General features: G+C 40.3%; 1 protein-coding gene across 1 annotated transcript; it reads left to right on the top strand.

Annotated features, from left to right (window-relative positions):
- The first annotated feature begins 9,552 nt into the window (after nt 1-9,552).
- On the top strand, nt 9,553-29,827 carry ISOC1 (isochorismatase domain containing 1). Its single transcript, XM_084503730.1, has 5 exons — nt 9,553-9,905; nt 23,988-24,107; nt 24,276-24,479; nt 24,866-24,982; nt 28,332-29,827. Exons 1-5 carry the CDS (start codon nt 9,609-9,611, stop codon nt 28,476-28,478), a joined length of 885 nt encoding a protein of 294 aa, XP_084359856.1. The 5' UTR covers nt 9,553-9,608; the 3' UTR covers nt 28,479-29,827.
- Nucleotides 29,828-53,853: the final 24,026 nt, after the last annotated feature.

Here is a 53,853-nt window from a genome sequence, read left to right as displayed (position 1 = left end):
TTCCCTTTCCTTTCCTTTTCTAAAGCCTAAATATCGCATGTGATCATTCTGCTTTGAAGTAACACCCCCAAGGATTACTAGGAAAAAGAAAAAGGATTTCAGCTACTAGAATTCTTAGTAACACTGCCAATGCCAATCAGTTGAACTCACTGAAAAAACACAAGGAATAACTTTGGCCCTATATATTTCAGTGCATCATTCTTAATTTATAAAGCCCTGTTAATATTACTGATTTTTAAGCTCTAGTTGTGAAAAAATATTCATTTTACAGCCCACAGTCACACAATCTCTACTCCTAGCAGAAGAAACCCCCCAAAGAGAAAAAAAAAAATCAGAAAAAGGAAAAGCACTTGTATATTTGTCTCATATTTTATTTTATTTTATTTTATTTTATTTTATTTTATTTTATTTTATTTTATTTTATTTTATTTTATTTTATTTTATTTTATTTTATTTTATTTTATTTTATTTTATTTTATTTTATTTTTATGTTTTGCCTTTCTTTGGATGCTACAGCACTAACACACACCTCAAGAAAAAGTACATATTCTTACAAAATGCCTCAGACATATTTATATACGTTACCTGCAAAAATTGGTCAATTCCCACTCAGCCCTGCTGTTATGAATATGGTTAATTAATTGTGCAGGTGTTGCCAGACCTGGAGTGACTATGAGAGTATTCATTCTGTTCTTTCAAAGATACTAACTACAGATTACAACTAAAAAAGATCTCCGGATCTCTTTTTTTCCCCTATATTCTGTTTCTCCATGAAAAGGAAAGAAAATGAGAAGAGAAGAGAAGAGAAGGGAAGGGAAGGGAAGGGAAGGGAAGGGAAGGGAAGGGAAGGGAAGGGAAGGGAAGGGAAGGGAAGGGAAGGGAAGGGAAGGGAAGGGAAGGGAAGGGAAGGGAAGGGAAGGGAAGGGAAGGGAAGGGAAGGGAAGGGAAGGGAAGGGAAGGGAAGGGAAGGGAAGGGAAGGGAAGGGAAGGGAAGGGAAGGGAAAAGAAAAGAAAAGAAAAGAAAAGAAAAGAAAAGAAAAGAAAAGAAAAGAAAAGAAAAGAAAAGAAAAGAAAAGAAAAGAAAAGAAAAGAAAAGAAAAGAAAAGAAAAGAAAAGAAAAGAAAAGAAAAGAAAAGAAAAGAAAAGAAAAGGTCAATTTTATGGAAAAAGGAAGCAAGGGATAATTCTTTCTTTAATGTAAAATCACTCATGGATTAAGGATTCCCGGAATTAAACTTATGAATCTCCTGAGGAATGAAAACCACATGTCATTCAATGGTTGCTAATGCAGAAGTTTATCAGGCAGATGTTCCAAATGGCAGTAATCAAGTTAGAAAGCTTTTGAAAGAGCTCTTGAGTTAGTAAATTACATCCTCAAAATAAAATATTTAGAACTGGGAAACTGAGGGCTAGAGTGACTGATTTAAAAATAAATGGAGATGAATGCTGACATTCGAAGAGCAGGAAGAAGATATTTCTCTTCTTAAAAATCTCTATCATTTTCCTTTGTGTTACAGATTGCTGATACAACTTTTAACAGTGGAACTATACCCACCATTATAGGACAGAATATATTCCGAAAAGAAAAGCATGTCTAGAGAAAATGCAAGAATAAAATGTGATAGAAGAACCTTCTTGGTTTGGGTAGCTATATACATGGAGAAGGGAGCACAGAGTGCAAGAACTTGGTTGTTTTTAAATGGACACTGCAGAGTTTAGCTCAGAATAATCTACTTGTATTTTCAAAGGATGAAGGCTAACCTGTACACTTTACCCTATCTGTCAAAGCTAGGATGCATACCTCATGTTACAAGACAAGGCCTTGCATTGAGACCCTGCGTGCACCAACAGGTTCAGCCATCTTCTGCTCCTCGGGGTTCGGCAGGCCATGCTGGAGCAATCACCTGACCGTGGGCTGCTGGCAAAGTGCTTTGCATTTCTGGTCTGACCAGAGTGGGACCCTGTCCTTGCTGGTGCTGCCTTTTGCTTTCCCTAGTGGATCAGCCCTCCCCTATGGAAAACAAACAAACAAACAAACAAACAAACAAAAAACCTTTGCACACTTTCAGTTATTCCTAGGGTCCAGAGACAGACATCTCAGAGGGTTTTGCAGCCCATAAAGTCAGGTGCATTAGAGAATGATCATAGCTACTATTCCTTGAGGCCTCTTTTAATGTAAATATCACCACTGGCTGTATTTAATGTCTTCAGGTAGCTGACTAAGATGATTTATGTAAAACTGGAGAGAAAAATGACAGTTACTGCAAACTCAGTTCAGTAGACAGAATGTGACTGCAGGGTTGGCTTCAACTTATCTTTGAGAGCTGAAGTTTTTAATTGTCTTGACTATTCAAATAGATCAAATGCTTTCTTTTTTCATCAGTAAATGCAATCTACTGCAGTAGGTACTACAAAAAGGTCATGCAGTTTATCAATGGAAGCAAAGTAGGCCTCAACATAATAAAATAATGATCAGTTGAGAAAATAAATAGCTTTTGTGACTTTGTGCACAGCAGCTACCAAGAACAAAACAGACTGTACAGTTCAAAAAAATGCACTGCTCCCATTTGTGGAAGAAGCATTATGCCCCACCAAAAGTTGTACAGCACAAAACACACCTTTCACTATACAGAGTATTAATGGAGGGACACCAGTAAAGCATCAAAGAACCAGGCACCTCACCCTACCTCTTATTTTCCACCCCTGAATGTGACTTGTGATGTCTGTGATCCTTTCTCCTGCCTGAAGAACCACTGGCTCCAAAGTGATGCTTTAACATCCTGGCCATACAGCCCACAAGTATGACTTGTACAGGCCACAAAGCTGCTCAGAAAATCTTGCCTGCCCTACCACAGTTACAGTCAGCTGCCTCACATATAATGCTGCATCCAGGGGGTACTACCAGGTAATGTCAACATTTATTACAGCTTTTGTTCAAAAACCAAAAGCCACAATAGCTGGGGATAAAGACAAAGCAGAGAGTAAGAGTACAGATGACAAATTTGAAAAGCAAGCTGAACTGGTAGGCACTGGTTTGTGAATGAACAACTCATTTGGGAGCAAAACTACTCAAAGTTTGAAAATCTTGTTTAGCTGGGGAGTCTGATAGCTTCCCAGGTGTCTGTCCAACCAATTAGAAAAACTAGAACAATCTGTAAAGAAGATGAAGGAAGAGAAAAAGGTACCATTTTAGAGATGTGACAGCACTAGAAAATATTACCTCCTGGGTAGCATGCAAACTCCTTCAGGGATGAATGAGAGAGGCTTGTTGAAACTACGAAAACTCTGCAGAATCAACAGTCCCCCAGATATGACTGTTTATACATTTTTGCCTTATAAACAAAACAAACCCAGATTAATTGAATTGTGAACTTATGAGAGGATTACATGAACTAGAAGAGCTGTGCTGAACTGGAGAAAATTATACAACCCAGTGGAGGACTTGCACAGAGAATTTTTTCAAGAGTAGCTTGTGACTAATGCTCATTCGATCCAATAACATGCACGTCATCAAAGAAATGAAAATAAACTGTGGGTCAGGCAAAAGACACAGTACAGACAACACTCAAAACAGTGGCTAAAGATCTTTAATTCCAAGTAAAAAAATAAGTAGAAACTCAAAAAAATCCCAAACCAAACCAAAACAAACCTAACAACACCTTTAAGTTGAGCCAGGGGAGTTTTAGGTTAGATGTTAGGAAGAACTTCTTTACAGAAAGGGTTGTGAGGCATTGGAACAGGCTGCCCAGGGAAGTGGTGGAGTCACCATCCCTGGAAGTCTTCAAAAGACGCTTAGATGTAGAGCTTAGGGATATGGTTTAGTGGAGGGCTGTTAGCGTTAGGTTGGAGGTTGGACTCGATGACCTTGAGGTCTCTTCCAACCTAGAAAATTCTGTGATTCTGTGATTCTGTAACACAAAAACTAATACATGTAAACATAATGGAGGAGTGACTGCAAGACATGTAGATCAATTATATCATAAAGGAAATGTTACATGTGTTCAAATTCATCAACCTACAGTCAAAAAAATGGATTCCATCAAGTATGAGTTTACATATCTGCCTTTGGCATTAGCCAGCTTGAAACCAGGAAGACAGAAAGCCCTCTTCCATTTGATGGCATTTAGTGTGACCAGCAAAGTATATAATTTTTGTACACTTACATTAGCTCATTAGCTTTTTTTTTTTTTTTTTTTTTTTTTTTAAATAATTACCCTGTCTCAGAAGAAAATGGATGAAATTTTGGAACAGCAGCTGGTGTGATGCTTTGTACCAAGTAATTCTCTGACCTCAAAAGAAGTGGCAGAAATGCTTGATCTTGAAGAAATAAATACTGACAACTATGTCTGTTGTAGTTTCTTGTTCAGAGCTAGATAAATGATAATCACAACACTAGGAATGTGCTTTAATAGATTGACTCTAGCACATTTAATGTCAATAATGAAGAAAGATGTAGTTATTCATAGAAATTGAAATGTGAGGGTTACCATTACCATATTTGAAAAAGCCGTAGCATTCTTTTACGTAGCACAGAGAAAATAATCATATAATTATTTTGTGAGTAAATGCTTTAAAAATTATAATTAAATGTTTTATCAATATGGTCACTACTGCCACATTTACTATGCTGTTCCAACTGCCATTATACATGAACACAATTTGGAATATGAAAATATAGACTAAATGACATGGTATTGAATTGGTTATTAAATATGGAGCTTTAAAACACATATGAAGCTACAAAACAGGTGAACAGTGCTTTATTCTTCCAGGAAAATACAGAATCTTTTTAACAATCACACCTCCTTCCATCTACACTGCTGCAAAAACATGTCTGCCATTTGAACAGCATCAACACAGTTGCAGGACGTGTTTAGCTCACTTATAGGCAATCAAAGCTTACCTCCACACTACACCTGAACTATTCGATATTTTGGTTGATTTGACATGCAGGATGCCCAAAGACACAACCATTCCATACAAAAATTACCATTACAGGCAATTGCAGCCACAATATAGACATCTCTTAGCAAGGATCTTGCACGATGTTAATACAATATTCCTGCAGATGAGGTTAAATGGAAGTGGCTATGCCAGGAATAGGCTGCTGAGGCAAGTCCATGTCACAGTTTGCACGACTTTGAAGTACAGAGTACACACCTACAATGTCCTCTCTCCAGCAGTATCAGCAGAATTGCCCCACAGCCAGTGCAAGGGACACTATCTCAGGTATGTAGCACAGATAGCAACTAAATTTGGATGTAAGCCCAGTTTCAAGGGTACTTCAAAATGCAATGCAGATCTAGCCAGATATATTGAAGTCAGCAGAGAGGTTCAGTTGGGACTGCAAAGCCAGAACAGCAAAGCCAGGACTGCAAAACTTAAGCTCTGTCTGTTGAGCAGTATTCTAATGTGGTTACATTGATGCAACAAGATAACTTAACACAGGTTTGCAGCACAAGTTTTGAGATCTAACAAAGGTCTTTGTGGTAACGCTACTGCTGTAACAACATAATCTGTGTCATGCCCTCATGCAGACTAAAACAATTAATTTGGATTTGTGAAAAAAAAAAAAATAAAATCTTAAACATCACCGGGGAACTGAGTAACACCAAAATAATAGAAAATCAATGAAACTGCGCAGAAAGGCAGTTTATTTATGCATGCCAGTTTATAAAGTATAGTAGTATGCCCGTTCCCTTTTCCTTGACTTCCTTCCTATTGTATCTGCTGTGTAAATTTCAAGTAGTTGCTATGTCAAAGAAAATTTTAACTGTAGGAAATATGTCAGCTCTCTTTGATTTTAAAACCACCTGTTCACTTTGGTGTTTAAAAGCACAAAAGTGCTATCTGCATGACACACCATTCACATTTTTCTCAGTGATAGAGGGCATCATAAGAGCAGTAAACAATTTTCTCTAGGACTTATTCTGTTACATGATTTTGCTGTAGTTTGCAACAGAATGTTTTGGGGAGCGTACAATTTTAGTAGATTCACTTTGACATTTGTTTGTTCTACACAAAATGACTGTAAAATAGGCTTTCAGGCAGAGTGAAATAAACAAATAAAATAAATCAAGCAGAAAATATATTTCTGAAACTTTGGATTGTGAAACAGATAAACCCACATCCAACAATCAGAACTCTGTATTGCTTTTTTCTTATAAAAATGTAGATATGTAGCTTTTTTTTTTACTTACTAAGAAGCTTACATTTTAATACCCTGAACTCTAACCTTCAATCTGAAATCCAGTGCATGGCTGTATTTTGAAAGTGGACTGCCACGAGCTGCCATCTTTCTCACCCACCCTTGCTCTTGATGGAAGTTCTCTTTAACTGCTGAAAATGGGACATACAAAAAAAGGCTTTCCAGAGACTTCAAATCAGATGACCTTGTATAGTTCTGCTGGAGGAAAAGGAGGTCCCATGTGGTGGGCAGAGCCTTGCATCTGAGCAGAATACCAATGGTATTGTTAGTAGGAAGATTTGATATAAATATTTCAGAATTAGACTAAGAAAATTTGGCCTTCAATTAAAATCTTTAATGCTTCGTTTTCAATTTCTTCACAATTTTTCATAGCGTGTAGACACAACCCAAGATGTGTATTTTCTGTGATTATACCCCTTCTTATGACTTTGCATATGCTGAACTTCTAAGAGTAAGGTTGGCAGTGTCTTAAAAAATGGGGTACATAGATCAGTATAAGTGACTTTCTAGTTTAATATATTTTTCTCTTAAATGTGTACAAGGATTTATCACACATAACTTGCAATGTGAAATGTCAGAAGGGCACTTTACAAATTCTATTAACACTTCTGTTGTTCAACCTGAGTAAAAGTTACATGGTTGCTTTGGTCATGTTTGGTCAGTTCAATGGTCAAAACAAGGTTGGCCACTGGACATTTTCCATGTGTAGTCCATTTTAGTCTTATTTTCTTTCTGTGAAACAAAAGATGCTATGCTGGATTTTCCAGGTGGGGTAGAATATCCAGCATCATGAATCCATATTCATGATGGTGCCATACCTCTGCAACTTATAGGCAACCCGATTTGCCAGTGCCAGAAGAACTGTGTGATTAAAAGACATAGGAAAGGTCAGTAAAACCAGGTGTTCATGCTTGGAAAGCATACCTTCCTGAGTTGCACTGTCTCAGGGTGATCCTTTGAAACCTGAAGATGAACACAGCTTGAGAGGAAAAGTCCACAGTTTGAGATCAGCCTCCATCAGAAGTGTCTTCTTCTGTGGGTCAGTGTGGTCCAAGCACAGAAGACTACTAAAAAGCATGTAAGGTCTTTTCAGAAGAAAAACTGCATTAGTGGAAAGACTGATGGTGGCACTGCTGGGGGAAGAGAGGATTTGAAATGTAAAAAGATCCAGGGCAATCCAGTAAGACATGAGGGAAGTTAAGAGGAAGATAAAGGCCAAGGTTTGGTGTCCTCTGGTAGAGACATGTGGGTTGTGTTGTGAGGAAGGCAGCTGCCAGCTTTTACCTCCACGTGTGCAGGGATCTGGCCATTGTGCCCCTTTGCCTATAAAACCTTGGACAGCCCCTGCTGGCTCTGGGCCCAGCTGCCTGCTTGCTTCTGGGCCTGGGAGAGGGGAGGGACCAACAGCAGCTGCAGAGGAGTCTCTCCCCATGCAGTTTCTAGATGAATCCGAGTACTGTTCCCCTGCACAATCCCAGCCTTGATAACAAGAAGTTTTTTGCTATTTAAATAAGCTCAAATCTTGCCAACATACCGAGATATTGGTTATGTATTCTGCATAAAAACTGAGTAATTTCTATTCAAATATATTCATTGTAGACTGTAATTGTAGAAAGGTAAGAACTTGCTATGGCATATTTTCTTAATACAGATAGCCCTGTGTTGCTATAATGGAAAAAAGAAGCAGATTTAAGACATCATTAATCAACAAAACCACTACCCATGTGATGTTGCAAAAATATATTGAACTTTAGAAATGTACTCAATTAAAACAAAGTACAAATTAAAAACTAGAAACCAATTTAAGTCACATAAAATAAATAAGATTCCATGAGTTTTCAATTTGTCACCTTTTCATTTAGAAAACTGGAACTTATTCAAGCCAGCTGGGCCATAAATGACTGGGCCATAAAGTTGTTTACCTTCTATGGCTCCACTGTAATAGCATTAAGCGACTGGTTGTATTCATAAATTAAATCAGCAGAGTGGTACGCATGGACAAATAATTAAAATAAGTCATGAACTCAGGCTACTGGATATTTTTATGGCCAGCAGACTAGGTGTAACATAATTAGCCGTATGTACAGACTAGCTATAGTACAGACTGCATGGAAGGCTCCAATGTATGTATTTCTGGAGGTGAAAACTGCTCTTTTTTCAGCTAAATATTATCACGCACAGAACTGTATCAGATGTTTAAACAGAACCCAGATGGACTGGATCTCTTATGTTTTCACCATTTAAAAATATTTTTTATCAAAGGGATGGACCCAGTTAGACTGAATACTCTTTGACTGACACTATCTGCTTTGGCAAGAAGATTGAAACTGTGTATAAATCCTCTGATTTTACTGACAGTAAAAGACAATATCAATGCATATTTTAGATTTGCAAATGAATTCTCTTAAATTTTTACTTTGTATAATTTATGCCTAGGAAAAATACAGTTTGCATGTTTTTCCTGTAACGTGCAAAAGTCATTGCACATTTGCCTTTTGGATGAAGTGTAAAATACTCTCTTCAAGCTGCTCCAGTGCAGTCAGCTTATCAGCGTGTAAATATATAATTCTGAAAGGTTCCTTATGTTTGCAGTTTTTAAATCAATTCATATAAGTGATGTATTTTGTAACAAACAAACAAACAAACAAACAAACAAAAAAACTTCAAGCTTCATATTGCCAGGCAGACTGGCATTAACCTTGATGGTGGTGCAACTACATTGGGCAATGCATAAGAACATTCGTGTGGTATTAACTGAGGGCATTTTCTTTCCACAAGCTGCTTGGAGCCTGTTCCCCAAGCACAATGAGGAGGAACAGAAGACCTGGCAGTTACAGGAAAGATTTGGGCAACATTTCTAGTGGCTGATCAGTTCCTGATGAGAACGAGAACGGAGAGAAGGTTAATTAATCTGGGACTTTATTGTAGAGAAGCTGCCAATGACAAAAACGTGCGGCTGCACTGCATCCTCCTCACACCTCCGTGGATCTGAGGAGCCCAGCATGGAGCAGGCGGGACGCTCCGCAGCCACCTGCCTGCCAGCACCACGCCGCGCCGCACCCAGCCACCGCTTGCCACGGGTGGGCGAGGGCAGCCCGAGGGAGCCGACCCGTCCCCGGCCCGCAGCAACAGGTCCTTGCCCGCTGCGAGGCGGAGGCGAAGGGCGGCCCCACAGAGCCGCCCCACCGCCCCTTCCCGCCCTGCCCCGGCGCCCCGGCGGTGTGCCCTGCCCCGAGGGCCGGCGGGGCCGGGCCGGGCCCCACGGCGGGGAGGAGGAGCCGCAGCCGGGATTGGGGGCCGCCGGCGCCGCCCGCCTGGCCAAGGGGAGGAGGCGGCAGCAGCAGCAGCAGCAGGAGGAGGAGGAGCGGGCCGCAGCGAGCTGGCTCGTCTGCCCCTGAAGATGGCGGCGGCGGAGGCAGCCGCTCCTCCGGGCGGGGGCTGCCCGGCGGCGGGCGGCGGCTCCGTGCCTGTCCTCTTCTGCTTCTCCGTCTTCGCGCGGCCCTCCACCGTGCCGCACGGCGCCGGCTACGAGCTGCTGATCCAGAAGTTCCTCAGCCTCTACGGGGACCAGATCGACATGCACCGCAAGTTCGTGGTGCAGCTCTTCGCCGAGGAGTGGAGCCAGTACATAGACCTGCCCAAGGGCTTCCTGGTCAGCGAGCGCTGCAAGGTGCGCCTGGTGCCGCTGCAGATCCAGGTGAGACCCGCCACAGGTGTGGGGCGGACCGGGACCGGGACCGGGACCGGGGGGGCGGCCGCGACGGCGCCGGAGGGGACGCGGAGGAGCGGCGGGGAACTGCGGGAGCGCTGCCGGGGGCACGGCACGGCACAGCCCGGCACGGCACAGCCCGGCAGAGCCGTCCGGGTGCCCCAGCCCTCGGTGCGGCGGCTGTTCGGCGCCCGGGGAGCACGGCGCCGGGGACAGCCCCGAGGGAGCGGCCCGTCCCCGCGGCGTTTCCGCGTGGAAACTTTAATTTCGCTCGGCTGGGGAGGCGTCTGAGCTCCAGCCACGTGTGTGCGGCGAGTGAGAACTTGTTTCTCCCGTCGGGAGGGACGCGGAGCGGTGGCTGGGATAATAAACGCTTCTTCTTTAAAAGAGGCAGCTGGAGTTAGCCGGCTTTGGGTAGCGATAATGTTATTAGGTGGAAACTCAAAGGTTGCTCTTTCCAGAGCTTGGTTTCGCAGCTCTAGGATTTCTGTATCCATTCTTGCCTAAAGAGCTCTTTACAATTTACAGTTTCATAACTCACTAGTTTTGTGGCCATAAACCAGGAGACCAGACTGCCAGACAGATACAGTACGTGTGTTTCATACTAAGATGTCTTTATGCATACTGGAGATTCGTGCCAGTCATGCTGTAGTAGTTGCACTCGAAGCAAAATTGCTTTTTTTTTCTTTTTCCAATGTTAAAGAATTCAACCTTTTTAAAATGGTTTTTATTTAGAGCATTCTTCTTAATTTGTAACTAAGAAGTATTAGTTTGGTGAGCCAAAATTACAAGTAAGTTGAAAAAACAATGTCACAAACACTCAAGCATTGGTAGTCTTTGCTCTGTTTCCAGAAACAGTCTAATTCACAGTGTTTGTAAACTCTGCTTAATCATAGTGTCTTGAACTCGTAAACTCTCAAGGTGGCCTGTTGGCTTAGCCTGTATATCAAGGATGCCTTTGAAGTCCTTTTCCTTTCCTTAACCCTCTGTATAGAAATAAAAATAAGGACTTAACTCATTGAAAAACTTATTTGATCATTCATTATTCATTTTACCATTTGTCACTCATCATATTTAGCTTAAAGGCTTCCTTCTTTCTATGTTGGAGGCGGAATGGATGGGAGTCCAGCAATAGAAACTGCAAAGGACAGTCTCCCCAACTTGCAAAGAGTCGGTACGAGTGATGTTAAGTCAAGTAAGGATTTCAAAAACACCTTGTGTAATCTGAGGCTATGACAGCAGCAATGCAGGTCAGAATTTTGTTTCTTCTGTGTGCAGGTCTCTGCAGAGACCCTTTCGCAGACGGCTGTCTGTACTGAAACTATAAATGCAACACAAGCATTTGTAGCAGTATACACACCATGGTGTAAAAGGTCAGTATTGGGACATGGAAGAATACATCATTCCCGGAGTGCATACAACAACGCAGCTTTAACTTGACTGCAAGGATTCAGGATGAGCCACAGTGTAAATACAATGTCTAACTGATTAGCTGCTTTCACTGGTACTGTTACAACTCTGACAATACCAACTGTTGATATGAAAAGGATAGTACTTTAATATTATTTTAGTTACCTCTGTGATGTGTTTCAGCAGCTGAGAATGAGACGGAGACATCAGTGATGTCAGTCAGCTCTCCTTAAGCCACCGGCAGGTGCTCACAGATCACTTGTTTTGGGAACACTTGGTCTGATGCAGACACAGCTGTGCTTTTTAAGACCTTAGATTCTGCAGGATGCACGAGATTTAGAGATGGGAAGATTATACTTTCTTTCCCTGTGTTGATTCATACAGTGCCAGTATTGCTTGCCTTCATTTTTATGGTGTTTTTCGGCAGCTATATGTAACACAGATTTGGCAACTCTACAATTAGCATAGTCAATAAAAATACCATTTTGAACATGTCTTTCAAAGGAGATACCCTTTACTCAATGATATGAGTTGACTTGCTTTTTCAGAAAGACATTTGCTTTAAAATTGAGACTCATAGATACTAGAATCCATAATTCTAGATATTCATTTCAGTATTTTTGTAGGGGTGTTTTTTAACTAAATGCACACATATATTTTATAATCTTTTTTTAACCCCTGGTGTAGTTGTGTCCTCATTTGTAATGATTCCTCTTCTATGCAGACCTGTTGTGAAAAGATGTGTTTCGTTGCAGTATCTCAAGAAATACCAGCACTGAGTGATATTTGACTGGACTATTTCAATTTCCTGTCTCTGCAGTTGAGGAAGGTAGTAATCTCGCTGAGGAATCACCATATGCTCCCCTCTGAAAGCCACTCCGCACAGTTCAGTATAAGACTTGATCTGTACAGGGATGTTTTTACTGTATGTTTCTTCTCCAGTCATATTTGTGCCTTTTTACTGTGCTCTTGTAGCTACATTTGTTCTCTTTAGCTGTACTGCTACAAAACTCTCACTTGAACTTCTAATTTCCATCTAGTGTTGTGGAGAGGTTATAATAGAGCCAGCTGTTCAGCTTGGCTACTGGTCTTGAAACTTCTCAGCCATAGACTTGCAACAAAAAGGAACTTCTCTGACCTCTGTGAGGAGGGTATTCGCTTACACCTTGAGGGACTAACAGAAGGGAAATGGTTACTTTTCCTGGAATTTACATGTTTTAAAACATTTAGCAGAATAATAGTTATAGTCTTTGGGGAAAGGTGCAGGACTGCATTAACCTTTTCTAACTGTAAATACATCTGAATAGTACTGCTAGAACTATTGTTTTTGCTGTAAATGTAACCTTTGGAGAGAGAAGAGGAGCAGTAAGGAAAAACACTGGAAATATCAGAAGAGAAAACAGCTATGCTTATTATGGCTATGTAATAGAGGAGTTCACTGTTGCTGTCATAACTTCAAGGTGACTTCTCATTGGTAATACTTGTTCTACATCTATAAACTTGTAACCTTAAGATTCTGTAGGTAAGAGGGTAAGATTATTATTGAAATAAGAGGGTAAAAGGCCTCTGCTTTAAGCTCTTTTCGAAAGACATGTTGACATCTCATGCATATCTTTTCTTGTGTGGAAAAGCTTGGAGAATGATGCTTAATTGTTGTTGAGACGCAAACTAAATAAAAATAAAACAATTTATACACAAATGTATTTATATGTATTGAGTACATCTGTCTAGCATTCGGATGCTTTGGAAATAGAAGGAATCCTAAAGCAGGAGCCTGAGTATTTCTGAAGACCAGGAAAATCCTGGCCAAACTACAGATTACAATATGTGAGTTAGGTGAGAGGAATTATTTTTACTTTAAACTTTTAATGGTGCAGTTTTAAATTCTGTTACTACTGCAATTAAGAAACAGTATTTCAAGATGGAAGAAAGGAACATTTGGAAACAAGGAGCTAAAAAAAATGAAAGGTTTCTTCTAATTGAGACACTTTTTTGTTTGTGTATCATTAATCCACAGCAGGCATTTTGATCACTTCAGGTTGTTATCAAGAATTTCATATTGTCTTAATTATATGAACATGATATGCTTATCTTGATAAATCTTTACTTTTAAGTATTGAATTGCATGTAAAAGAATGCACTTCAGCTTAACATGAAATAAATATAATCATAAACTGAGATACTTACAACTAATTTTTCCATTGGACTATATGCAGATGAATTTCTTCAGTTTGTTTTCTCTTTGAAAGATAAACAACAGTCTTACAGATTTCCTTTTAAAAACAAAGGATCAGAAAATATGATACTCAACTTCTTTTCATTGTCTTTCTATGCAGTTTTTGAAATACCATATCTGCAAGGTCCTCTCTTCTGCCCTACTAGCGCATAACCTTGGCAAGACATCTGTAAGTGATGTCACATGGGACACTCTCTGCTTCAGTTCTCATCCACTACAAATACTGGGGGAAAATTGCATTTTTTGTGTAATGGTTCCCTGAAGTTTGATAGGGAAAGTACAGATAAAGGGCTAGTATACATGAATACTTTTGTCAATTTGATTCTGTAATTACAGTCCTTCATCACAGTCACACTTTGTATGATTAATAATGATCAGCAGAGATGAAATAGATGTGAAAAAAACACCTGTCCTTTCTCACCTGGGCCTTTTCTAGAGTAGGATTTAAAGCTGTGTGTAACTCCTGGTAACATACCTTTAAATCCTGGTCTGGATAAGGTCCTAGAGATGACTTCTCTAGCTGGGTAAAAGAACTGCATCAGGTTACGTTGCCATCTGACATACCTATTCTTGTTTTGCTGTGGTAACTTCCAGCTGGAAGGAAGAAAGCCCTGATAATTTAACTAGGAGGACTGAAACAAAACAAATGCAAAAGTTTGCATACAGTTTAGGGGAACTTCAGCTGATAAAAATAAAATAAATAAAAATGCTGTTTAATGGTATTGTAACTGAGCAGATTTCTGCTTGGGCTGGATTTTGACAGAGAATGTGTGGCTGCGGTGGAGTACCATTTTTGGTTTGTCCAACCTGCCTTTCTACTTCTTGATGCTCTTTGTTTTTTTCAAATGTCCTCTTCTGAGGAAAACAAGCAAGTATGGGTTTTGATCTCACCATCAACTTCTTCCTATTTCTTGTCCTGCCACATGTTGCATAGTTTGTTGCAGATTGCAAGTTAATAGAAAATAGAAATCAGTAGAAAATAAATAGGAGAATGAATTTAAGAATTGTGTTAGATTTTGTAAGAGTTGTTATATAGCAAATATATTCTGTCAACACAACTTTGTTTGAATGTTCCTGATATTAAACTGAAGTACAGAAATTAAATCATATTAAACCAACGTGATAATAAAGAAAAGCAAAAGGCTTTTGCTTCTGCTACATGTAATGCTTGTCATAAACACATGGGATTTAGTGGAAGTCTGGGACAAGGACACTCTGGCTGGAAAGGCAGTCAGTTATCTTTAGTGCTTTAATGTCAAATGGAACAGAATAAAATCTGTTCTGAGTCTGCTGCTTGGAAATAGTCATGCAAGTCACTACTGTAACTCTGGATGAATACTGTTTTTGCAATAGGGTCTAAGCTGTGAGGAAATGCAAACATCTGAAAGAAATAGAACGGAAATCTGCATTTTTCTGAAAAGTTGCAGAAACAAGGTGAAATACAATGCAGTTCAAACGGGAAAGAAGCAAGTAAAGTAGAAATAATCAACTATGCAAATAAAAGATGAGGGAGGGTTCAGGTAATGATTTAGAGGTTAAAATGGACCTCAGGAGTCAAAGTATCATGGATCACTCACACACACACACACAAAAGAGGCAAATAGAATAATGGAAAATATAAGCTGAATGGAGTCTACAAGGCCTGTGAATTGATCCATTTTATCAGAGGCTTTACTGGTATTGAAAAGTCGTGTGGGCTGAGAAGTACTACTGCTACAGTAGTTGGTGGCCTTACTGTAGACTGTAGCTGGAAAAGGCCCTCAAGGAGAGCAATGAAAATTATTACAGTAGTAGGAGGAAAGACCGAAAACATTAGATACATTTTAGAGTATGGGCAAAAAAAAATAAATAAATAAATAAACTGAGACCTGATCTGAGTCTTGAGATGTGGTAATAGATGTTTGTACATGTTTGTATATAACTGTACATGTGGAAGAGGAAGGTAATGCTGTTATTTTTTCAAATCCACCATGGACAGAACTGGAAATAATGCTCTTGGGTTGCAACAAGTGCTGTGGGTGAGGAAAGAGATGAAAGGTAAAGATACAGCTTTGGAATGGATTGTGTAGGAGTTATATAAATTGTGTATCACTGTTTTTTTGTTTGTTTGTTTACACATGTCAGACCAGGTAGGTCTTTGCAGAGAAAATCTTGGTGCAGTTGATCCTTCTGTAAGGATAGACTCTTAAACTTCTTTCTGACTTGTCTTTTTCTTTTATACTCATTTTTGTTCCTCTGCTGAGGAAGCTAGTGCCATCTGTTGCCCTGGCGTAGGAAGGTGTTCCATAAGGCAGCAGATTAACTCCATGTAGATCAATCTAAAATCCCATGATGATTTGCCTAGTTGAAAGTGATCCTAAAATTTTTAAAGTGGTGAATAGATTTATAGGAGAAAATAATGATCTTTGCTTGTCATATAAATGCTGAGACAAAATGACAGATTTTTGGAGTAGGAGACACATTGCTGAGCATTTTCAATTCCAGTTGCTCTGCTGAGCAGTAGGGAAGCTAAATGTCATGGCTGAATAGTGTGATGCTGGTAAGGGCCAGAGTTAGAATGGGTTACAAGAGACGCTCACTGTGTTCAGTTGTACTTTACTACTTGCTGGCAAGTGACTTCTGTATTGTGCAAGTATGTAGAGGGACAGTGTTCAAGAACGAGACAGATGCTCAATATTTACTTATATTTTCAAACATTCTTGGTCCCAGGCCTCGTTTACTACATGGTGTACAATTGCAGAAGAATTTTGGAGATTTCTGGAGGCTGTTTTCCCTAACTCATGTGCAAAGCCAGCACTTGACCAAAGCGGCTATTATTTTGCCTTACTGACTGATGAAAACATCCACAATCCTACCACCTGCAGTAACCTGTTTATGTGCTGCTGTGCCCTCCTGGTGAAAAAAGATTTCCCTGATGTCTTTTGTGATGCGTTTTCATCTTCCCATGGCATCTGTGGGTCTGGTGTTAGAGCATCTGCTCTGCAGTTATTACTGAATTTGTGTTCATAACTGCTTGTGGTTATAGTGTTGCCATTTCATGGATAAGAATTAGAGGAATGACAGTTACAGACATTTGACATTTTGAGAGTAGTGGCATACTGAATCTGATAGGTGTGGGAATTTGCTGTTTACAGTACAACACACATGTACTTTTCACAGTAACTTGAACAAGCCATTTCATATATGTGAGCATAGCTACTGCTATACTTTTTTTCTTTTGTAGCCTTGGAATTGAGATTAAAAGTGACTTACTTAAGAGACATGAGATAAATCAGTGAAAAATTTGGGACTAATATGTAAGTTTTCCTGATTCCCTGTTCTTCCAAAATGAAATATTTTACTGACATTTTTAATTTTAGTTTAGTTTAAAATACCTCAACCTCTATTTGCAGAAAATGAAGTGTAGAAAATTAATGGGTGCTTGCCAGGAGGAGTTTATTCAATTTGATTTATCAGTCTGCTGAAAAGCTTTAGAATGGAAGTAATTTCTCTTTAGTTGCCTTATAACTAAGAATAGTATGTAGTTCCTTTTTTTTCCTGTAGTCTATAGCTCGAGCCTTATCTTTTGCTTCTGCAGGTAATGCAAGCAATTTCATACAAATAAAAAGCACTCTTTCAAACTGTGTGAAAATGCTATCTTTGATTTTTTGTCTTTTTTTTTTTTTTTTTTTTCTTAGCCCCCTTTCACTACACTCTGGCATCCTCAAGGGAAACTCTGGGAGATTATTTTCATCATTAATATGCATTCAGTTCAGTTTCTGGTGGTAATGCGGACAAGCTTCTCTGCTTTTGTTTTAGCCTTTGGACTTCATCAGCGTTGTGCTACAAGATCTCATAGACAAAAGAAACTGACTACACAATGAAGCTGTGTGTATGTGCACTATTTATAAATAAAGTGAAGGTATTTTAAAATCTTTATAATTAAGTATAAAGTGAAGGTCTTTTTAATCTTTAATTCATTCCGATTTTGTGCTAGTTTTAAGAGATAGAGATACAAATATAAATTTTAAGAATGTAATTTTGTTGATATATATTTTTTAACAGGACTATAAGCAGTGTGCTCCTTTGTCCCATTTCAGAGCTCAGAAGTTTCCGTGTACATCTAAAGTGACTTAGGTGTCCCACCTAATAAAATCTTGATTCCCTATTTGTGGCTATACTGTACTGCTCAGTATCACTGCCATTCATTTTGTTTCAGAAACATAAAAAAATCAGACTTATGAAACCTTTATATTTTGGCTCAAAGTACCATGAATCTAACTTGAAAACTTGAAGTATCATAAGTCTTACCCTTGAAAAGTGCAGGGCCAAGACAAAGGATGCTCAAATCAAAGTAGAGAGGCTGTGCAAGAGCAGAAGGCCAGGCCCCATCCCATGGCTGCTGATCTGGCAGGGAGAAGAAGGAGGTCCTCTGAGAGCAGAGTGCAAGGACTCCCCTTTGCTTTGAGCAGGACTTACAGACCCTGTGTGTTATTGCCCATGAGCATGCATGGCAATTGACTCAGGGAGGGAAAAGAGTACCCACAAGCGCAAGTGGCCAGTCTCACTGACACTAAAAGCAGCATAAAGATGCCCTTTACAAGTCCATTAGGCCAAAACCTATGGACCTCAAATGAAGGGAAGGAAGCCCTACATCTGCAGTTGGCCAGGCCCTGTTGTGCATCACCTGCTCAGGGCACCATGGATTTTTAGCACAAGCAAACACGAGGAGACCTTCAGGACTTTAGCTCTCTTCTCTCTTCCTTTTTTTTTTTTTTTTTTTTTTGGACAGATTTTCTGCCCAGCAGAGGTCATTAAGGAAGGTTTCTTTCTGGGAGAGTGCAGACAACAGGACATGCCTCCCTCCTCTAGCTCATTTACTGGGCAACAGCAGCTACCAGGAGCCATGAGCTGCTTCCTCCCCCAGATGCAGAGAGACAGTTCCCTCAGCCTGTCTTTGTGTGCTGGGTGCCCCTTGTGCCTCCAGTTTTGCGAATGCCAGTAGCAAGCAGCATCCAAAAGACGTGGAGGAGGACCTGGTCTTCCTATGGGAATGCACCTGGAGAGACTTTCACTTGATAGAAACTGAACTCTTGAGGCTCTTGGAGACCTGCAGCCAAGCTGACCATTCTTTTCTTAGCACCAGCCTGCCTGCCCCGTTCCCCAGTGCTCTGCCTTGGGGCAGTCATGGATGGAGATCATGTTTGTCTGGGAGGGTGGGGGAAAGGGACAGCCTCGCAAGATGTCACCTGCATCACAGAATCACAGAATGGCTGAAAGGGGCAGGGACCTCTGGAGGTAGTCTGGTCCAATCCTTCTTGTCACTCAGGGCCACAGTCCTCTGCAACCAGGACCATGTCCAGACAGCTTTTGAGACAGCACCACCTGTCAGGGCAACATCACAGTAAAAAAGTTTGTTGATGTTCAGAGGGAACCTCACGTGTTTCAGTTTGTGCCCATTGTTTCTTGACCTGTTACTGAGCACCGCTGAAGAGAGCCTGGTTCCATTCACTTTGTACCCCCTTCAGGTGTTTATAGACATTGACAAGGTCTTCATAAAAGTTTCCTCTTCTCTAGGCTGAGCAGTCACAGCTGTCTTAGCCTTTTCTCAGAAGAGAGACTCTTCAGTTCCTTCTTCTTTGTGGCCATGCACTAGACTCTATTCAGTGTGCCTGCATGCCTCTTGACAGGGGAGCCCCAAACTGGACACACTGGTGAGGTGTAGCCAGCAGTGCTGAGGACAGGGGAGGGATCTTTTCTGTCATCCTCCTGGCAACATTCCTAATGCTGCCCAGGGTACAATTGGACACCTTTGTCACAAGGGCTTATTACTGACTTACATATAATTTGGTGTACACCAGGACTCCCAAGTCCTTGGCAAAGCTGTTTTTGAGCTGGGCAGCCCCCAGCATGTGCCTGGCTTTGCCCTTCCCCTTGTTGAACTGCTTGGGGTTCCTGTCTTGGCAGGGCACAAGCCCAGCTTGCTACAGAGAGCAGCAGCACCAAGGCGCACTGTGCAGGAGGAGCTATCTCGACAGCATCATCGCCAGGCCACAGGCAGCAGGGCAGGCTGGCGGGAGGGCAGAGCCTCGAGCCGCGGGGGCAGAGGGGGCGGTGAGCTGGAGGCCAGGCCTGGGGCGATGGAGATGGGCACACGCTGGCCCCGGGCACCCCAGGCTGGAAGCCTCTCCCTGGGAGCAGCTCTGCGGAGCTGCAGGCCTGCAGCTGGGCAGCACGCGCTGTCAGGGGGAGCACAGCAGTGGGGCCGGGCACCTGGGGAAGGAAGCGCTGAGACGAACACCCCAGCCCTGCTGGGAAGGGGCGGCATCGCCGCGCCCCAATCCCAGCAGACCGACCCCATCGGCCTTCGGGCCCCACAGCCCTGGGAGGAAGCGGTGGGCACAGCAGTAGGAAGAGGGGCAGATGGCAGCAGGGGTGGGGACAGCAGTGCCAGCCGTGTTGTTAGCAATACAGAGACTTTTTCGATAGCTTTCATAGTTTTATTTCTTTTGTCCAATAGCTTCAGACTGCTGTGAGCCTTCTGGTCCCACCCGAATGCCGGCACGTGCCCCAGTTGCTGGCCCAGCCCCAGCTAGGCCAGCTCCTGGGGCTCTGTCCTAGTGTCGTCGGCGGGGTGGCCTCTTTGCAGGTGGGGCAGAGTCCTGGGAAGTGGGGGCCCTCCTCTTCGCAGCTCGCCAGGGTCCCCTGCGTGGCTGGTTCCTGCCCTGGCCGGCAGTGGAGGGACCAGCCTCAGCCTCCTGTGGTTCCTGCTGGGGCACTTCCTGATCACCAGGGTTGGGAACTGGGATGGATGGGGGGTGGCTGGGCCCCTCCTGGAGGGCAGCAGTTGAGGTTCCAGGGAGCTCTTCTGTGTTGGTTCCCTCGGAGTGCTCTGCTCCAGGAGCCGGTGTCCCCACTGAGGTGTCAGCGTGGCTGGGGACTGCTGCCGGGCTGCCCTCTTGTCTTCCGGCAGCACGGGAGGCCCCCTGACCCAGCAGGTTTTGGGCCTCCTCGCTGCAGCGCTGCACAGCAGTGGCAATGAGTCGCTGCACGAAGCCAGCTGTGTGTCTTCCCAGGGTCGTCCGTAGCAGCACTGTCAGAGCTGCCTCATTCAGGCCGAAGAAGCGCAGCCTAGAGATGACATGGTGTTGCGCTGCAGAGGCTGCCCTTCTGTCATTCCGAAAGAGCTGCCTCAGCTCCTCGCGCAGCCACGGCAGCAGGGGCTGGAGCATAGCTGGATGCCGTCGGAAGAGGGATGCCCAGATATGGGGTTGGAGGTTGCCCACAGGATCCCTTTGCACTGGTCCAGCTGCCTGTGGTCGGAAGACATGGTGTCCAGGTGCTGTCCCTGGCTGCTGGGCGCTGGCTGATGTCCCTGCAGGTGGTGCAAGGACAAGCTCCTCAAAGCTGTTGTCTGCCTTCATTGAATGTAGAATGGAGCGCATCCTCCTCTTGCAGAGGGGGCACTCGGGCTTGCTCTCAGCCCACCGCTGGATGCAGACAAAGCAGAAACGGTGGAGGCATGGCACCACATAGCTGGCATTGACCCAGCTGTCTAGACAGATGGGACAGCGGGTGTCCAGCTCCGTGGCCATGCTTTCCACGTGCTGAGGTGAGCCGGGGAGAACTGATGACGACGAGCCGCTCCCTCTCACCGGCGCTGCAGCAGCAGGAGTCACGCTGCAAAAGGCAGAGAAGAGGCCATGGTCATGGGCTGAGCGGGGGGCGGCTGGAAGAGTTGTGCAGGTCCCTCAAAGAGGAAACCCTTCCAGCTGTCCAGGGAGAGATGTTTCCATAGCACTCACCTCTGCTGCTGCAAGCACTCCTCCTGGGTTTCCCGATGGTCCAAACGAGGCAGGGCCGCAGAAGGATCTCTGATGGCTCTGGGAAGGGCACTGAGAGCTACTGCAGCAACTCCCAGGGCACGACACCAGCACCAAGGCCAACCTTGCTCCTCACTCCAGACCTCACGGAACCGCTCAGCCGGAGTGCGGGCACTAGCCGGTGGGGTGGGACTCTGCGCCCGCATATGAGCAGCGAGGGCCATGCAGTCACAATGCGTCGCTCACGGCTCTCACAGGGCATCGCTTGGAGCCATCACAATGGGCCGTCCTGCCCCTCAGCGCTCGCTCTGGCAGAACTCTGGCCCCACACATGCGTCTGTGCCTAGCACAATGTCACTTACCACTCTGTCCCACAAACTGTTTGTCTTCTCGACGTCGGTGTCATGCACCAGTCACTGCAACCTTGGCCAGGTCTTTCCAGAGCACCATCAGCTCACCCTGGCCACAGCAGACATCTCCAAGTCCATTCAGCAAGGGTATTTGTTCAATAATACCTCGCACCTGCCTTTGAGGCAGCACGACAGTCCCACATGCTCTCCTCACCCTCCAGCTCTGTTGGCCAGTTATCTGGGTTCATAGAACCATAGAATTGTAGAATGGCTTGGGTTGTAACGGACCTTAAAGAACTCAGAATCACAGAGTTGTAGGGAATGGAAAGCACCTCAAGAGATCATCAAGTCCAACCCCCCTGCCAAAGCAGGTCCCCTAGAGCAGGCTGCCCTGGTAGACATCCAGATGGACCTTGAATATCTCCAGAGAAAGAGACTCCACAGCCTCCCTGTTCAGCCTGTTCCAGTGCTCTGGCACCCTCACCATGAAGAAGTTCTTTCGCATGTTGGTGCAGAACTTTGCTCAATTTTTTGACCATTGCCCCTTGTCCTATCCCCATAAACAACTGAAAAGAGTTTGGCCAAATCCCACTGTCTCCCACACTTAAGGTATTTGTAAACATTGATAAGATCCCCTCCCAGTTTTCTCAAGGCTGAACAGACCCATGTCTCTCAGTCTTTCCTCATAGGGAAGATGCTCCAGGTCCTGTATCATCTTCGTTGCCCTCCACTGGACTGTTTCCAGAAAATCCCTGTCTCTCTTGTACTGGGGAACCCAGAACAGGACACAGTACCCCAGATGAGGCCTGACCAGGGCAGAGTAGAAGGGGAGGATCATCTCCCTTGACCTACTGGTCATGATTCTTTTTATGCACACCAGGATCCCATTGGCCGCCTTGGCCACCAGGGCACGCTGCTGGCTCATGGTCAACCTGTCATCCACGAGGACCCCCAGATCCTTCTCCACAGAGCTCCTCTCCAGCAGGTCATGCCCCAGTCTGTACTGATACGTGCGGTTGTTCCTTCCCAGGTGCAGGATTCTACACTTGCTCATGTTAAACCTCATTTGGTTACTTCCCACCCATCTCTCCAGCCTGTCCAGGTCTCGCTGAATGGCAGCACAGCCTTCTGGCTTGTCGGCCATTCCTCCCAGCTTTGTGTCATCAGCGTACTTGCTGAGGGCAGACACTGTTCCCTCATGAAGGTCGTCAATGAAGATGTTGAACAAGACTGGACCCAGCACCAACCCCTGGGGAACACCACTAGTCACAGGTCTCCAGCCGGACTCTGCGCTGCCAATCCCTAGCCTCTGGGCTCAGCCAGTCAGCCAGTTCTCAACCCACCTTACTGTCCACTCCTCTATCCCACACTTTCTCAGCTTTGCTACCAGGATGTCATAGGAGACAGTATCAAAAGCCTTGCTAAAGATCATCTAGTTTCAACCCCCCTGCCATAGATCAACCCCCCACCCACTAGATCATGTTTGCCAGGGCCCTGTCCAGCCTGGCTTTGAATACCATGCAGAGATAGAGCATCCAAAACCTTTCTGGGTTGCCATGGTTTTCAGACTAGGTTGCAGAGCCTTGCACCTGCTGCTGAGGGACAGGTCCCATAGCCCTTAGCAGGGGAAAGAGTTCTGTAGGGCCAGTCCCCATGGTCCTCAAGTGAAGCAAAGGAAGCCCTCAAAGACCAGGGACAAAGGCCCATGGGGTTTGTATTTTAAGGATAGAGGGCTAAGTGCCGTGGTACCTAAGACAGACAAAGGAAGCCCTGTGAAGCCATAGTGCCAGGAATCCTGGGGCTTGAGAGATGGGAAAGTCCCCTGCAGGACTGGAGGCTCAGGCAGCATGGGACTGTGCGCTGGGAAAGATGCCCTGTATGAGCAGAAGACTAAATGCCATAATACTTGAATGAGGGGAACGAGGTTCAGCAAGGCCAGTCAGCTGGTCTCAACAGTGATCAAATCAACACAGGGAGGCTGACAGGAGCACAGGGCCAGATGCCATGGCTCCCTGCTCATAGCAATGGGATTTTGCAAGGCCATAATGCTCCAGCTACAGCAAAGAAGCATTACATGAGAAATAGGGAAGGCCTCAAGGTGCTTCCAGGCCCTTTGGTGTTCCAAGTCCCCACAGTGTTCCAAGGTCCCTTGATGCTCAAATGCCCTGTACTCTTGCAGGTGCCATGCTGGAAGTTTTCCAGACTCTTCCTTGTTCCACTGCTCTTTGGGAAAGGTCCTCACTGACATTAAAAATACGATTTTGTTTTTCAGATGACTACTTTGGGCAACCTGACACCCTCAAGCACTGTGTTTTTTTGTTGTGATATGCAGGAGAGATTCCGGCCTGCCATCAAATACTTTGGCGATATCATCAGTGTAGGTCAACGTCTGGTATGTTCATTCATTGCTTTTTCCTTGTAGTACATTTTGATAACAAACGTAAATTATTATATATAGCTAGCTTACTGATTATTCAGTTTCAGATAATAACAGTATCTTTGCTATTACCATTCTCTAATAATTTATTTTCGTACACTTTCCTCCGCATTCCTCTTGCAGCTCCAAGGTGCACGGCTCTTAGGAATTCCAGTCATTGTAACTGAACAGTATCCCAAAGGTCTTGGCAGCACTGTACAAGAAATTGATTTAACAGGAGCAAAACTTGTGCTTCCTAAAACAAAATTTTCAATGGTATTGCCAGAAGTTGAAGCAGCATTAGCAGAGATTCCTGGAGTCCGCAGTGTTGTCCTGTTTGGAGTAGAAGTATGTGCCTTGCCGTTCTTGCAGTTTTATTGATATTATCTGTTGGCCAACAAATTATCATTGCTTTCTATAATTAAAAAAGGTCAGTTTATATTTCTTAGAACTTAAAGTTCAGATATCTTCTACAGATTGAATTATTCGCATGCTCTTTTTCTTTGATACTTTCTCATAAAATTTGAAATTAGATATTTTTAAGCTACAGTCTCTTGTCTCAAACGTAGTTGGCATTTTAAAATCCACATTGAGTTCCCTATTATTGTAATGCTTAGAAAAGTACACGTTTGAACCCTGATTAATTATGTACTTTAACTTCGCATTGTGCTACTCATGTTTTGCAGTAATGATTTATTACATTTTTTTGGGGGCCTTCATTTTCTCCCCTGTAGACTCATGTCTGCATCCAGCAAACAGCACTGGAATTAATTGGCAGAGGTCTGGAAGTTCATATTGTAGCTGATGCCACCTCATCAAGAAGTATGATGGACAGAATGTTCGCTCTTGAGGTAATGTTTCCTAATTAAGGTTTTCTACCCCTTGGGTCTGTATGCTAATTTCTGCATTTGCTAACAAGTACAGTAACCAGTGGACAAATGCAGACTTAAGGAGAGGAGAATGCTGTGATTCTCACAATAGCTTCCACAGTACAGAAGGAATAGCTTTTTATTTTTCCTCCCTAAGTCATGATTTAATATGTAGAACGCAGTTCAGGACATTAGGATTAAAAAAGTAATTGGTTTGTGCAGGCTAAGTTACCCTTACTAACCATTAGCATTTTCTGATATTTTGTTAAGGAGTGATATGTCTACAGCAGAGTAAAAGTACTACAGAGCTTTTGTTTTCGTTTTTCCAAACAGTATTTATTCTGATGTTGAAATTCCCTGAAATGAAATGTGATACAGCAAGTCGAAAAGTCATTCTTGTCTGTCCCTCCCTCTGGTCTTCCTCATCAGTGCAAATTAAAGCTTAATCTCCAGACTCTGTGATTATAGTAGACTTTGTTTTTCTTTTTTTTTTTTCTTTTTTTTTTAAAGAGCTTAGTCAGACATTTATGTTAACATTTAGTACCTTAACATTTATGTTGAGAAAGTGGAGATAAATGTAACACAAAAATTTCAAAGCAGGTACAAGTATGTGGTAGCAAGTTCATGCAAATGATACTTCTATGCTGTACTCTAACTTGCCTACAGGCATCGTTGTTGTGAGTCAAAAACTGATATATGCATTAAGCATTGCAATTTTTGCCCTGGGCCCTTATAGTTATTTGGAAATTGAAGCTGGTAATAACTGTAGCATTTTATACTTTTTTCACGGATGTGAAGAAGTTTTAATTTCTCCTTTTTCATGAATGGGAAAATTAGGGGCTAAAGACAAATCACTAGCCTATAGCAGTTGATGAAATCCATGACTTGTATGAAGTGGAAGCTTGATGTCTGTGAGGTACTGCATTGTGACACGCACAGTGTGAGATCTACTGAAATCATGGACTTCTTAAGTCAGTGTGGTGTTGTAGTAGTGGCCATAGACAAAATAAACAAAACCCAAACTGTAACCTATTTGCCTTATTTTGTATGTCTTTGTACATTTGATTATCACTTAAACTGTGTCTGCAAGCATAGAAATTAGTTCAGTGCAACAGAGGTTGAGGTAATGAATAGCTAGCTTTGTTTTTCTTGCTGTGGTGAGCCATCAAGCTGCATAGTGATAACTCCTCCTCCTTCTCTATGGCTGCCCCTGCCAACTCTGTCTTCTTTCTGTGCCATAGAACCTCTGTTAAAAATGACAGTGAGGGCTGTGGACTAGAAAAGGCATGAGCTGGGCATATCAGGGTATGGGAGACCAGGAAAAACAGTCACATGGTGGGAGTGTCAATGATCCTGATTAACCATGGCGATGTGTTTCTTAAGAAAGTTGGTAAAATATCAAAGCACTGGATAATTCTGCCTTAGTCTCAACGTACAGCTGACAGTTCCTGGTCACAGTCTTTTAGTTGGTGAGCCTTATGTTGTCTTTCATGAGAACTTGCTCTATACCTGATTGGCCGAGCTAAGGTTCATTGATCCAAGTTCATTGGATCCTTCTTCCTTTCTGTGAAGATGAAGGTAACATTTGCCTTTTCCCTGAAGAGAGCCCTCTTCTGTTCACAGTGACCTTTCACAGACGGTAAAGAATGATCTTGCCATGATTCCAACTAAATTCCTCAGCAGCCTCAAATAAATCCTGTTTGGTCTCACATATCCCTTTACTTTTTCACATTTCCCCTCCCGTATCATATATGTTTTGATGGTGCTGGTGAAGAATATATGAATATTTGAACAGATGTATTATGAAATGCAGTTAGAATTAACTGATAGCCAAAGCTTCATGTCTGCCTGAACACCACTAAATAGTTTTTCTATCTGCTTCTGTTGTGTGCTTAAGAATGTGAGCAGGCAAAACCTTGCAATCAAGAAGTTCAAATTTTCCATTACTAAAATAATCCAGCCCAGCTGTTCTTGAGGTTGTGGCTGTTCTTGATCTCTGCCCTATCTGCAGAAGAGGCCTTGTGTCACTTTTAATCTTAGATTGAGCCAGCTGAATCTGTTCCTGCTGAGTTTTACTCTTCTTCATCTATTCTAATGGCTTCGTGTGATGTAGACACAGTGCATGCTTGTTTCTTTCCTTTGTCTGCAGGGCAGTCTTCTAAGAAAACATTTCCTTTCCTTGAAGAAATATATGTACACTTTACTGGTCCCCTAAATTAATAATTTTTCCTTATCAAGTGCTGTGTAATTGAAGAACTAAACAGCAGTGACCTTTGTGTGCCCTAGAAAGTCTGGAGCATCTCTTTCCTTTAGTAATTACAGTAGAAACCAGACTGAAAATGTACTTATTTGCGTATTTCCCGCCTCTTTCCTTCCCATGGTAAATTCAGAACCTTGTAGATGCACTAGATTTGGTGGACCATACAGCTAGGCAGAGGATGATGGAAGGAAAGACAGATCCATTAAGAGTTTTACTGCCAAAACATCTGTTCAATTGCTGTGAAGCTTGGGGGTAGAGGAGTGGGGTGGGTAGAAGTAGCCCATACTTAAGGATAATTCTGCTGTATAGATAGGCAGCAACCACAGTCTTAAGAAGTGTAAAAACTGCAGTATGTCACATGGTTTGGACTACTCAAAGAATTGCTTTGTTTATTAGCACACTTAAAACATCTAGCAGACCTCTCTCAGTTTTGCTTTTTATACAGCTATTCTTTCAGAGCTAGCCTGGGGGTTACTTAGGCTATAATGAGAAGTCAGTTAAAAGCAACCACTGTTCTACTAGTGTGATACATACATTCTGTAGAAGAGCTTCTCTCTCTGTCTCCTGGGGTTTTTAGTATGACTGTGCAGTGTAGTCCAAAGACTAAAATGCTAGTAGATAACAAGCCCTGAAAGAGAAAGTGTTACAATTATGTTTCTTGCTTAACACCTTTTGCTCCAATTTAGCTATATTCTTTTTTCCTAAGGCCTTTCAAATCTGCATGAAAATTAAGAAAGCTATCCTCATCAGTATATAGGGGAAAAGGGGTGTTAATAGAAGAGGGCATGGGTCTTCTTTTTAATTAATCTGACTTGGAGAAAAAAAGTCTAGTCCAACTATAAAGCCTTATTTGTAACCCAGGGCAGCCTTTTTCCTAAATAAAGTCTAACAAGTCACTTTCCATCGTAGTTTTAGAAATGGCACCGTTAAGAAGTTCTGTAATTGAATTGGCAATACCTTGCTAATAGGAGCTGTTTTTAAAAAACACCATCCATCTTTTTTACAAAGTGTATGCTCATTCACACTTCAAAACATCTCACATTTGTCTCTTTCTGCTCTTCTCTATTTCAGCGTCTTGCTCGTACTGGAATTATAGTTACTACTAGTGAAGCTATTTTGCTGCAGCTGGTAGCTGATAAAGAACATCCAAAATTCAAAGAAATCCAAAATCTCATTAAGGCGAGTGCCCCTGAGTCAGGGCTCCTTTCCAAAGTTTAAAGAGGATGTGGAGGAAGCAAATGTCATTGTCATCTTTAAATATTATGGAAAGCTGTAAGTGCACATGTCAACCTTCTTTCACACTAAGTTTGGCAGCAGTGTAAAATTAAAAATTGACATCCTTGTGCTTGCCTTAGCAAAAATTGTCTGGTTATATTTCTGGGTGCCAGTATGTTCTGTTTAGTCACAGCTGTCAGAGGCTTTGGGTACCATAGGACCCTTTTGTTGTCAGATTTCAATATTTATTAAAAACAAATAAGCAAACACAAATCAACAGAGGTGCCTGCTAATCTATCCTATACACTGATTGTAACAGCTAAAAAAAGTGCATATTTATGTGAAACTTCTTGATCGTGCACTTCGTAGAAATATTCTGTGATATTCTGTTTTACTTTTGTATTAATAGAAGATAAATACATGCTGGATAAATGTGATGCGATATGCTTTAATGTTCTATCTAAATCAAATATTTTAATAGGACTTAAATTAAAAAGGACTAAGTTATCTGGAATACCTGTGTGCATTTGTTCTTTAGGATACAATTTAAGTGCTTTACTTAATAGACAAGATGCATAGATCAAGCAGCTGCTGATGTTTGATTGCTTTCAATAGCTGAAGCTTGTGTCATAATTTTCAATTATTCTGAAACTGACTGCCCAAACCTGTACTTCATTTAAGTAGATACATACAGAAAATTGTCATTTAATGAGATCTTTATAAACAACTGGTTTAAATCATTCAGAACTAACAGATTACCAAAACGTTAAATAATTTGGTAATGTTAAGAATTTAAAGAACAAAAACTTTTCAGCTCTGACTGCTGATTCTACTACTGTGTTTAGAGTTATTTTGTTATTATTTTTTTTTTATCCCATTTTGGTTACATTTAGTAATTCCATTGGATTTACTCATTTGGCCAAGCAAGCTTTGAAACAAACCTCAGCTTCTCTAGGTTTGTGCTTATTTTTGTAGGCTGCAGTTGGGTGGAGTTTGAATGAAACCTGGCCTAAAAGCATAATTCAGAAAAATGCATCTGTAACTTATTGATATATATATTTTCTATCTTAAACCAAACTTTTAACACAGAATTGTTCATAAAGGCACTTCCTTCATGTTCCAATAGTTTAAACAATGTTATATAAAGTTTACAGTGTGAGTGAGACATTTATTTTTTTAAAAGAATACTAGAAGATATCATACTGAACATTTATCTTTTTGGTAGAAAAGTAATTACACTACGTGTATGTTTTTAAAGTGCTTATTTTCCCCACAAGATGGCTCTAAAAGAATTGTTTCAGAGTTACAACCTTTATATGTTCAAAACAAATAAAATGTTAACATTTGCTGTCTCTCTTATGCTTGTGATATTTATTGAAGAGCAAATCCTGAAAGCTTTTTTTGCCATAGACGTTATTCTATTTTGTGCAGCTGTGGAATTTCTATAGATGTCATGGGAATTTTGTGTAAAGATCAAGGATGGATAATGTCTAATAATTCATGCTTTCTGTGTCATGTTGCAGTGTTATTCAGAGCTCCAAAATTTGAGGAATGAACATTATGCTTCAAGTCAGAGGCAGGGGAGGGGAGTTAAGTTGAAGAACCATTGTCCTATATCACTGACCTACTTTTTACCTTCTTTTCTGCTATATTAATGACGTTGCCTAGCAGTGTAAAGTCCACTTACATAAATCAGCATCTGTGCACAAAAATACTATAAATTTCTTATGAAATATGGTTTTATTGCTTTTTTACTATGTGTTGATCATACATAGTTAGTAATAGAAGGAATAGTGACAAAAAAAAGTGTTTCTTTTTAAAACAGTATTAGTTTCATCAATGGCAGATACTTATTTTCAAGAGGTAACTATATTTGTTTCTAAAAAATTACCAGTTTTAATGCAAACATAAATTGGAGGCCAAATGTCACAAGTTCCTTTGCACACTGTCCTTTCTTTGTATTGGCTTTTACCACAGGAGGAATTAGTTTGTAACAAGATGACATTAGAAAAGAATCTTTAAAATAAATTTATATTCTCTGTGATGATTTTGCTATTACTTTTTTTTTTTTTTTTGGGGGGGGGGTATTTTCATGGTCTTCTGTGGCAAACTATATTTTTTTTTCAATGTTCTCTATTTGTGTTTTTTCCATAAACTTAAAAAAGCATCACAGGAATAGCTAGTGTTTTGACATAAAACTAAATTCTTCAATAGAATTTAAGGTGCAGAATAAATTAATTCTGTTCCATTCAGTGGTTTAATCAGCATCATGTGGATCATCAAATAAGATTTTAAGATCATTTATTTAAAAAGAAGAAGAGAAAAGTGTTGCCATATTTCTTTATCTACACTAAGTTTGTTCAATAGAGGATATTTACTTCTTCATATTCTTACTCAACTGTATTTTTTGTTCTCTGACAAGTGCAAAATCTCATGCCATAAAACACCAAAACTGAGTTGTGTAAGAAGGCCTGTCTTTAACAGTGCTTCTGGTGTACATCATCTCTGAAGATTAACAGTGACCTTTTGCTGTGAATTCTGGAAGCAAATGGCATTTGATATATGTTGACATGAAAACCTAGAAAATGAATGTTAAGCTGATTATATTTTCTACCTTTCTTAACACAATACCTTCATGATTTCTTCTTGTTATGTATAAAAGGGTGAATTGGTTTGTTCATTGTCATAAAATTCTTAAATGAGCTGTACTGTTCACAAAATGATAGTTGTGTTACCTAGTGTAAGTACTGTTTTATCCTGGAAGAATGAACTAATTTAATAAAAGAACCAGGAGAATTGCTTAGGGGGTACTCTGATGTGATTCCTCATTATCTAAGTGCCTAGCTATCCTTTATTTGAAGCCTTCACCACTCTTACAAGTAAGCAACACACGTTACCCGCTGTAGTTGGCTTCACCATAATTTCTCTTTCCCTGGGGAAGCAGAAAGATAATCCTCGATGGAGAAGACTGTTTTATTTTCCTCGTTAAGTGGTCTGCATCAGTGTGAAACTCCTGGTATGTTGTTACCCTCACTTGAATAAGTGGTGTATAAGTTCTATACAAAATATAAGAAGAGCTTGTGTGATAGTTTTTGTCTACTTAATCCTTATAAAGATGAGAGGTAGGTTTTTTGTTTGTTTGTTTGTTTGTTTTGTGTGTGTGTTTTCTTTTGGGGACAGGTATGGTTTTGACTTTAAAAATATGATAAAACTATGATCCTATTTATTCACAGAACTGTGTTCCTTATTTTTTTTTCCACCTCTGAAATAACTGCATGAATAAACAAGTAAGGTCAGCAGTACCATTTGTAAAACCCTAAAATGGAGAATGAATAAATAATTAGCAGTCACTAACCAATCTTTGTTATTGTGATCATCACAAATGGCTGGAGAAATGATGTGATAGGACTGCTCCACCCTCATTTCTGCACTTGCCTGACAATAGCTTTCAGGTAAATCTGCACTTAAATAAATCATGCTGCTTATTGATTATGTTTCCTGTCAGACATTAGGGTTCCTTCCCCCACCCCAATATTTACTACATTACCTAAACAATAGCATTAATCTTTCAGGAGGCAAGAATTAAGATCATTTCTTTTTTTGAAACGAGCACTTTAGAAGCCTTATAGATTTTTTTTTAAGATCTTTATCAAACAATAACACATCTACTGCTACAAATTTGTTCTCTTGTGTAGGAGATGAATGTTCAGTACTTTCTTGCTTTAAAAGCCTTGTTTCAATTAAAGAATGGCAAATGCTACTAGGGAGGATAAAAGCTTTTACTTGGATGGTGCTGACTGTTATATATTTCACTTATGAATATCACTCTTCAGAGTATCTTTTACCATATTAAGTGCTATTGCAATGACAGCAGATGTCACTGATTTGTAGAATCTGTTTCTTCCCTTTGGATAAACTGGAGATAAACTATACTAGATGGGTATAACAGATGTTCTTTAGATAGGTTCGGAACATCTGTTCGGCAAAAGGGTTATAGCAGGAAATCCTTACAAAAAAATAAAAAAATAAAAAAATAAGGTTGTTTTTGATTGTCCAGTTCTCCTTCCTTCCTTCCTTCCTTCCTTCCTTCCTTCCTTCCTTCCTTCCTTCCTTCCTTCCTTCCTTCCTTCCTTCCTTCCTTCCTTCCTTCCTTCCTTCCTTCCTTCCTTCCTTCCTTCCTTCCTTCCTTCCTTCCTTTCTTCCTTTCTTTCATTTTATTTCTCTCTTTCTCTCTTTCTTTCTCACTTTTTCTAATAGTGTCTGAAATTGAGTACTGTCATGAAACTGATGTTAGATCTTTCTGTAATCTCAAGAAGTGCTTCTGGTACAAGTGATAATATGCTGTTGCTGCTGCTTTTAGGACAGAACTAAAAGGGAGGAGGGGTGTGCTTTTTTATTACTCATTAGAATTGCATAACTTAGTTTCTTGTAGATGTATGAAATATGCAAATGATGCTTGCAAAGTAGTGCTCTGAATAGAGGCAATTTAGAAAATATTAGCATGCTTAGGTCAGCTTAATAGACTTGCCAAAACTGCCAGGGTTGTCAGCTCTCCTGCCACTGACAGCATTAGACTTTGCTTTAATGAATCCTTTTTATCTGCTCAAGAGAGAAGACTGAGCAAACAAATTAAGAGAACAGTTAATAGAGAATAGATGGTAAAGTGCAATGGCAAAATGTGAAAAAAAAAAAAAAAAAAAGCTTTTTTGTTGTATTTTTAACTGGGTTTTATTATTATTATTATTTTATGGTGTTATTGGGAAACTGGAACGGTTAAGAACATGGAATTATACAACTGAAGTTCCCAAAACCAATAGGTCACAGCACCCTATTTTCATTACCTTGTAGCTGTCTGTAAAAGAGACTGTCCTGACCTTTCTGCCTCTGAGTATCATAAAATTTGCTGGCTACAACTAGAAAGGTAGTTATTTTGCCATCAAATGCAAAAGGAAAGTGCAGATGTTGGAGCGAAGACTGCAGAACATCACATACTCAGCACTGACATCCCTAAGGCAAGTGTAAACTGTTACCTGCTGTGGATTCAAAAGCAGGGATATATACAAATGAGACTTAGAGAAAATACAGCATTCTGTGGGGAAAAAAAAAAAAAAAGTAATCAAAATTGGAATTATTTTACCTGTCTAGGACATGGATTTTTACAACTAAAAGATCTTTGTGCACTTTAAAAGAAGTGAGTTAGATCTCAATGTCCATATATCCTGCACACTAAAAAGTGGGCTGGATTGTTAGTTGGATCAAAATTGTTAGTTGGGCCTCTCACCATGCTGCCCTAGGGAAGCAGACATTTGGAGTTAATCCTACTGAGGATATTTGGAATATTTATTTGAGAAAATTTACAGGATCAGTTTCACAAACCTTTTCATAAAACCTTAGCTCAATTGAAGTCTTGAAGCTGGATTTAAAAAAAAATAAATAATAAAAATGTTCAAGCATCAAGAAAGGCAGACAACTGGCTAGCAGATTGTTTCCACGTTTTTTAAAAGCTTATTAAAATTAAGTGTACTGCTACAATAATTTCGATGTTCTATTGTCTACCTGCATGTCTTAGTAGTGTCCCTGCAAAGCACAGTAGACCATCTGATTGTCAGAGGGCTGGAACACCTCTACTACGAAGAAAGGCTGAGAGAGCTGGTGATGTTCAGCCTGGAGAAGAGAAGTCTCCAGGGAGACCTCATTGTGATCTTTTAGTACTTAAAAGGGTCTTATAAAAAAGATGGAGAAGGACTCTTTACTTGGGTAGATAATGATAGGACAAGGGGTAATGGTCCTAAACTAAAAAAGGATAGATTTAGACTAGACATTAGGAGGAAATTCTTCACTGTAAGGTTAGTGAGGCACTGGAACAGGTTGCCAAGTGAAGTTGTGGATGTCCCATCTCTGAAGGTGTTCAAGGACAGGTTGAGTGGAGCCTTGGCCAACCTGATGTAGTGGGTGGCATCCCTTTAAGGTCCCTTCCAACCTGAACTATTCTAAGATTTAATGATTGTGTGACTCTATTATTCGATAGGCTTTTGACACAGTTCCTCACAACATTCTCCTCAAGAAACTGGCTGCTCATGGCTTGGGCTGGCATACGCTTTGTTGGGTTAAAAACTGGCTGGGTAGCTGGGCCCAAAGAGGTGTGGTGAATGGAGTCAAATCCAGTTGGAGGCCAGTCACTAGTGGCGTCCCCCAGGGCTCAGTACTGGGGCCACTTCTCTTTAATAACTTTATCGATAATCTGGATGAGGGGATCGAGTGCACCCTCAGTAAATTTGCAGACAACACCAAGCTAGGTGCGTGTGTTGATCTGCTCAAGGGTAGGAAGGCTCTGCAGGAGGATCTGGATAGGCTGGACCGATGGGCTGAGGTCAACTGCATGAAGTTCAACAAGGCCAAGTGCCAGGTCCTGCACCTGGGGCGCAATAACCCCAAGCAGAGCTACAGGCTGGGAGATGAGTGGTTGGAGAGCTGCCAGGCAGAGAAGGACCTGGGAGCATTGGTTGATAGTCGGCTGAATATGAGCCAGCAGTGTGCTCAGGTGGCCAAGAAGGCCAACAGCATCCTGCCTTGTATCAGAAACAGTGTGACCAGCAGGGCTAGAGAAGTGATTGTTCCCCTGTACTCAGCTCTGGTGAGGCTGCACCTCGAGTACTGTGTTCAGTTTTGGGCTCCTCACTACAAGAAGGACATCGAGGTGCTCAAGTGAGTCGAAGAGGAGAGCAATGAAGCTGCTGGAGGGTCTGGAGAACAATTCTTACGAGGAGTGGCTGTGGGAGCTGGGCTTGTTCAGCCTGGAGAAGAGGAGGCTCAGGGGTGACCTTATCGCTCTCTACAGGAACCTTAAAGGAGGCTGTAGTGAGGTGGGGATTGGTCCCATGTGCCTGGTGACAGGATGAGGGGGAATGAGCTAAAGTTGCACCAGGGAAGGTTTAGGTTGGATATTAGGCAAAACAACTTTACTGAAAGGGTTGTTGGGCATTGGAACGGGCTGCCCAGGGAAGTAGTTGAGTCACCATCCCTGAAGGTCTTTAAAAGACGTTTACATCTAGAGCTTAGTGATATGGTTTAGTGGAGGACTTGCTAGTGTTATGTCAGAGGTTGAACTCGGTGATATTGGAGGTCTCTTCCAACCTAGATGATTCTGTGATTCTGTGATGATCTGGTCTTTAGATTTTGATCCAGAGCCTAAAAATTCCATTGGGTATCTTAGTGATGTCTGTGGAGTTTGAATCAAAGTGTTACACACAGAGAAGACTCAATCTGGATTTCTTTCCAGGTCATAAAGTCACATTGCTGATTGGACATATCAGGGAATAAGTTGTCAGACTGTTCACCAGTGTGCTTAGCCAACTTACAGTATCAGTATTTCCAATTCACGTCTCTGGCTAACCTAAAAACCCCAGACCTAATTTCAGTAGTTTCAGACATCTTAAGTGAGGTGTGGCAGGGAGGGATGTTGGAGGAGGAGGTGTTACCTGCTACCAAGTTTCAGGCTACTTCAAGACCCTTACTGGGAAAAGAAAAATAGTCTAAAATTGGGTGAGCAGAAGTACTTGCAGAGTTCTATTACTGCTTAGTAGCCATATTTGACTAATAAATATGATTAAAAATAGCAGTTTCACTAAAATTGCTAAAATCACTAGAAATGACACATAACAGGAGATGTGTTACTCATAATCTTGTAAAACCCTACTACTCAGGATTAGTAGCCTACTAGATTGTTATGTTGCCGTGTAGTTTCCCTATACTAAAAAGAACACATGGTTGTCAAGATTGCAAACCTTATTTCTGCAATTTTTTTGTGCAAGGATTAATATATTAAAATTCCCAAGGTGCAGAAGTAGTTGTATGGGCAAAATCTCACTCCAGTGAATTACATGGGAGTTTTACTGTTGAACTCCCATCTGTGCCAGGCTATCAGTCCCTGTTACAGACTGAAAGAGAGTAGCTGACTGAGCTCTGACTTAGCTGCGTGGAGCCAAAGCCCAGCACATGGTTGTGCACTTGCTGGGACCAATGCATTCAGTTCTGATGGTGCTGCTACTTCATCCCTAGTCTGTTTCCTCTGGCAAATTCTGACTTACAGCCAAGCCCCTAGGTAAGCTGCTGTCTAGAGAGCCCATTAGCTATGGTCCTGCAACAGGCTGGGTTCCGAGTGGCCTGCAATGAATGGATATTACATGGAATAAGTTTTAAGCTTTCAAGCAGTTAAAAGGAATTCAGTGTCCTGCCATGTCTGAGAGGTAGCATTTTTATTGCTAAAATAAGTAGGATATACTTCTGGGTATATCTTTAAAGTTAAGAATCATCCTTTACATCTTTTTTTTTTTTTTTTTAATCCCTTCTCTCTCAGAGAATCTCTCTCCCTCTCCTGAATTAAAAAGTAGATGAGTTTTACTTAATGCATGTCAGGAATGTAAGGACAATCTGATCTAATCTACGTCACGGTCAGATTCAGGGCATGAATCCAGTACACTGCTGTTACCACTGGTCTATCTACAGTGTAAATCCACTCCACCATAGTGAGTTACTCAGTGCCATTCCTGGATGGCCATGACAGGAGGTGACAAGAAATAGTAGTGCCAGGACCATCTGAAAGCCTGGAGCAGGCTTTGCTAGCTCCAGAAGACAATGCAGAGTGTCAGTCATTTTGCAATGCACAGCATCAGTCACTCTAGGGAGTGCAAGCAGCCTCTGAGAGTGAAATAGCAGATTTCCTCCTAGGAGTCAGAAGTAGTTGAATGTTTAGATGCATCTCTCTCTACTGGGGTGACATTAAAGGGGAGAGCCTAAAGTCTGCCAAGGAACCACTATTCCCTGCTCTGTGGTAAACATCTCTCACAATTATGTGGAGGTCAAGCAAAGGGCTGAAGCTGAAAAGCTAAAGAAGACCAGTTGTATTGTTTCAGACAGTTATTTTATTTTAATGAGTACCCAGGAGGATACTCAGCCAGTCTACAGAATGGACTGAGACCAGCAATGCGTAACAATTCAGTCCTACACTAGAGAAATTCTGAAGATTTACCAAGATGCATTCTGTAAAATAAGATAGGGTTATACAATTTTCCTGAAAAGTTATGACTTACAGGAATCCAGATGTATTCTAATAAATGATTGTCCTTAACTGTATATTCAGGAAACATGACTTCTATGAATTCAGTGTCATTTCTTTCAGAATGACTTTTTTTTTTTTTTTAATTTAATTTCTGAAAATGATGTTCCTATTACCATTAATTAAAAAAAAAAAAAAAAAAAAAAAAAAAAAAAAAAAAAGAATGGTTAATATATAGCAGGTTTACATAGTGGATTTTCTGGTCAGGATAGCTAATGTGTTTAGAAAACCTACATTTTATATTTTGCATGTGGCTTCTGTCTTTGAAAGAAGAGTGGCAGTAGCTGTGTTCCACATTACTCACAAAGAAAAGCCATACATTCCCAGAGGAAAACTTACTAAAAGAAATTGAAGTGATGTGCTAAAGTAATTTCCTCTGAAAAACCTTTATGCAAAGAGTAATGTCAGAAGACATTTCTTGAAATGCATTGTATTAGAAGCAGTGCAGGGTGTGTAAAAACAACTGCACAGATTTGTATCTGCAATAAATCAATTGAAAGATGATTTAAATTACCCTTTTATGTGACTGTTTTATCTCTAAGCCAGGCAAGCTCAAGAAGACAATCTATGCCTCCATTGCCAATCATCAATAATTTCCACCATTTAGGAAATAATTCCTGCATTGTGTATAGTGTATGCTCAAACAAGAACTTAGATTGTATTATTTAACATCACCAATCTTAAAGGGAAAATTTGGATTTTCTCAGAATGTGCCTAGAGCACACTTTTATGCTAGCCTAGTGACTAGAGCCACAAAGGTCACCTGGGACTTAAGACAGAAAGATGGCCCAATCCCTTCTTGCTTGAGCCTGGGCTTTAGTTCTTACCTTCTCTATACCAGAGGGAGGTAGATGCAGGCTCTCGCAGTACATGTGATGTACTTCTTGACTGCGCTTCAGGCGGGCCCACGTGGACACTGCACATTTGCACCAGGGAGCTCTGAGGCAGCTCTAGATGAGCTGATGGCACAGAAGCATGCCTGTAACAGGCCACAGAAAGCAGACTAAGCTACACGGTCTGAGCAGCTTCTGAAATGACACTGCTCCTACCCTGCTCCTATAGATCACACTGCAGGACCCAACTGAATTACATGCATATAGAAAAAGACAGTTAGGAGTTGATTTTTTTTCCTCTTCTTGTTCTAGAAGTTCTTGTGTTGTCTGTTTTCCCTAGCTAATATCCAGGGGATGCCTACTAAATGCATTGATTACATTTTGACATTATACATTTGAAACAGTATGTTCGGTTCCCAAATAAGATCTGATGGTAAACGGAATTTTGTAGGCCAAGAGGGTGTAGAACTGGATTTTTTTGTGTTGTGCTGATCTAAGGTGCTCCTTCAAAACTTCCGTGATACACCTCAAGGAATTCTTTGTCATTTGTGATCACACGGAACAAGTACTCACAGTAAAGCTGTTGTAGCCAAAACATATATATGTATATTGGCGTAGAAACAGTAAGTGTTTCTGGTATTATATACTTCTTTATTTCACATTTTAAATCTTAACTGGAATTTTGACATTGAATCTATGAAATCCAGAATATGCAAGTATGCCTCAAATGTCATAGAATATGGCAATGTAGGATTTAAATTCAAGTACAGGTAGTTCTTACAGGCATTAGCAATATAAAGCGCTGTATACTTATTTGACCAGCTTGCCCAGAGAAAGAGATGGATGTGGAGCCTAAGTGAGGAAAAAGGGTGAATTAAGGGTGACTTTACAGTGACATTAACATGAAATAAAGGTTGCTAGTGAAACTTCACTCTAATATTGTTTGGTATGTGATGTAGGTCCCAGACCCCATAAATACTTTCAGTGCATACGTTCTCTCTTCTGTATGTGTAAAGACAGCAATATGAGATGATTCTTTTCTGGAATGAAATCACAGAAAACAAATATAAAAGGTCATGCAAAAGTAGTTTGGAAACAAAATGTGAATGTCCATAGAAACTAATTCTTCCCATCACAGTTTTTACTTTTAGGTGAAGTATTATCACTGTATTGCTTTACCACAAACCACAAGTTATTTCTGAAAACCAGTGGAATACATACAGTGACAGACAATTAGTGTAGTATTTTCAAATGCAACTGGAGCCCAAGTACATATTGGAACTTATTGAAAACCTCCAGCTTACAGATGAGAAAAGTCACTTCACATTAAGATTATTTTAAAAATTCAGTCATAGGGGGGATTTCAAACTGTTCAGTTTTCAACTGAATCTGTCTAAGTCATCAATATTATAAGTATTACCAGCACATGCACACAGGTGATTTTTTTTTTTTTTTTCATACACAATCTTTGGCCTTTCACAACTGTATGCCTGTGTTGTTAAAGTAGCCTTATTTTCATGTCATGTTTTGTTCTACAATTATCAGACAATTAAGATGTCTGCATGTTGGCCACTTACCTCCTGTTGAAGCTACCGGAGGTGGGCTGGTTTCTCTGCAGGTTATGATCCCTGTTTATTTAGGTTAATGATCTGATAAACTCATGAGTAATTCTGTTGTTACAAAGAGAATAACAATTTCATGGGGTGTAATAGCTTCACCATATGTTCCAAAGAGCAAACCAAGACACACTGTATTACTGCTGCAGCTATACCTCTCTTATTATCACAGATTCATGAGATCTTCCACTGTTTTCCGCTGTTTTCCACAGCTTTTAGCTTTTTTTTTTTTTTTTCTTTCTTTCTTTTATTTTTACTAGGGAGAGTAAATACTTTTATGTGCCTGAAAATATGTAGGATAAAGAGAAGTAAGCACATTCTCACCAATATATAAAATAACAATTAATGCTTAACTATTATTATTAGCACAAGAAGCATTTTTTCCTTAACATGTCAGTTGTACTCTTTTAATTGATGCATGCAGCCCTGCAAAGAATTGATTATACTTTGTCTTTTCAATACTTAATGGAGTAAACTCTTCTGTACAGAATACTACCTGTGGTATAAGACAGAAAGGTCATGTCTGCATTTGGTCCCATCCTTAAAAAAACCTGAAGGCATCCAAGGACCAGAGTGATGAGTACACAGGAAGTTGGTTACCAGGCATTATCTATGTCTTGTCTGCAGCAGTGTAAAGAAGTCTGGCTAGGTTTAACTGCATAAAGATGGAGAGCTCAGGCAGGCAGCCACAGCTAACAGGCAGCTTAGAAAGCTGTTTCTTACTGCTTCTCAGTTGTTAGCTGTTGTTTTCAAACTGAGAGACTGGTGCCTCACTGTGCGTTATTGCAATAAAAGTTTAGGAGTCTCAGACATAGGCCAAATATGCAATGTGAACATAATTTACAAATGGTTAGCTTAAACTACTGGAATGGTGCTCTATATTAGCACTGGCAGATAAATACTAGGCAAGGAGAATAAATAAATAAATAAATAAATAAATAAACAAATAAATAATCCACAATTACCAGAGTTTAAGAGTTGTAATCACAATATCAAAGTAGATCAGTCAGGAGTGGCTTCAGGGTTAAAATTAAAGACAATTGCAAAGCATTATATGAATGTGTTTCTGAAGTATTGCTGAAGTGGAAATCATGGCAGAAAACACAAATAAGTTTCACAGGGAATCTGCATGCAAAACCTGCACATCAATTCCTGCTAATAAACAGGATTATAAGTTATAGTTGTTTCCAACAGCAGGGAGTTGGTGAAAATGTAAATGGTGAGCCAAACTGAGTATTTGTCACTTCATGTTGACAAGCACTTTGTGCAAGAACAGAGCAGCAGCCGGTGGCCCTCCCCGCACTTGCAGTGAGATCATTGGTGGGTCAAGACCTAAGCAGAGCCGTTTCAAACAAAACTGCCTACACAGTAAGAAAAAAAGAAAAAAAGTCAGTTCGGGAGCTACATGTCCCCATATAGCAGATGCTGCCAGCCGCTGTGCTCTCTGCTCCTTGTCATGCAGGCCTCAGGCAGGCCACTGGGCCCTGGGCTGGCCTGGGGGCAGCTGGGGCAGGGTGTGTGGTGAGCTCCCCTCCAGCCACAGGCTCTGCAAGCTGCCCTGTGGCTCTCGAGGCCCACTTTGCCACAGGACATAATGAAATCAGTTCTGTAACTAGGCTTTTACAACATGCCATGGAAAAAAAAGAAGCAAGTAACAAGCAGGGAATTTGGTGAGAAATTGTCTTTCTTGTACCAACCAACTCACATGGGCATGGCTACCAGTAAGGTAGTGCTGGCGAATGACAGCTTGCCTTGTGACCTCTCACGTTTGCTGGAGAGCAAGTGGTCATGGTGAAAGCAGAAGGCAACACTTTCATTTCCCCAGTGTGGTTAACTTCAGGAAATCTACTGTAGTTCCCCCTTTACTGATTAGTAATGACCAAGGCTCTTGCCATCACTTACTATTATCTGAGAAGAAGAACGTGGAAGTTAATTACTATACAACCTGGGGAAACGTATCTGCATAACAACAAATTTTAAACTGGAAAAACTTGATTAAGCAGGGAAGTTTAACAAAAACTGAAGTATATTTTTAAAATACAAAGGCATTTGACAAATTCATCATATTTCTACCTGTATGCCTATACAAACAGGTACCAGTTCTGTTCCATCCAATTTTTTCCTTAATTTTATAAGCAGTTGATGTAAAAAGCAAAAGAAAAAAATTGCTTACAGCTTGACTGCTTTGTAATGAAGACTTTTAATTAAGGTTTAAATTATAACCTTTAAATAATGTTAAACAGTGTTATCTTTGAAAGTGAAGGTGTAGTTAAACAAAAATAATAACGAGCTATATTGAAATATTATTTGCCACAAATTACAGTGATGGTGTCTCTGAAGTTTATTTTTTATTTTTTGTAGAGTTATGTATCTGTGATTTATTCATATGTAAATAGAAATGTCTTAGGTGTAAACATAAAATCAAGGTATCATATATCAAGACTTCAGCTAAAATGTTTTTTGTGAATGTGATTTGCAGCACAGTATGTCTTCAGACATATTAAAGCAAGTCAATCAAACCTCTTTTTTTTTTTTTTTTTTTTTTTTTTGCCTTTTAGTCTTTTTTTCTTGTTCCAAATGTATGTGTCCTCTTGAACACTTCCAGTAAGTACTAGAGTTTCTTCAGGAAATGTCATGAAAAGTGTGGTTTATCACACAGGAAAGTGTAAATTCAAAGAGCCTAATTCAGTTCTCAAACTATTTGCTACAGAAGTCCTGAATCAAATACTATTTAAGATTAAAAATAAAATTTATCTATTTTTAACTACCGCCCTGCCACACATGCACACACTCAGGCACACACGCACACATGCTATAACTGTAGGCTTCTGCTCACATTTCTTAACATTATATTAACTCTAGAATATGTCAGCAACAGAAACTGGTGTTTCTCCACAGTATGCTGGTGGTATATAGATTAGTCATTCAATTTAGTAGCTCTTTGCACAAAGAACTTGATGTTGCTAATCCCTGGTGTAATTGCTCTTAACTTGCATGATTGATGGTCTCATTAGCATTGCTTAGCTTTCAATTACAGTATCTCAAGAGTGGTAACAATTATTTCTTAGCAACTTAAACGTATTGCCTTTGGTACCTTTTAAAAGTAGACTCATTGTATATTATGATAGAATCACAGAACAGTTTGGGTTGGAAGGGACCTTAAACACCACCTCATTCCAACTCCCCCTGCCATGGGCAGGGACACCTCCCACCAGACCAGGTTAATCAAAGCCCCATCCAACCTGGCCTTGAACACTTCTAGGTATGGGGCATCCACAGCTTCTCTGGGAAGCCTTCTCCAGTGCCTCACCACCCTCTGAGTTAAGAATTTCATCCTTATAGCTAATCTAAACTCTTTTATTTCAAAGCCATTACTCTTTGTCCCATCACTGCAATCCCTGGCAGTCCCTTTGCAGCTTTCCTGTAGGCCCCCATTAGGTACAGGAAGGCTCTACATGGTCTCCCTGAAGCCTCCTTTTCTCCAGGCTGAAAAACCCCAACTTCCTCAGTTTGTCTTTATAGGGGTGGTGCTCTAACCCTCTGATAATCTTTGTGGCCCTCCTCTGGACTTGCTGTAATATATCCATGCCTTTCTTGTGCTTGGGGACCCCAGAGCTGAATGCAAGGCTCCAGGTAAGGTCACACAAGAGCAAAGCAAATGGGGAAAATCACCTCCCTCACCCCGCTGGCCACGCTGCTTTTGATTATAACCATTTGTGTTTAAATACACACACATTCTGTTTCTTCCATCCTGTTCAAGTTCACAATGTCTTTGTTCTGCTTTAACATGGCATTACACTGCATTTGTCACTACCACCACAAACAATCTAGGGAAAATTTACAGCTTGGTGATTCACAGTGCTTCACGTACTGTGCAGACTTGTAGCCTGCAGCCTCCACACTAATATATCTTTTGTGGTCTTGCAAAAGTTGACAGTATTTTCCACTGGCTTTGCAGAGGCACAACTGATTGGAAAATGTGACAGCAAGGAAAATGTAAGTCCGCATAGCCTCATTTTAACAATAGTTCATTCTGACTCTCTTCACGAGGGAAAATCATAAGGGAGATACTGGTGACTCAGTTGTGTACCAGCTGGAAGACATAGATATGCACCAGGCTACATGAGGTCTGCTTTGGGATTGACTCTGAAGAAAACATGATCTTTTAAGGGCATTGGATAGCAAAAGCAAGAAAAGGAATGCACAGTTGCCCCAGTTGCCAGTTTCCAGAGCACACTGCCCTGGCAACTCAGCAGCTAGCTAGAGAGAGTGTGTAAGGAGTTAATACTGAAGAGGCAGCAGTTGTGTTTAATTCACATTTTAGCAGACTAGTAGCCATGGAGTTACCACTTCATGAAAAATAAAGTATAGGGGACTGTCATGATCACAGTTTTGTTCTTGTGCTCATTACTTCATAAACACAGTTGCTTGTATTTGCTGTTGAAAGACTATGTTAATTCTCTAGTTAGTCATCACAACTCACCTATCATAACATTTTTAATTTATTTTATTTTATTTTTTAATCAATATATTTGGCAGTGCTCTTAGGGATTTCAAAAACACTGATTAATAGACGTTCAACATCCTGTGAAGTAATATTATGCATCCAAATTCAAACAGTGGTCGTAAACAACAATTTAAGAAACATTCTTTACTTGTAGTATTGTGTGTGCTGAGTCTGTAACGCATGGGGTTTGACATTAAGATTTAGTGAGTACCTGATGTTCCCTTCATCAAGAAAATCTAGGCTGCCCACATGTCTAAAAAGCAGGTGTTATATGCTTTAAAATAATACAGCAGAAGTTACTTCAACAAATTTTTGCTGTGATACAGTGAAATCGATATATATAGCGGACAATCAGAAAGCAATTCCTCACACATTTACTGAAGTAAAAACAAATACTCAAAACTTCATAATTAACTTGGACTTGTCAAAGGAAGAATGCAGGTGCTTAAAAAAAAAGAACAACACAAGTGCTTTGAAAGTTCTCTTGTGTCAGGATAATCCATTATCTCCATGTAGAGGTTAATCAGTAACCATGTAAATGCTAGTGCAATCATTGTGGAAACAGATACATGCAGTACTTTACAGCATGCTGAAAAGATGAGGAGATGGAGCAAAGTGCAAGACAGTTAAATTGGTCAATGTCTCAGAGTTACATTTTGATTCAGAGGACAAGGCTTTAATAGGATATATTTAACTCTCAAAGGTAGCACTGGCTTAGACTTAAAAAGCATACACTTTGCATATGAAAAATGTGTGATTTCTGGATATTCTCATTATGAGCCTAGCTGAAGTCTCTTTATAGCTGACCTTTCCAAAAATGCCACATTTGAAGCTCTGACATGTAACTAATGTAAGCTACAATAATAAAAAAAAATAATGGTTTTGATGTAATAGTATGATTTCTGATATTCTGTGATTAAGGAACTATGAATCCATAATCACACAGTGACTACAAATGCAGAAGGCAAGTCCTTAAATTATGTCCTATAATATTAGATTTTTTTTTTTTCCCCCCCTGAAACTAGTTGAAGAACTTAGTCTTGCTTAGATTTGTAGATACAGGACTTGTATTATCTTTGGAGAACTTGATAATTTAATTTATTTTTATTTTTTTAAAGTGCTCTAAGTATCTACTACCTTGAGCTGGTTAGGTTTTATGTGACTTTTTCCCCTTTCCCTTTCCCCTTTGCCTTCCCCTTCTCCTTTCCCTTCCCTTCCCCTTCCCCTCTCTCTTCTTCCTCTTCTTCTTTAATTAAACAAACAAATGTACAGTCTTTTTGTATAATGAAAATAAACCCAGAATTACTTTTTTTTTTTTTTTTTTTTTTTTTCCTACAATGCTAGACCTTCACTAGAAAATTGCTGAGGTTCTCTATGGGAAAATTTTAAAAAGGAAATATAGTCAAGAGAAATTTAACTTTTAACCTAGGGAAGAAATGCTGGTAGAAAACAATACATTCATTGCTAAGATGAAGTCATTCTATATTGTGTTGGTAAACACTGTGGGTTGGTAAACTGCTGCAAAAATGTAAAGCACCTTGATTTCTCTCTGTATTGCAGAAACCATAAAAGCATAATAACAATTTAAAATAAATGTTATGCTTGTATACCATGGATTAGTATCCCTATAGAGACATCCCCTAAAGACAAAGCTAGTATATAAAAACAAGTGTGTCTTATAAGACTATCCTGATGATTACTTCCTCTGTGATCTCAAAGTAAGTTTCAAAGGTCTTAAGTAAAAAAGTTTTTCCATTTGGGTAGTGGCTGAGTTTATACACTGGTGCCAACTATGCTTATGTATTTATGAAAATAATAAAGGTATGAAGGAAACAATCAGGTATTATGAATCCTTTCAGGTATTACATTTTTAATGTATGCTCTGCAATTACTGTTTATGTATCTAGTCTCTGTTGAATGGAAGACCTGACTAGGAGTGTACTTTGTCCTGCCATCCACACATCTTCCAAGGTGCTGACTTCTGGGAATTAGATCCCAGCTACTTCCTTTGGAATCACTGCCAAGGGTCAGGTCATCTGCATGGCTATTGCAATTACTCTTCGGATGCTGTCTAGGGAAAAAAAAATAAAATAAAAGACTTAGGCACACTTTTATGGTGACACAGATAAGTTAGACATAAGCCTAAGAAGGTTTTCTAACAGAGGAAGAGGGAAGGGAAATGGTACAAGGAGGTGTCTGGGTGATGTTGCAGAATCATAGAATCACATAATATTCCAGTTTGGAAGGGACCCACAAGGATCATTGAGTCCAACTCCTGGTTCCACACAGCACCACCTAAATCAGACCACACGTCTTAGAACATTGTCCAAACTCTTCTTGAACTCCATCAGGCTTGGTGCTGTGACCACTGCCCTGGGGGGCCTTTTTCAGTACCTGACCACCCTCTGGGTGCAGAACCTTTCCCTAACCCCCAGCCTGACCCTCCCCTGTCCCAGCTCTATGCTGTTTCCTCTGGTCCTGTTGCTGTCCCCAGAGAGCAGGTCTCGTCGCCTGCCTCTCCACTCCCCTTGTGAGGGAGATGCAGGGCGCCATGAGGTTGCTCCCCAGAATCCTTCTCTGTAGGCTGAAGGGTCTCTGAGAATGTCTCCAAGAGCTGATCAAAAGGCTCGAACCTTTACCCATTTTGGTAAAAGTGCAGTTTGAGGCAAAATTTTGTCTGCAAACCTTACTAGAAAAAAATAAAATCACTTTTACATTTAAAGAGGTTTTATTTTAAATATATAGTGTATATATATTTAAATACTGAAATGCATTTATTATCCCCCCAAATTAACAGTCAAAGGATATTAAGTGTACTTAACGTGCAGTTTCAAAGAGTACTGCATTGTTTGCTTTTCTGAATCAGCGCTTGCACTCTTGGCTGGAGTGGCTTCATCCAGAAAGAAGCTTAAATGAGACTTCAGGACACAACCCTCCAAACACTGTCAATTGTATTTCTAGCTGCCAGCACAACTGTGTTGTGTAACAAAACTCCACAAACAAAACTTCTTAATATTCAACTTTTTGTTTTGGCAACCAAAAACTTACCCCTAATATCATGTCTTTCAGAATTTTCTTAGCAACTGGAATGAGATCTTCCTGGGCAATTCCACCTGTAATTCTTTAGGGGATGGTCCTTTGCTTCTGGCTATCAGAGTCGCTCAGATACATCTCACTGCATCATTAAGTAAGTGCTTTGTCTTCTCCCTTCTCTGGTATGACTTCTTGATACAGGTTAAGTAAAATATCTGAAAGTTTTGAGCATGAGAGACCTGGAGATCTGTGTAAACCAAAGGTACGTGTGACAAAGTGGTGGTGCTATGAGGGACTGATACATATCACATGTTCTTCAATGACTAAACCATGGAATATATCAATTATATATATATTTCTACTAATACAAGATAACAGAACATTGAAACATTTGTGCACCAATCAGTACTGCTTTGTATTATTGATGTTTTTTAACAGTAACTAGTAAAGACTAATTTAAACAAAGTTATCTAAATATTACATGGGTTTGTTTTTTGAATCATTTCTAATAAACTTGATGCATAATTTTCCAGTAATATTCTGATACTTTTGTTTCAGGAGAAATATATATATATGAAATATATATATTATTATATATATATAGGTATTCACAGACTGTCTAATTATAGTATAGTAACTACTAATTGTAATAATTGGCTCTAATTTTCACTGAAATAAGGACATTTTTCAGGGGAGTTTCAAGGCATGTTAGGGAAAGCACTAAAAATAAAGGTTTTAGGGGCTTATTTCAAATTCCGCACTTTTCAGTTTCTTTCTATCTTCTTTAGAGAACTGTTTTTTCTTCATTTGTAAGCCAAGATCCAATTTTAATACCTCCATTATTGTAACCTGTCAAAAAAGGAGATGATCCAGTAGAGAATCTGATAATAAACTTCCTTTAAATGGAAAACTGGAAGATGTGTGCTGCTCTTCAGAAAAAGTAGGCCAGAGGAGGTTTCTGGCAAAATTGTGTACTTGCAAGAATATAAGAATAAAATAATTTCAAGTTGCACAATGCACAATACTAGTATGAAGAATATAATTCTACTATCTAAAGAAGTATCTATCTAAATAAATATCTTTGCTTTTAAGCTTGAGCTTATTGTAAGGTGAACTGTCTGTATTAAGAGAGTTAACTGCAACCTCAACCAAAGTGCTGAGAGGGAGAGTGAGTATACCAGAGTGCTGACTCCTTACCAGATTCCTCCACTCCACTGAAAAATAAACAAAAAACAAACAAACAAAATTTAATTGTTGTTTACTGTATGCATCATTTTTTTATTCTCTTGGACTGCATATGAGCAGAGTGCTGATTTAAATTCTCAGTCTTTGCTAAGATTTTTCACTGTTGCTGGTTTATCAGCAAGAGTGAATCACCAGAAGAGACTCGAAAGGCTGTTTAGTCCATACTGTTCACATGCTGTATCAAAGCTTTGGTGATTTAGTATCCTAAGGACAAATTTAATCTCTCTTTTTCTTATGAGAAGACTCTTTCTGTGTATTTTAAATATATTAAATTTTGAAAAATGCAGAAAATGTAAGCAGACCCATCTATTTGATAAGAGTATAAAATAAGCCGCTTTCCTACTTTTTCTAATCTTAAAACATGCCTCATTATGATATACTTCTGCTTAGTTTAAGAAATTTCATAATTATGTACTCCCTGAACTGCATGATGAAATTTATTTTTCATTTTCTAAAACATTATTTTAATCTTGAATTCAAAAGTGAGGTGAGAAAATGTTTAGATATGAAAGTATCTCCTCATTTATGAGAGGAGGGAAGCATTTGGCTTGAACTGTCTTTGATGTGTATGTTCTGAAGGCAAGGGGGGGGGAGGCAATAAAGTTTTGATAGTAGCATCCAATGTTCCATGGACAGAATATAAGAGTATTCTGCATAAAGCTGTACCATTGGCCTATGTTGTTAGGTATCCAATCTCCAAAAATGGCCATAAGCAGATTCGTAAGAGTCCAAATAAAGAGTTAAAAAAAAGCAAGTGATTGTCATGCTTTCACAAAATATTTTCCCAATTTTAGCTGTCCTCAGCCTAACAGACTTCATGAGGTGAATATGATTATGTGTCTTTACTGAAGTTTCAGTAGATTTTCTTCTCAGCATGGATAAATTTTTTATTTTAATTAAAGGTCTCTTCCTTTTTCCTTCTGTATCAGGAAGAGCCACCTCCTTGCATGGTTTTGAACTGTCCTAACTTTTTATTTTCTGCCTGCCACTTCTTGTATCAAAGTGGTAAAGAGCTGGTCCCCAGCTACCTTGATTTTTATAGACATCCATGATATTCTCTCATCCCCAACTGTCTGTTTTTCTTTCTGAAGTGTAGCATAGGAACTCCAGAGTTCCTTATACAGAAGCTGCTCCATATCTTTCATCATTATTACTGCTTCTTGAATTTTCTTCATTGTTAATATGTTCTGGTTGGAATAAGAGGATCAGAACTGCATACAGAATTCAAAGAGGGCGTGAACTGTGGATTCATATAGTGGCATGGTAATGTTTTCCTGTTTTATTTTCTTGTTTTGACCCCTGCTGAGCAGATGGTAGTGCATTCACTGAACAATCCATTGTTACCCCAAGGTCCTGTTCCAGGCTCACACTTTTGAGCTTTCTTTATTTTGTGTCAGATAGAATTGGCTTCACTAGTATGGATCACCTGCTCACCTGTGTTTACTGACACTGACTCACCTCATGGATCATTGCGCACACTATAGATGTAGTCAGGTGTTACTGCAGTTCTTCAGTTGCTCTTTGGCCTAATTAAGCCCATTCAGCAAACTTTCACCCTTACGCACTTCATGTCATTTTACTTATACAGTATAGTTTACTTGCTTTTTCTCATAACTTTGCTGTAGAGCTATATAAGGACTCTTTCTTTCTTTCTTTCTTTCTTTCTTTCTTTCTTTCTTTCTTTCTTTCTTTCTTTCTTTCTTTCTTTCTTTCTTTCTTTCTTTCTTTCTCTCTTTCTCTCTTTCTCTCTTTCTCTCTTTCTCTCTTTCTCTCTTTCTCTCTTTCTCTCTTTCTCTCTTTCTCTCTTTCTCTCTTTCTCTCTTTCTCTCTTTCTCTCTTTCTCTCTTTCTCTCTTTCTCTCTTTCTCTCTTTCTCTCTTTCTCTCTTTCTCTCTTTCTCTCTTTCTCTCTTTCTCTCTTTCTCTCTTTCTCTCTCTCTCTTCCTTCCTTCCTTCCTTCCTCCCTTCCTCCCTTCCTCCCTTCCTTCCTCCCTTCCTCCCTTCCTCCCTTCCTTCCTCCCTTCCTCCCTTCCTCCCTTCCTCCCTTCCTTCCTCCCTTCCTCCCTTCCTCCCTTCCTCCCTCCCTCCCTCCCTCCCTTCCTTCCTTCCTCCCTTCCTCCCTTCCTCCCTTCCTCCCTTCCTCCCTTCCTCCCTTCCTCCCTTCCTCCCTTCCTTCCTTCCTTCCTTCCTCCCTTCCTCCCTTCCTCCCTTCCTCCCTTCCTCCCTTCCTCCCTTCCTCCCTTCCTCCCTTCCTCCCTTCCTCCCTTCCTCCCTTCCTTCCTTCCTTCCTTCCTTCCTTCCTTCCTTCCTTCCTTCCTTCCTTCCTTCCTTCCTTCCTTCCTTCCTTCCTTCCTTCCTTCCTTTTTTTTTTCTCTTTTTTTCTCTTTTTTTTTTTTTTCTCTCTTTTTTTCTTTTTTTCTTTTTTCCTTTTTTCTTTTTTTCTTTTTTCCCAAAAGTGTGTGGAGAAACACATTTTGGTGTCCATCCTTATTGACTTGCTCTCCTTATTATTGAAAGCACAAAAGTGAACATGTTTTAAAACTTGGAGGAATATATAATTCCTGAACTAGTAGTTTATATTTCAGATGTTGAAAAACCCCAACAAAAATTTAAAAAGACAATATTAAGAAGCAAATGCTTTTTGGAAGATGGCTCATTGAAATAAAGCGCTTTATTCAACAACTTACACAATGTGTCTTCCTTCAGTTACACACTCTGCAGTAAGGGTTTGAAAAGACATCTCTGTGGTGCACCATTAGACACAATATACACCTAGGATTAAAGAAGAAACAAACAATCAAACAAACAAACAAAAAGCTACAGCCTGGAAGGTGTTGATGGAGTAATGATAGGAGTAAGACAAACACACATTTAGACTTAGATTTCTGGACAGAAGTACAGAAGTTGTGGCAGAAAGCTAAAGAAAAGATTGAGAGATCAATTGGCTTGAGAGAAAAATGACTTAAAGATAAGGGTTAGGAAAAACAGAATGGGAGATGATTTGCTATTAAAGATGAGAAGTGATGAAGAAATTAACATTAGAGCAGTCCAGTTCTGGCGAGGTAAAGCAGTTTCTTTGTATGAAGAAATATATTCTTATGAACTGTATATATGTATATATATGCATATATATATATATAACCATCACTTTTTTCTTTTTTCTGTTTACTTTTTAAATTTTATATATATATATATATATACATGTATAAATGTGTTTCCCTGAAGATGTGCAGTTATTGAGCTGGATTAATATAAGCTGCTTTCCCATTCATTGCACTGAGAAGGAACCACTTATCACTGGCAACCAGCTTGCCCAGCAGCATCTAAGAAGTTCATATTTTAATTTTATACTGATTCTTGAGAAAGGTTAAAAATTCTTTCCAATAAAAATTGTGCTGTCAGTGGATTAAAAATTTCACATAGTCAGAAAGCCCATGAAACATCAAATACCTTCTCTAGAGAAAGAAATGGGCAGGAATTGCCCCAAAGGTTTGTATTGCTTTTTCTTCTTCCTCATTGTGTCAATCTCCTCAGAGTTCTGTGACTGGTGAGATTTACTTTCTAGAGAAAAGCAGAAATATCTTGACAGATGCGTGCTTGTGTACATAACTTATTCTCCAAGAAGAAGAGAATTGCAGTCAGCTAGATACAGCTCCCTAAAATGGAGAAGATGGCAGAGCCTTTTACAGAATCCCACTCTGTTTCTCACAATTCCCATTTCCACGCTGTGGGTCCTGAATCTGTGTTTTGAATGGTGCAAGACAGATACTCATCTGTAATTCTAGAAGGTTTAGGGTATGTTAATCTTATGATCTTAGTCTCCCCATTGAAGCTCGAGTAGAGAATACATGAATGTTCACGTAATCTGAAAAATTTTACATTCTCTCTTCATATTTTAAAGTACAAATTTAGTCCAAATAAAATTCAAACACAAAATCCAGCATTTCTAGATGAATATTTTGCTTTCAGGCTAATTCAGTTGGCCAACAGACAAATTCTCAGCTTTCAAGGATATGTAACATGCTCTCTGCATCACACAAATTGAAATAACATTGTCACATGAATGAAATCAAATGATCATATAGGATTGGGATGTTCAAGCCTAATGATCAGCTGCATAGCTGACCTGGGACAGGACTTGCACATGCATGCCCTGGAATGTGATAGGAATGCCAGCATCTCAGAAATGTTCCAGTCAGTCATGACCAATGGGGCTTCAAAGACCCCATTGTGGCCTGTGGCCACCTCCATGCTCCATGTGAAAGACCCCCAGGAAAAAGGCAAACCTCGTTTGATTTTCAGACTACATCTTGTCCACCCATGCCAAAAAGGAGACAAGAATCATCCACTGTGATATAAATGGATATAGCTGGCTGCCAGAACAAGTGAAATACACATACACAGATGCTACCCTTACACATATCCCTGCTAGCCTCCACCAGTTTTGAAGTTTTTCCAGAAGATACGACTGGCTTCAGCACAAAGGAAAAGGTTCTTTGTTGCCATCCTGAAGAGCAGAGTGAGCTCTGAGGACCAGGATGGTCACACCCCAACACTTAAAACTTTTTTCCCCGTAGTTTCTAAAGGCTGCACAGAATTCTTTATGGGAGTTTTGCTCTTGATCTCTGCCTACAACTTTTGACCTTTTCTCTCTTTTAAAAGGTCTTAAAATGCTCTGTAATGCTCTGCATGGTATAAAGCAAAGATTCAGAAGTCAGAATAAAAGGCAACAATAAATAAATGACAATGCATCTGTAAGCAGTTTTTAATATTAACTCACATTACATATATATCTTTTTGCCCCCTGTCATTGCAATATAGCTGAGGAAGATGTTTTGGAGAAGCAAATTACAGCAGACTTGTTATGCCATCCTATGTACAATTTAGAGGAAGCAAAACAAAACAAAAACAAACAACCAAACAAAACCTCACACCTTTATTATCACATCTTTATTATGATCTTAATTTTGTGTGAGTCAAAGCTTGCATATCACTTCTGTGCATCCAAACATTGACAACAGGTGGTGCTGC

Source organism: Aythya ferina, assembly GCF_964211825.1.
Source record: "Aythya ferina genome assembly, chromosome: Z".
NCBI lineage: Eukaryota > Metazoa > Chordata > Aves > Anseriformes > Anatidae > Aythya > Aythya ferina.
This window is presented reverse-complemented; position numbering and strand designations above follow the sequence as displayed.

Excerpts from the sequence above, each read along its gene's own strand:
- ISOC1 (XM_084503730.1), top strand. The coding sequence starts at position 9,609 with ATGGCGGCGGCGGAGGCAGCCGCTCCTCCGGGCGGGGGCTGCCCGGCG. Across the intron at positions 9,906-23,987 it reads TGGTGCCGCTGCAGATCCAG|ATGACTACTTTGGGCAACCT; the intron begins GTGAGACCCGCC and ends TTTGTTTTTCAG. Across the intron at positions 24,108-24,275 it reads TCAGTGTAGGTCAACGTCTG|CTCCAAGGTGCACGGCTCTT; the intron begins GTATGTTCATTC and ends TTCCTCTTGCAG.